The 72,089-nt window shown below is 39.3% G+C and overlaps 1 protein-coding gene across 1 annotated transcript; it reads left to right on the forward strand.

Annotated features, from left to right (window-relative positions):
• The first annotated feature begins 9,941 nt into the window (after positions 1 to 9,941).
• On the forward strand, positions 9,942 to 17,446 carry LOC104232450 (fimbrin-2). The gene is made up of 14 exons (XM_009785692.2): positions 9,942 to 10,147; positions 10,335 to 10,505; positions 11,054 to 11,295; positions 11,397 to 11,568; positions 12,279 to 12,317; positions 12,528 to 12,596; positions 12,684 to 12,800; positions 13,174 to 13,385; positions 13,869 to 14,024; positions 14,300 to 14,499; positions 14,652 to 14,809; positions 15,383 to 15,479; positions 16,581 to 16,672; positions 17,087 to 17,446. Exons 1-14 carry the CDS (start codon positions 10,061 to 10,063, stop codon positions 17,267 to 17,269), a joined length of 1,995 nt encoding a protein of 664 aa, XP_009783994.1. The 5' UTR covers positions 9,942 to 10,060; the 3' UTR covers positions 17,270 to 17,446.
• Positions 17,447 to 72,089: the final 54,643 nt, after the last annotated feature.

The following is a 72,089-nucleotide window of genomic DNA, read 5'->3' on the forward strand; positions in this document are numbered from 1 at the left end:
CCATATCGTCCTAAGGCAAATGGAGCAGTCGAAGCAGCCAATAAGAATATCAAGAAGATACTGCGAAAAATGGTGGAAGGGTCCAGACAATGGCACGAGAAATTACCCTTTGCTTTGTTGGGTTACCGCACTACCGTCCGAACTTCCATAGGCACAACTCCTTATTTGTTGGTATACGGAACTGAGGCCGTAATACCAGCGGAAGTCGAAATTTCGTCCCTCCGAATTGTCGCTGAGGCCGGGATTAATGATGATGAATGGGTCAAAGCTCGATTGGAACAGTTGAGCCTGATAGATGAGAAAAGATTGGCAGCAGTGTGCCATGGTCAGCTGTACCAGAAGAGAATGGCAAGGACATATAATAAGAAGGTGCGCCCCAGGAAGTTTGAAGTAGGGCAGCAGGTATTGAAGAAGATCCTCCCACATCAGGTCGAGGCAAAAGGCAAATTCGCCCCAAATTGGCAAGGGCCTTATATCGTGACCAGAGTATTGTCCAACGGTGCCTTGTGTTTGACAGATATCGAGGGGAGATGTGTCGACATGGCTATCAATTCTGATGCAGTCAAGAGATATTATGCGTAATTTCTTTAATTATGGCAATTATTGGTTCGTTTGTTTGTATTTGGCATTTATTGGATAATGGGATGACGGAGGCAATTCTTTCTTCTATCCAAACACTTTTTAACCCTCGCTTCCCCCTTTGAGCCTTAAGTTATTCTTTCATACCCCTCTTTTGGAATCACTAAAAAAAATGAAAAGAAGGAAATAAAAATCATAAGAAATGCAAAACCGTGGGAACTACGTTCGACCTGATTCCTCAAAGAGGATACGTAGGCGCCTCACGGCTCGGTCATAGTATGCATCATAGTGAATATAGGATGCATAATGTACATAGTGTGCATAATAGGCACAGTGCGCGTAACGCACATAGCGCAACGTAAGTGTAAAAAATAAATTCCCCAAGCAAGAATAACTGGGGCAGAGGTTATGTTTTAAGTTCCAACAAAGGTTTGATTCCAAAAGTTGTAGCAGATCACCCGTCAAAACTATTTTTTCATTTTTGATAGCCTTTCTTTAGCCCCACACCAAAACCAACATCGACGTCCAAAAGACCTCCCGATCAATATCCAAGAGATGCCAAGTCAGGCAAATAAGGCCGAGAATAATACACCGAGCCCCAGCAAAGAAGAGGACCGTAAGACTGGGAATGAATTGATGGTCAAAGGAATCTCCAGAAGAGAGGGTCGTATCGACAACACCCCGATTCCTCAAAAGAAATAAAATGAGAGAGTCTTATCGGTGAAAACCTTCACAGGCATCGAAAGGCGATGTAAGATGAGAGATATAAAATGAGAGAGTCTTATCGGTGAAAACCTTCACAGGCATCGAAAGGCGATGTAAGATGAGAGATATGAAATGAGAGAGTCTTATCGGTGAAAACCTTCACAGGCACCGAAAGGCGACGTAAGATGAAAAATGTAAAATGAGAGTCTTATTGGTGAAAACCTTCATAGGCACCATAAGGCGCCGGGAGCTGAGAGAAAGAGAGAGTCTCATTGGTGAAAACCCCTCGAAGGGCACTATGAGGCGACAAGACAGATCAACAAAAAGCGACCACATTCACAATGAAATGGACAGTCATTTATCATCCCCAGCAAGTCAGACCATCGGGCAAATCGATTGATACAAATAGACTGGGTCGGGAATCTATGGTGCACGTCATGATCACGGGGACCAGTCATGTCCTCCAGATAAGTTCTTCTGAGTTTCTTCTCCCACCAAATATTGGTTCAGAAAGATTTTCTCCTTTTCTATCTTTTATTTCTCTTCCTAAAAATTTGTCTTGAAAAGGATTTTTCAAAGCTTACTACCAGAGACCGAAGGGGAATTCATCCAAATGCAGGATAACACAAACAGTCTTAAAAGCCGGCCCTAGGCAACGCAATAATCGTGCCTCGCAGTTTTGGAGGAAGTAAGCTCCAAAGGGAATGGTTTCGGGAGTAAAAGCAGATTCCCACAGCATGTGCTTAAAGAGAAAGCAGAAAAGGGAACAAATTGAAAACCAGCCCCAGCAGGCTAGAGACCCCCAGCAGGCAATTTTGTCCACTAACCAATTATGGGGACATAGAGCAAGAAAAGGGGGCAGAAAATTTTCTACCGATTGTAAAAAATTTTCTCGGAAGAACGGGGAAACAATTTCAAATACATTTAAGTTCTAGGTCGCCCACCAGTATAATGCGGGAATACATTTAAGTTCTAGGTCGCCCACCAGTATAATGCGGGAATACATTTAAGTTCTAGGTCGCCCACCAGTATAATGCGGGAATACATTTAAGTTCTAGGTCGCCTACCAGTATAATGCGGGAATACATTTTAAGTTCTAGGTCGCCCACCAGTATAATGCGGGAATAGTTCTAGGTCGCCTACCAGTATAATGCGGGAATACATTTTAAGTTCTAGGTCGCCCACCAGTATAATGCGGGAATACATTTAAGTTCTAGGTCGCCCACCAGTATAATGCAGGAATACGTTTAAGTTCTAGGTCGCCCACCAGTATAATGCGGGAATACATTTAAGTTCTAGGTCGCCCACCAGTATAATGCGGGAATACATTTAAGTTTTAGGTCGCCCACCAGTATAATGCGGGAATACATTTAAGTTCTAGGTCGCCCACCAGTATAATGCGGGAATACATTTAAGTTCTAGGTCGCCCACCAGTATAATGCGGGAATACATTTAAGTTCTAGGTCGCCCACCAGTATAATGCGGGAATACATTTAAGTTCTAGGTCGCCCACCAGTATAATGCGGGAATACATTTAAGTTCTAGGTCGCCCACCAGTATAATGCGGGAATACATTTTAAGTTCTAGGTCGCCCACCAGTATAATGCGGGAATACATTTAAGTTCTAGGTCGCCCACCAGTATAATGCGGGAATACATTTAAGTTCTAGGTCGCCCACCAGTATAATGCGGGAATACATTTAAGTTCTAGGTCGCCCACCAGTATAATGCGGGAATACATTTAAGTTCTAGGTCGCTCACCAGTATAATGCGGGAATACATTTTAAGTTCTAGGTCGCCCACCAGTATAATGCGGGAATACATTTAAGTTCTAGGTCGCCCACCATTATAATGCGGGAATACATTTAAGTTCTAGGTCGCCCACCAGTATAATGCGGGAATACATTTAAGTTCTAGGTCGCCCACCAGTATAATGCGGGAATACATTTTAAGTTCTAGGTCGCCCACCAGTATAATGCGGGAATACATTTAAGTTCTAGGTCGCCCACCAGTATAATGCGGGAATACGTTTAAGTTCTAGGTCGCCCACCAGTATAATGCGGGAATACATTTAAGTTCTAGGTCGCCCACCAGTATAATGCGGGAATACATTTTAAGTTCTAGGTCGCCCACCAGTATAATGCGGGAATACATTTAAGTTCTAGGTCGCCCACCAGTATAATGCGGGAATACATTTAAGTTCTAGGTCGCCCACCAGTATAATGCGGGAATACATTTAAGTTCTAGGTCGCCCACCAGTATAATGCGGGAATACATTTAAGTTCTAGGTCGCCCACCAGTATAATGCGGGAATACATTTAAGTTCTAGGTCGCCCACCAGTATAATGCGGGAATACATTTAAGTTCTAGGTCGCCCACCAGTATAATGCGGGAATACATTTAAGTTCTAGGTCGCCCACCAGTATAATGCGGGAATACATTTTAAGTTCTAGGTCGCCCACCAGTATAATGCGGGAATACATTTTAAGTTCTAGGTCGCCCACCAGTATAATGCGGGAATACATTTTAAGTTCTAGGTCGCCCACCAGTATAATGCGGGAATGCTTTTAAGTTCAGCTCTAGATTTTGGAATCAGTAACCCCACCTGAAGGCGTACGGGTACAAAAGAGATCCCCAAGCAGGAAACAACAAAATCCCCAGCGCCAAGAAGCAGAAGGCTGCAAAAGCAAAGTGCGATTCAAAAGGAAGAAGGAACGCGTCTCAAAAGAAGCAGTTTGGGAACGTTTATAGAACGCCCAACATAACAAACTGTGATACCACTGAAGAAACCATTGGAAGGTTTAAAGAAGAGGGCCATGTTCCCAGCAGATCAAGCAAAGTGATGAAAACTGACATTCAGAAAAGGCGAAGGACCAGCATCATCTCCCAAGTTCGCAAAATAAAGGCATCAGAGGAAAGCGTTAGCCGACAAGAAAGCAAGGCAACAAGAACAAGTTGAAGATAGATGAGATCTCATACTCTAACTTAGCTTCTTGTTTTTCCTTTCAAGAACAATGTAACAAGGAGATCATGTGAGCGGTAGCATCCTACAGCAGCATGCAACAGCGCACAACAACAGCAAGCACTACAGTCACACGGTAGTCCCAGCTACCAAAATTTCCCGAACTACATTGACCTGATTCCTGTTCAGCCCAGGATATGTAGGAAACCTCTGAAGCAAAGGTTCGGTCAAATCTTTTTCAAAAAATGCTTCACACGGAGTATTCGGACGGGCAAAAATCGCTCGCTTTATCTTTGCGCGAAAACCCTTCGTGTCTTCGGGCAAAGAGGGGCAGCTGTAAGCACGTGATTTTTGCTTCGCGAAAGTTACTCCAAAAGGAAAAGAAAATCAAAAAAATATGTCTTGTCATTGAGTGATTTGTATTTAATGTTAAAATGTGTGTTAGTTGTTATAGGTGTTAACTAATATGTGTGTAATTGTGTTTTAATTTAATTTTTAATTTTTACAATTTATTTAGGAAGTTTTTTTCAATTTTTTGTTAATCAAAAAAAAGAAGGGAAAAGGTGGGGAAAATCTGATTGGGCCCCAAAATGAGGCCCAAAACCAAAGCACTGATCCAGTCCAAGTCGAGCCTGCCCAAGCACGGACTCAAACGACGCCGTATCAGCGTCCCTATTGAAGCCGTTGATCTGATTCAAACGAACGGTCCTGATCAGGCTGTTTATCTCACCTCAACGACGCCGTTTCAGGCAAGTTGATCTTAGCCGTCCAACCCCATTTATCCAACGGATCCAAGCCCTCCTTTAAACCCGTTAACACGACCCGGTCCAATCCCCTACCCGGTCTTAACCCACTATCAGCCCCCGAACGACGTCGTCTCTCTTCAATGAGTAGATCCTGGCCCTTGATCTCACTTGATCCAACGGCCAGGATCTAAACCCTCAATACATATATAAACCTAACCCCTTACCCCCACGCCCCAAGCCACACCCCCCTTCAGCCACTGTTCACCATCTTCCCCAGGACCCCTTTCCTCTCAAACCCTAGCAGCCTAGGTTTTCCCCCGTGAGCCCGGTAACCACAGTTCCGATGACCACCAAAATAACATCCCCGATGCACCCAACCATCCTGAACATGAATCCGTTAACCTTTCACCTCGAATCAACCCGTAGCTTCTCGAATCTTCCAAACGAAGATTCGAGCAAAAACCAGATCTGCACCGATTGACCCCAAACTCACACCACAGCCCCTCCTGATCTCCCTCACCCCCTGAATGGCTTTGGTTCCGTTCGAATCTGACTGGAATTGAACGGTTCCCAAATCGAACCTCAAGAGCCCTAGGATTCAGATCTATGGGTTTTGTTCGAATCAGTGGCAGGATCAGGGCCTAGCAGACTTTTACCGAAGTGTTCTCAGTTGAGAACGCTTCGGTTAAAGTCCATTAGACCCCAAAATCACCTGGCCCGAGTTCGAGCTTGAGTCAGTCTTAGTTTCAGGTCCCGGAGGTATTTTCCCTTTTTTCTTTTGTCATCCTAAACTCTATCTGTCGTACATGTTCTGGTTTGTTTTGGTTTCTGACTCGTCTATCCATGTGTGTACATTTTGAGTTTAAAATTGATTTGTTTGTTGATTTTGTTGGTTGTTTGTTGTATATTATAGTTCGCGTAGTCGTTTAAATAAGCGTCGTCAACTAAATTCACTTGAAAGATTAGAAAATCAGGAGTTGAATTCAGTATTGATTACTATGCCTGTTTCTTGTTGGTGTTACTTGTATCGGCATGACCAAATTGTACCCTTTAATTGGCACCCCTGTTTGATTAAATTGGAATCATTGGCTTGAATTTAGGCTGAAAAATTGATTGTTAACTGTGGAAAGCTAACAGATTCACCTGAAGGCAGCATTGAGTTTAAGTTAAGTAGTCAGTAGTTAGCTGAAATCAGAGAGGTTTATATACTAATTATTAAGAGTTATGGTAATACAGTAACATGCAAGGTTAAGGGTAGTTTTGGCATAAGACAAAGTCTGATTAGGGGTTTAACTTAAGAATATGTCAAGTGGTAATTAAAATACTATTAACCTAATAACAATGGGGAACAAAACATAAGAGCATGGGTTCAAATGAATACTTTATTGCACCCATAACTTTTGATTAGAGCAATAGGACAGGCATGGGGAGCAGATGCCATTCACTTCAAGAAAGTGCACTTAGGCATGGGGAGTTAAGGGGTATGGGCAGGTTACAACCTGGGGAAGATCCGGGCAGGATGACTGACCTACATTGGCTTATAAATAGAGTTATTTTTAGCTAAGAAAGGGCTGGAAATTTTAGTCTTGAGAGGGGTCTGGTGAGTTTAAAGAAAACTGAAAACATAAGGAAATTTCTAGTAAGTACTGTAACCAAACACTGTCTGAAAGCTACATAAGAGTTCGTATTGGTCAAGCTGTCTTGGCCAAGTTCTGTTGTTTGCCCTGATTGAGCTGCTTGTGATTGTTGAACTGCTGGTGTTGCTGCATTGAATACTCTGTTATTTTTATTCGTTTCACTACTCTTTTCTGGGATCATTTGTTTGGTGCTCGACCATCTGTTGGTTTTCTTTGGTCTGGAAACTGTTGCTAGGTGTCTGTGGACTGTGGAAAACACTTGTGGTTGTTGGTTTGTTGCTGTGTTGTTGCTGTGTATTTGCTGCTGCTGTGTTTGTTGCATACTGCCCAACTGATCATTCCTTTCTTCTTTTGTCCTCTATACCAGGTACACAACCAATACACTATCAAATGTAATTGGAAAGTTGAGCATGAATACAGAAAGAAAAGACTTGAAGTCGATTTTCATACATAGATTGCTACATTAGATATCATGTACTGTATAATAATTTTCATTCCTGTGTTGACAATAGAAGTAGCCTGTATGCCCAGCGTATATCAATGTAGATTAGCTGAATGATAGTTTATATACTTATGTTGATAGGTGAAAATATCCCCAATGTAATAAGTTGTATCTTATACTTAGTTTAACTTTGTAGTATGTCCTTTAATGTAGGCCAAGCATGAAAATCGTACTCTACTAGTTAAGTTCTTTCCTTTCCGATAAACTGTTTCATATAACTGGTAAACCACGTTTTAAGACAAAGAACACATAGCTTGCAATCTCAACCTCACGAAGGTCGAGCCCAGGTCGAAACAGACCAAGCAGGCCCGCATCGAACAAACCATGGCCCAGGTCTGGCCCATCACGCATGGGCTGGATTTGGGCCCGTGATTATTTGCTCGGCTGACTGTGCACGTAGCCGCGCTTCTGATTTTGCGTAAGCATTCGGAATTCTGTTATAAATAACTTGCGAGCATGTAATTGACTAGGACTATTTCTGTTTTCAATTAGTAGAGACAAAAATGCGACAAGAAACGTAGTTGCTATAGGATATCCTTTTAAAATAAAGACGAGATGAGCCTCGACAAATAAAAACGCACAAGCTGCGGGGCCCTCGTTAAATGTATATTATCGAAGCATTCAGTTTCCAGGACGGGTCGTTTAGCAAATCTCACGGCCCTCCCAGAATAATAACGCGATAGTCTCTTTAAGCGCGTACTTAATAATGTTATCTCCTTAAACTCGGGTGCACATTTATGTGACCCAAATCCAAATCTCAACGGAATCGAAATGTGTCTCTAACCACGGGTACATTGATTGTGGCGTGGTCTGAGATGCATTTCCATGATGTTGCAAATTCTTTTCATAAGGAATGAGATGAGCCTCGACTAACAAAAATGTACAAAGTGCGGGGCCCTCTAAATGTATATATATATAAAAATACTTAGAATTCGGGACATGCCGTTTAGCGAATTTCATGGCTTTCCCCAAAATAACAATACGCTAGTTGCTTTAAGCGCGCCTTTAATAATTTATCTTCCTTAACTCGGGTGCACATTTATGTGACCCAAATCCAAATCTCAACCGAGTCGAGATATGTCAACAATCACGTGTACATTGATGTAACGTGATTCGAGGTATGTTTTCACGACATTGCAATTCCTTGTAAAAATAATAATAATGGTTATGAAAGCGGTAAAAAGTTGAAATTTACACATAAGTTCATATTTGTATAAAATCAGATAATCAAGCCGAATATAACAGTTGAGCGACCGTGCTAGAACCACGGAACTCGGGAATGCCTAACACCTTCTCCCGGGTTAACAGGATTCCTTATCCAGATTTCTGGTACGCAGACTGTAATATGGAGTCATTCTTTCCTCGATTCGGGATTAAAATTGGTGACTTGGGACACCCTAAATCTCCCAAGTGGCGACTGTGAAATAAATAAATCAATCCCGTTTCGATTGTCCTTTGATTGGAAAAAACTCACTTGCGCCCTCGCGGGTATGTAAAAAGGAGGTGTGACAACGGTAAAGACAATTTTTATAAAATAGGTGAACGGAGAGTATTTTTAAACTTAAACAAATAGGTTAGGGGCAGTTTTGACCCTTTTCCGAAATCTGAATTTCGTATTGAAATCTCATAAGTAGTTGATTATAAAGAGATGTAACCCCGAAGAAAATATGAAGTAGGTATAAGTAGGACCAGTCCTTGTTTATATTATATTCTTATTCGAATTTCTACCACCCTTGATTTTCACAGCAAGCAAGACATATCTAATTATCAAAGTGAAGCAAGGTGAAACACGTTTCAACATAGATTTGGTTGAAACTTGAAAAATTAATTTTTTAAAAATAATTTTTGAAAGTTGAAATTATGTTTGTATATATATTTTATTTGAAAAAAAGTTAAAGTTTTGTCAGTGGAAGAAAAAATTTCACCCAAAAACTACCTTAAACCAGATTTTGGGAACTTGAAAAAAAAATTATCTTTTTTTTTTCTTTAAAATTTGATCATATTTCATAAACAAACAATGTTTTCAACTTTTTTTTTTCTAAAAAAAAAAACATAGTATAAAGCAACAATTATACTTTTCTTTTAATGTAATGGAGTAGTTAACTAGGCTACATGAATGTTTTGTTGGCCTAATTAAGTAATTTATTTCTGTCTAGCAAGTATATATGAAACGGATTAATATTTCGTGTGAATTTTTAAAAATTATACATGTAATTGTCAAACTCTTATAAACATATATTGGGATGAATCTAAAAATAGACGAGGTAATTAGGGTGATCGCTCAACTTTTACTTTATTACACAAAAGTTACTGAATTATTTTTGCAACGAAAAGTTACTCAACTTTAATTAAGCATCACGAAATTATTTTTTGTAACAAAAAAATCATTCAATTTTGATAGTGTATCACAAAAAGCTAATAGGCAGAAATAAAACGAGATATTTTCAGGTTGAGTGACTTCTTATTAGTACGAAATAATTGTTTAATGACTGGTCTCTATATGATACGTAGACAAATATGAGTATTTTTTCGTTATAAAATATCGTTCACAGATTTTAGTATAAGAAAATCAAAGTTAAGCGATCATCAATTTGTTTGATGCACAGTGTTTACAGCTCTCTAATCTATCATTACTAAATCAAAAATGTTAATTTAATTAAAAAGCTTATGCTAATATAAGGATTAGCGGTTAACAAAAAGGGACAATACCGTCATAATTTGAATTTTACTCAGAACAGCTTTGAACACTGACAGCTCCTCTGTGTCCCCAGTCTACTGTACTATTAGGCAGCCTTCTCCCTCTCAAATCACATGCTTCTCTCACTCAACTTAGTGAGAGAAACATCTGGAGATATTCAAACCAATTCTTCAATTTTCTCTTCTTCGTTTCGGTATAAAATCGGAACTTTTGATCAACAGCGGATCAAGCAATGGCTGGATATGTAGGTGTTTTCGTATCTGATCCTTGGCTTCAGAATCAGTTCACTCAGGTTGAACTTCGGCGTTTAAAATCTCACGTAAGTTTTTCAATGTTCAATCTCTATAATTGATTAATTACTCTGCTTATGCAGTGATTTATGTAGTAATTGGTTAATTCACGTATGTATTGATGAACTAATTTTGGATCGACGCGGAATTGATTTATTTTATCTATTGATCGATTGATCAGGATCAGTTCATTTTAAGGATTTTTGTTCTTTGCAGTTCAATGCAATGAAGAGAGAAAACGGAGGTCTGAAGCTTGCAGACTTACCTTCCAAAATGGCGAGATTAAAACACGTGGATGAGAATCTTGCAGAGCAAGAAAGAGAGACGTTTCTGAGAGATTCCTATAAAAACTTGGATGAAGACGTTGATTTCGAGCTATTTCTTCAGGTAACACGCGATCGCAATCAGTGAAATGTTATTAGACGCATTGGATTCATGTCGATACCCTGCATTTTCAAATTTGAAGAAGATTGCAGAGCCCTTGTCCTTTTTAGAAACTGTTGTTACAGTCAGGAACAAAAGCTGAATTGAGTTTAAACTTGATTTGAAAGATGTTGAACTACCAGTGATTTACTATCGCAGAATCATACACAAATCAAATTGAGAAAAGAAGTAACACAAGGATTTAACGATGTTCAACAAAGCTTACGTGTTGGGGCGAAAGCGGAGAGAATTTTCCCACTATGAAATTTGTATTAACAGCTAGGAAGAGGAAGAAGGAAACATAAGTGAATAACAAGCTTAACCAGATCTATACTTAGCATAATAAATAACAATAGTAGTACATTTTAGGTTTGCTTCTTAGTAACTACTACAAGCCTTTGGTTTCAGTAGTTTCACTATGTCTCTAAACTTTGTAAATTGTGATGACAAACTCATCAAGAATTTGTTGGTGGATTTATGTAAGAATGCAAGAATTGTTGAACTCGTGACAGGTTTATTTGAAAATCCAAGCACATGCTGCTGCAAGGATGGGAAGTACTGCAAAGAGTTCATCAGCTTTTGTCAAGTCAGCAACTTCTACATTGCTCCACACCATCAGTGAATCTGAGAAGGCATCATATGTTGCACATATTAACAGCTATCTCGCTGATGATGAGTTTTTGAAGAAATACCTTCCTGTTGATCCGTCAAGTAATGATCTCTTTGAGATTGCAAAGGATGGAGTTCTTATTTGGTGAGCATCAAATCTTTCTCTTTGTATATTAATAATTTAATACTATGCCTCAAATATGTAAAACTTCTTGGACTAGATTGTTAATAAATATTGTTCTTCAGCAAGCTTATCAATGTCGCAGTACCTGGAACAATTGATGAACGGGCAATAAATATGAAGAGGATGCTGAATCCTTGGGAAAGGAATGAAAATCATACCTTGTGCCTCAATTCTGCTAAGGCAATTGGATGTACTCTAGTCAATATAGGCACTCAAGACTTTATTGAAGGAAGGGTATGTATCACTTTCACATTAGCAATCTGACCTCCAAATGGATTTGTCATATAAATTTAGGACATTATTCCGCAACATCTTTAGTTTTTGGCTCTGTTCTCTGTTGAGTTACCATACGGATCCCTTCATTCGTAGGTTTGTAAACTTTGTTTCTGGCATGTCTTTCTCGTAAAATCATGTAACAGTCTAATGGCTCTGTCAATAGCATTATTTCCCTTGGCTTTGAGCAGCAACCATGTAATATCAGCTAGCTTGCCTTCTTTCATTTGAATATGAATGTAACCCTGAAACTTACGGCTGAGGGATGACGTCAAATCTCTTCTTGCGTGTTCAGTGTTATGATTTAATCATTTGTCTTTATTCCTGCTGCCTCAAGTCACAACATTATCTTGTTCTTTTGTCAAATGGCTGGATTATGTTAATTTTAGTCATCCTTCCTATGCTCCTTTTATGCAATATCATGGTCTAATTGTTAAATCAAAAATGTGTTTCATGTTCTCGGTATTCCTCAAGACATATTCATTAGTTTAATTATATCAGCGTGAAACTTTTTTCTGTTTGATTTTACGGCTGGCATTTTTTGTTGAACTTCAGTTTTTGCAGTGTTACTTACTGGTTTGTGTGGTCTTATGGCTGGCATCTTTTGTAAGTTCAGTTTCTGCAGTGTTACATACTGGTCTAATACTTAAGTCTTTTCTGTCGGTTTCCAGAGGCATCTTGTTCTTGGAGTGATATCTCAGATTATTAAGGTAAGAGTTCTATATGTGTCCTTACTGAAAATTTTAGCAGATTTTAAAACCTTGAATAATGAGGTTATTTTAATACGAATAGATTACCTTACAAGATGAAGGAATCAACATTAAGATCTTAAAAGTCACTGGCATATATTTTAGCTCGTAAGACTTAAAATCATAACCAAAAAGATTTGAGGATATTGATTTTCTTTGATGTTATTTCAGATTCAACTATTGGCAGATCTCAACTTAAAGAAAACACCTCAGTTGATGGAGTTAGTTGATGATAGCAAGGTAAACACACTCATCAATGCCTCATTAATTGGCAGCTTTGGCAAAACTAGTATTATATACTTGATTATCTCAAATCTGTGATGTCAGGACATAGAGGAGCTGATGAGTCTACCTCCAGAAAAAATCTTGCTTAGATGGATGAATTTTCAATTGAAGAAAGCTAAATACGAGAAAATTGTGACAAACTTCTCATCCGACATAAAGGTAATTAAAAATGAGTTGGAATTTGCATCATCATGCAAATTTGAATATTTGCAACATTTTCCTTGGTCTTTAAAAGATAATCTTTTCCCTTCAGAGAGAACGAGTCTGTGGTGCTTGTAATTTTATTTCCAATGCCAGAAATTCTAAATAAGTTTTCCATTGAAACTAAGGATCAGCCAGTTCACATAATTTAAAGATATCTGTACGTTGAGGGTTCTTAAATAAGCTTTTTAGTTTTATAGAATGAGTGATTTGTTGTCCTTCTACCCCAGAAATAAAGCAAAAGAGCTTTCCTCTTCATCCCTTTCATGTAATTTCTTTATCAATTTTGAGTGTATAATGATAATTCTTAGTCATCCATTTGCTTTTGTAGGACGGAGAAGCTTATGGTCACCTCTTAAATGTTCTTGCCCCAGAGCACACTAATCCTGCCACACTCACTACGAAAGACCATTTAGCAAGAGCGAAGTTGGTTTTGGAACATGCGGACAGGATGGGTTGCAAAAGATACTTAACAGCAAAAGATATTGTGGAAGGTTCACCAAATCTTAACCTTGCATTTGTGGCACATATCTTTCAGCATAGGTAAGAATCAAGTGTTTCTTTCATAAGTTCAACTTATTAACTTGCAGCCTATTTCCGTTGAAGTTTTCTTTTGTTTATAACACATCTATGAGAAGAAGACAGCTGTTGCTGGTTAATCCTTTTGTGTTCTTAAAGAATTTTAATTGTTGCAGACCAAGGTTTTGGTATATTTAATTGTCATTAGCAATATAGACAGAATATATGCAACCAATGGACCATGTTAATTTGCATTTTATCCCTTGTTCTTTTAAAAACACTGTCAAATGCTAGCAGAGTGACTTAGAGTAGTAGCTCCTTTTGGCACCTCAATATTTTGATAAACTGACCAAACTACTTGTATGATTAGCCAATTCAGCTAGTCAAGCTTGAGAGATTATTACTTCATAGCATGTATGGAGAAATTTGTGCTATATTTAACTGTAAAATTTAGTTGTTTGATTGTTTGTTTCTATCTTGAATTAACCATAAACCTCTTATCCATAGGAATGGGCTATCAACTCAAACTAAGCAAATATCCTTTCTGGAGATTTCACCGGATGAAGCTCAAATGTCCAGGGAAGAGAGAGCTTTCCGCTTTTGGATCAATAGTCTTGGAAATTCAGCTTACATAGATAATGTTTTTGAAGATCTCAGAAACGGGTGAGTACCCATGGTACTCTAGTATCGCAAACTCTCGTTATCGTGGTGGGGCTTATTTTATGTTCCTACGAAATTTCCTGACTAAGTTTAAAAGATAAAGAATTTGAACTCTGCTGTGATCTAATTTGCTCATGCAACGACATACGGAAAATTATAACTCTATCAGGTTTTTGAAAGTGTAAAGAATATGAAGACGACTTCTATGAGTGTGTGTGTATGTGGTCGCGTACGCAAGTGCATTTATTTCAATCTAATGAATGTTCGTGTCTTTCCAGATGGTTGCTTTTAGAGACACTTGACAAGGTCTCTCCTGGAATTGTTAATTGGAAAATTGCTACTAAGCCTCCAATTAAGATGCCCTTCAGAAAAGTAGAGAATTGCAACCAAGTTGTGAAGATTGGGAAACAACTGAAGTTTTCTCTTGTAAATATTGCTGGAAATGACATTGTACAAGGAAATAAGAAATTAATATTGGGTAAGTGATATCGTTCGTTATTCTTTTTTTTTTCTCCTTAAATTATTCATTTCTGTAATATCAACATGCTTTGTTTGGTTATTTGTGGGGTTTGGGGGGGGGGGGGGTAACTCAAACTGTTATGGACCAACATTCTCCGTTCCCTATTTCAGCTTACTTGTGGCAGTTAATGCGATGTAACATGCTTCAGCTCTTGAAGAATTTGAGATTTCATTCCAATGGGAAGGAAATCACTGATGCAGATATTTTAGAGTGGTCCAACAACAAAGTAAGAAATTCAGGAAGCAAGAGTCGCATGGCTAGTTTTAAGGTATAATTTCTAAAGATTAGCCTTTTCAGATTCAGAACAATAGAGTTGAGTAGGCCTTCATTGATTATTCTGATAAAGCATGGGCTTTGCGAGCGCGTGTGTGTCTGTGTGTGCGTGCATTCGTGTGTGTGCGCGCATATAGAATCTATTTTCAATGTTTTGAACCTTGCTTTGAAATGTTTTGTGCTGGGTAATTAAAAGGGGTGAAAATGGTGTTGTGTCCTCATCAAGCTCAAGTTCAAGTTCTACTTAAGCAGACTATACATGTATACTTATGATATGTAAACCCCTAACCAATTAACTTTCAGTTAGATGACTAAATGTAACAGTCAAGTTTTTTTCCTGGTGGAAACTTACATGATATGGCTCGCGAAGAAAGTTTTTAACTTCTATACAATCCCTGATTTCAATTGGACACCTGTTTTCCCCCGTAGATTTGATGCTTCGTGTGCATCTTGTTCGGATCATGTATCCTATTGTGCTTATTGAGTAATGCCGCACAAGTTGGCTAGCATGCACCTCTTTTACCTCCCATTACTGTGAGACAGAGAACTGACTCTGTTAAATTTACAGGATAAGAGCTTGTCAGATGGCATCTTTTTCCTTGAGTTGCTTAGTGCTGTACACCCTCGAGCTGTTAACTGGAGTCTTGTTACGAAAGGAGAAACTGGTAACTTATTTCAGACTTCAAATAGGCTCCTTCTTTCAGTTGTTCTAATTTAATTTAGTTGCTTGTTAGTATCACTATCAACACGAGGCATTGTTCTTTCTCTCTATTTCTTTTCTGTTCTCTTTATTTTACTAATAGCAAATCCATCAAAATACTATTGGATGGAAATTTTGTGTGATGCCCGGCTGAATCTTTTGAGCTTGCTGCAAAGAGAGTGTATTTTGAACTTCATATCATGGAGTAGCACAAATCAATCTACACTAACGCATTTTCTTATAATTGAATCTCCAGAACCACTTTATGAAGGTTTCTAATATAGTAAATGACTGACTATGGTGACAGTGGCGGATGTAGTATAGTATCACGAGTTCAACTGAACCTATAATTTTTGGTGCGGAGTAAAAATTTATGTGTAAAAATTCATTAAAATTACAAAAATAGTAAATATGAACCCATAACTTTAAAAATATAATGGGTTCAATGCTAAAAACTTTAAAAGTTGAACCCATAAGATTTAAATCCTGAATCCGCCTCTGTTAATGGTGATAGTTGTGAACGTGTACTATATCTTCTATCCTTTATATATTGACAACCCACTTGGGGAGCTATGAAGCATTTCTAGCTTACTTATGGAAAAGGAACTTCAGCATCACTTAGTCAGATGATACTTTAATAGTATTCCCTAGGTAAGGGAGGTGCCAAGGTCTTAATAGAAAGGGCTCACAGTTCCAGTTTGCTATGTCTTAACTAATGTCCTTTTTTGCCAATGAAATCGTTCTATGCTTTTTCCCTATGATATATCCACATTTTAGAGAGCCGAAACATGCACCAGTTAAGATTATGAATCATCCAAACATTCTAAAGAAATGGCTGTCAAATTGAGAAAGAGGAATAGAGGCACCCATAACCTGGATAATCCTGACCAATTGAGATCATTCAATGTAGTTAAAGTAGCTTTATATGCTTGTTCAGCCAAATAGCTTATTGACCTTATGTCATCTATAGTACTTTTTTGAGTGACTTATTTGCATTTCTCCGTTCAGTCGTGATTATTACTCCTATACATGACTTTTTAGCTAAACGAAATCTTCGGTGATGCAGAGGAGCAGAAGAAGATGAACGCGACCTACATTATCAGTATTGCAAGGAAACTTGGATGTTCGATATTTTTGTTACCCGAAGATCTGATTGAGGTAATCCTTCATTTGGCTAATCCCTACTAAACATGCATGGCTAATTGATGCATCCTATCTTTAGTTTCGGGCAATAATGTGAATTTGCTGCCTCTAATAGTAAATAAAACAAGTCAATTCCCTCTACATTTGTTGTGTCCTCTACTCAGTGGCAGAGCTAGTTTACCAAACAGAGCTCAACAAAATTTCTATAAATTGTCGATTCCCCGAAACACAACAGAGCATCTCTCTGAATCTGCCTGATGAAATTTCTGCCTCCGCCAGTGCCTTAACTGTTTTATACAGAAAAGGGCAGCCCGGTGCACTAAGCTCCCGCTAGCGCGGGTCCGGGAAAGGGAAGGACCACAAAAGTTTATCGTACGCAGCCTTAATTGTTTTATACAAAATCATAATATAGTGGTGTGTTTTAATCAGGTAAATCAGAAGATGATCCTCACACTGACAGCAAGTATAATGTATTGGCACTTGAAACAACCAATGGAGGACCAAACTTGTACATCTTCAGATAGTGATAGTAGCTCAGTCGACACAACTTCAACCTCAACGTTGGATGATACTGCTTCTGAGTGTTCAATGGATGAAAACAGCAACAGATAACTGGGAAATTTTTCACGTGTGCTGATTATTTTTTATAAAGCTCTTTGTGGTCATGATTGAAATATTGAAAAAATTAGGGTATATGGCTTTGTAGTAGTCAATAGTGTTCGATTGCAGTTTTCCTAAAAGCAAATATATATATAGTGAATATAGTTAAGAGAGTTTTTATTTTTTTTATTTTATTTTTTTGTATTGTATAATTGATCTTCTGTAGTACCTTGGCTTTTATATATGAAAGAATTACAAGAAAATACACATTACTTCACACCATAACAAAAAATGACTCATATTTTTAAGTTTTACCCCACCTAGCCCATATTGTACACATTTTGAAAACACTAGCTCTTGCAAATTCAAAATTTGTGTTCTTACAACCATTGCTTCTAAAAACTATGGAGTTAAATCTGTGTTCTCACAACCATTGCTTTCACTCGCTCTTCTTCTTACATCTTTTACATATGCTTCAAGGGGCCATCCGCCATTACTGCTGCTCCCCCTATGTCACCTAGTTGCAATGTAAAAAAATTAAAGAGTAGAAGTCCACCATTGAAGGTCATTCAAATCTTTGCTTTAAAAAATAGAATTTTTTGAGTTTGTTAATTGTTTGGATTAGGTGTTGTTCCAATTGATTGAAAATATCAAAGGGGTTCAAAGTTTAAATTTGAAGTGATTTGGAGTAGATTTGAGCAAGATTTGAGTTAAATTTCAGAAAAGACGCAATGAAGAAGACGAAGTCAGTTTTTTGTATAATTATGCATAATCTTGTATAATAGTGTATATGAGTGTATAAACACCTTTTATACACCTTTATACAAATGTCTGTAGACGAACGTCTTCCATGATTTTCAGTTGCAATTCTTGTTCAAAACTAGTCCAAATCTCCATTAAATGACTTCAAATTTTATATACAATCTCCTTATACTATTTCTAACAAGTCTAAATAACCCCCACTTCAAAATTCTCACAAAATCAAATTCGAAATTTAAACCCACATATTTAAGCTTGTTAAAAATCTAATTTTCACCACCCAAATAGATTTGATTTGTTGAACTAATATTTGAGTCACAGTTACTGATTCGAAAATTAACTTAAAAGCTTGTGCAATCTTTTTTAAAAATTAAATAGTAATTTTGAGAACCTATTGTAGTTGGATGTTGAATCTTAGCCTATTATTTTTGGATTAGTTGGTTGTAAATTGAAATATGGGCTATAACACTGAAAAGTGGGGAGCCCAGTTGTTCTTTTATGAAATTTTCCCTTAAAGTGAATTTGTATGTAAAAACCTAAATAATATTAATATCCAATGAAATATTTTACTCTTCAAATTTAATTAAATAGATAAGTTTTCGAATTTTAATCCATTACGGTTAATACGGGCAGAGCTAGGATGGCGAAAAGGGATCATGTAAACCCTTTCGCCGAAAAATTTCATTGTATGTCAAAATTATTTTTTATGCATAAATAATAGATGTTGAATCCTCTTGGCTTGTTCGTTATTTACTTTTTAATATTTCGAATCCCCTTTGTAAAAAAATTGGCTCTACCATTGACTATTAACGGTTAATATTTCTATTCAGAGTTTGAAGAAAGAAACATAATTAGGCAATATTTAAGAAACTTTTACATAAACCTAGCAGAATAGGTAATTAACATAAATGGAAACTAAATAATTGTATTACTTAATAAAAACCTTTAAATCTGGATCGAGAATCACGTTCAAAGAAATCCAAATAGATCCAATTCCTAAAATAATCAAGCTGACGAGATTCACGGAACAAACAATCCTAAACGTTTGCTTCCTATTTCTTTGCTAGGTAATATTTTCAAGAGAATATGTTACAACTTTGACTGATGGTGCTTATACGTTTTCTATTTAAATGATATATGTAATAAATTATATAATAGTGGTATTTATAAAGTATAATACACATCTACAAAGAATATGTATGGTATAATTTGTTTATTTACATATTATGATGAGTATATATATAATTTATATATGTGGTATAAAATACATATAAAAATATATATAAAACATATTGCTGAAATATTTATATTATAAATTATCAAAATATAATATACTTAAAATATATTAAAGGTATATTCTGAATAAAAATAAAATTGTACAGCCAAAAGTGTAAAACTTAAAGGAAAAAATACTAAAATTCTCATTGTGCAACCTCATAAAGAGGGATTATTTTTTAGATATTCTTTTTTTAAAATCTTTGATATATTTGGATAAGTGTTATTTATGGAAGAGAAGAAAAAAATTATGGAAGAGAGAGGGAAAAGAAAATGTAATTGCGAAAGTATATTGATGTAGAGGGATCCCTTAGTTAATGAGTTACTAATGTGAAGGTGCTAAAAAAGTATAAAAAAAAAATATGCCAGTTTTGAAATAACCAAAGATTACTATCGTTTATGAGAATAGTTTTTAAAAATGGCGTAACCATGTAAAAATTATTGGGATTTGGACTTAAATTAATTGGTTATAGCCTTAAAGGATAGTAAAGTGGCCCAAGTGGTGGATAAATAAATGGCCTAATATTAAATATTGTGTGTGTGTGGATAAGTGAAGCCCAATAACTATTGGCTTGTGATGAGTGTCACACCTCCTTTTTACTACCCGGAAGGGTATATAAGGGAGTTTTTCCAATTTAAGTGACAATCGAAATGAGATTATTTATTTAAAATTCAGAGTCGCACTTGGAATGATTTATAGTGTCCCAAGTCACCGGTTTAAAATCCCGAATCGAGGAAAGATTGACTCTAATTATGGTCCGCGAACACAGAAATCCGGGTAAAGAATTTTGTTAATCCGAGAGAATGTGTTAGGCATTCCCAGTTCCGTAGTTCTAGCACAGTCGCTCAACTATTATTATTGACTCAATTATCCGATTTAATTACACATTTAAAACATACGTGCCCCTTTTAACCTTTTAGCTGCTTTTAATATTTCAGGAAATTTCAAAGTTATTTAAAACACATCGTAAGCCACGCTACATAAAATGTACCCGTGATTGACGACACGTTCTATTTAACCTTGTTGGAAATGAGAACCGGATCACATGAAATGTACACCCGGATTTATATTTACATGTCATGACCATGCCACGGAAATCGTACCCATGACCACGATAATTTATTGTTTCCTCTAGGCTCTAACCAAAATTAAGATAATAGGAATAAGGTTGCTAAACATACTGAACTAGCACTTGATTGAATTAAGTCCACAACAGTCAGATATCTTCTACTATGTGTCATCCTTATCACTTTTCGGTTGAACGACACAGAGATAACTAGCATTTAAAGATAGACTTGCCAAATCCCACGATAAATTGACAATGGAGGACATCAAACTTTTCACATGGATTCTTTTGATCAAATAAAAGAATAACAAATTCATTCCGAATGGAGCAGAGTATTAGTATCAAACATCAAAATACTACTTATTAGACAGAAAGCTCACACGCTTAGATTGTATTTGGTACCTGTGAGAACAATTCAGCCAAACAAATTAATGATTCTCCTTCGCTTCTGCATGACTTTTATTGTTGAAGAATCTCACTCGACAACAACGATACAACTCAAAATTTTCAAACGAAACTCGATAAGCTTTCTTTATATACGCGGATCTCCAAACGATTACAACTTAATCAGAATTTCGGCGATTGAACTCGAAAGAAAGATAAGAAAAGAACATCAACAAATTCGAACAAGGAACGCGAGCCAAATCGGAACCTCGAACCAGAAACCTCGACTGGCAACTCCAGATCTCGAAAAATGTTGTCCCGGTAGCTACTCTACTAAAATTCGTCATTACCCTCCGTAGTTATCTCTAAAGGTGTTAAACGGGCTGGGTTGGACCGGTTTCGGACCGGCCCAGACCGGTAGAACCCGGAACCGACCCGACCCGATAATAGGGGGCTTAGGCGAGGTAGGGGGTTGGCTCGGTTTAGTTGGCCCAAATGGGTAACCGGAACCGGTTGAACCCGGCAGAGTGAATAGTACCTCTTATCGGGTTAACCGGCCCGGTTCAAAGGGCTATATTTTTTTTAAAAAAAAATTGGAACTGGTGGGCCCCACAGACCGTTAGCAACGGTCAAACCATGTTTTGGTCCGTTGGCCAATGGAAATATTGCACAAATAGCCTATTTGTTTTAATTTTTAACCCTTTTTCAATTTACAAAACTAACCTTCTCTAAAACTATAAATACCCCCCTCCCCCTCTTCTTCATTTCTTCACTCAATACTCATTTCTCAATCTCAATTTCTCTCATTCTCTCATTATCCTATTTGCAAGACTTCAAGTCTTCAATCTAATTTTATTTGGCTCTCTTTTCTTGAATTTAATTTATCGTGTTTTGTCATTCGGAATTTGAAGTTTGAACTTTGAACAATTGAAGTTCAAAATTGAAATACTTGCTTGACGTTTGTTCGTGGTAATATCGGAATTGCCTAATCAAGTGCTCAATTTATTGTCGAATTCGGTGCACTCCCTCCAACTCTTTCTCTTATTTACTATTTTAATTCCATATTTAATTTTAGCTTATACTTTAATTTTTACAATATGTTTAATGCTGCTAAAAGAGCGTGTAAAAGAGTTACTGGTAGGAGAAATAAAAAAAGAGGTAGTCCTTCAGCATCTAGTAGTAATAGTAATAACCCATTATCATTTACACATGTTTCCGAATCATCGCCTAATGATAATTTAGATATAGATTATGAACAATTACAAGAAGATTTTGGAATAGAAGATAATGAAATAGGAATGGAAGATGAGATACCAGCTACACCTACTAGTGTTGGAGCTGGTAGTGTTGGAGTTGCTACAAGGGGTGGTGGTCGTGGCACTAGTAGTAGACCACTTGTAGCTCCGACTACTAATCGTAGAAAAAGAAGTAAGGTTTGGAATTTTTTTGAAATAATAGAAGGTACTGATAGAGTTAAATGCAAAATTTGTAAATGTGATTTTAAACATTTGACTGGAGGAAATTTAGGGGGGACTGTGACGCTTAGTAGACATATGAGAACTAAGCATCACATAGAATGGGGCGCTAATGATGATGGAAATCAAACAACTATTAACCCTACTACTGGAGGTCTAGTGAAATATGATAAATAAAGGATCGTGAGGAGTTAGAAAAAATGATTGCTTTGGGTTGCCTACCTTTTTCTTTTGCTTCTTCATCATATATTATTATGTATATTCAAAGGATTTACAATCATTTATTTAAAGGAATTCCTAGAAGTACTTGTAGAGCTGATATCTTTAGACTTCATGGACAATATCAAACATACATACATTATTTGTTTAGCCACCTTCCTTGTAGAGTTTCTCTAACTTCTGATATTGACCATGTTGTTAATGGAAATGATTATTTGACAATTACATGTCATTGGATAGATGATACTACTTGTATGCAAAAACGTATTATCGCTTTTAGATATGATGAAGATCAGAGTCATACTGTTGCGTTTATAAGTAGTACCATTTGTGAAGTTGTTGAATTTTATAATCTAAAGCAAAAATTATTGTGTATGTCTTTTGATAATGCTTCTAACAATAATGCCGCAATTTCAATATTAAAACTGCATTTGCAACCACCTCTTGATGAAATTTTTCATGTTAGGTGTGCATGTCATGTTTATAATTTAATTGTTAAAAGTGGCCTTGATTTATTTTCAACTGAGATTACTCATGTTAGAAGAGCAGTTGGTGTTATTCAAGGAAATAATAGACAATCTAGAATAAAGAAATTTAAGAATAAGTGTGTCCAGTATAACCTTAAACCCAGATTCATGCCAGACAAAATTGTTACTAGAATTATACATATATATTTTTAAAATGTTGCTACAAATATAGATTCCCAATAACTGAAGTTGCTAATGCGCATTGTACTGATCCAAACCGTATGTTAACAACTAGTACTTGGGAGGTCATTAGTGATGTTGTTAAATTTTTACATAAATTTTATACAGCTACTATTGAGTTTTCTGGAGCATATTACCCTACTGTTACTATGGCTTTAGTACATATAGCTGAAATTTCTTTTCTACTCTCTGAGTTTAAGAAGAAAGAAAAATATAAGGATGTTGTTGAAAAAATACAAGCAAAATTCAAAAAATATTTCTTTCCAATTCTTCCGATTTACTTAATTGGTGATGTTTTAAATCCTTCTATTAAGATGTCTGATTGTCACCAATTAATGAATGCTTTATATACTTATATGGATATTGGACCAACTGAAACCCCAAATTTATATACTTGTATGAACAAGCTAAATGAATATTTACAACAATTATATAATTATTATGCAAATGTAATTGATGATGATGCTCTTAATGTAGGCAATGTTAATCCAACTATGCACTGTACCACTTCTGCTACTGTGGATGATGAAGAAGGCCTTGATAGTTTTAATATTTTTTCTACATTTTCTAACACTCAAACCAGTAACAGGAACATTGATGAACTTCAATTCTACTTGCAGAAGCAAAAAGAGCCCCACACAAAGGAATTTTCACCGTTGGGATGGTGGCATAAGAATGGAAAGCAATTTCCTGTTCTTTTCGCTATGGCTCGGGACGTGCTGAATGTGCCAATTTCTACTGTTGCATCAGAGAGTGTATTTAGCCAAGCAAGACAACAACTTGGAGACACCTGTCACTCATTGGGAAGTAATGCTTTGGAAGTTTTAGTATGTTTCAGAGATTGGATTAGATCGGAATGAAGAAATCAAGGACGTGAAGATGTTGATAGCCCAGAAGACGAGGAACTTGGAAATATATTAACACATGGTAACCCATCCGAATTTAACACTCTAGAAGAAGGTCAATCAGCTCATATTGATTATGAAGAACTTACTAAGGCAATGCAAAACCTTTGAATTTACTTGTTGTTAAAAATGTAAATCTTTCAATTTGTAAGTTTGAATTATGAAATAAATGTAGCACTTGCAACAAGTGAATTTTTTCCTATCTTCCTTGTATTCTTTATGTTAATACTTTGTACTAATATAACCTACAATAGTTATACAAAATTCTAAAAATAAAAATTAAAAATACACTAAACCCGGCCCGGCCCGGCCCCCTCAACCCGTAACCCTTACGGTTCAATTTTTACCCGGATGAATCCGAACCTATTAAACCCGTTAAGAACCAACCCGGAACCGGCCCAGACCGTAAACCGTACGGGTCCAAAAAATAGTGGCTCGGCTCGTCCCAACCGTTTAACACCGATAGTTATCTCCCTCCGCTATTTTTGTTTATCCAGAATCCCCTCCTTAGCTTCTGCTTGGATTTTGTCATACAAAAGGGGTGATGGAATTGGTTTGTTACGGTGAGGGCCTTGGTGGAATTGGGTGGTCGCTTGTGTAGGGTAGCGGCTAGGGCTGTTGGTGACTGGTGTTGAGAATAAGAAGAAAAAGAAACACTGATGGGTGGCTGGTCCTGGAAATTCAAGGAGATGGGGGTCGTTTTTGGAGTTCAGCGGTTGCCTTCTCTCTTTTTTCAGCTTAGGTCTGTTTTTTCATTTTTGAAGATGAAAGACCAAATCTGATGGGTGTCCCTCTAGGTGCAAACGGCTGGAGGCCCTCCTTAGGGATCTAGGTCTAGGGATTTTTTAGACTAGTTTTTGGTTATATAGAAAGGTTTTTTAGGTTAAAGGGGTATGAGTTTGGTATTATTGAGCCTTAAAATTGGGCCAAAGACTAAAAAAAACTACAAAATTCATAATGACGTAATAAACCAACCCAAAACTAATTCCTCCTTCTAAAATTTTATGCAATTTTAAAAATATAAAACTAATCTTAATTGATTAAACTAAACTATATTAATACATGAAACTATTTTTGTGTTTTCCAGATTATATAAAAAAATAAAAAATAAAAATAAGGTACTATTTTTTTTGTATTTTTTTAGTTTTACGAAAGATACGTAAACTAAAATATTTTTTGGAATTTTCATTTTTTGTGACGAAATAAAGTAAAAGAGTCAAAATTAGTTGAAATAAAAATATTAGGCCTAAACTAAATATTTACATGCTAAAATATGAAAAATCTTGGGGAGAGTAAAAAATCACATGTCTACAATGGGTAGGCACTCTTTATAAATAGAGGTCAACCCCCCTTTCCCTAGCTGTTAGAAAACCCTAGCGTATTCTGCCTCTTGAATAAGTGGTACCAGAAGACGTCCTATCAGTCAAGTTCTCCGAACTGTGAGAGCGCGTAGCTAATGGATTGTGAAAGTTAGTCTCAGGCTTAATCGCCATTTGCTGTCACAGCTTAATCCATGGAGTTTAACGGTACGCTTCCTTAAACTCTAACTCTAGATTGATTGTATAATTGTGTCTTGATCTCTGTTATGGCTACAAATTAATTATCTTATAGTTGGTATCAGAGCCACCATAGTTATAGATTTAGATCAATGAATTAATCTTGGGATGAATTCATCTTTGGCGGCTAAAGTCCGTACTTTTTGTTTCTACAGAATGGGTTTTAACCCATTGTAATGGAACCGAATTTATTATACATGGAAGATTATAGCTTGATGTCGACGGTGATGATTGTGAACATCAATTTTACTTTAAAGATGATGGCGGCACATCAGTTATATGTTTATGTGAAAACATTGTTTAACCTAGTGTATATTGTCTTTAACTAAATTAATATTTTATTCTTTTAAGTCTTTGGCCCACAATTCTAGAAGCAATTATATTGTCTAAAATTTGTGTTGCTGTCAATTAAGGCAAAGATGGAATGTTGGGTGCTTAGTCAGAACTAATCTAAGCACCTTTTTGTGACTTATGAACATCTTTATCTGATTCCTTAATTTTATTAGTTGATCAACTTGATTTGTGTTTGATTATTGTAATTAGGCGTGCCTGACTGTTATACTGTAAACTTGAATAATAAAATTATTTGTTGGAAACTTTTCTTGATTCTTAGTCAGAGGATGGAATTAATAAATAAAATATAGAGAAAATACATAAAGTACCCATTAAACTTGTGAGCAAAAATTATTTGCACACCTAAACTTTACGGGTGTCCTAACATCCCACTATTCTTATCTAAACTAAATTTAATACCTCATTGAGTGATGACATGGCATGAAAAGTGTAGCTCATTTCTTAGATGCACGTGAGGTAAAAAACTAATTTAATTGTCCAGGTGTCACTTTCCAATTGGATACTCTAACTAATTAAACTTAATACTAATTTTTTCTCTTTTCTTATTCATTTTCTTTTCTTTTTTGTTTCCTTTTCTCTTTCTTCATTTTAGCAAACCAGTGTCACCATCTACCTCCCCATTTCTTGAAACTAAGTCATGTTTTATTTTTTGCGTCTCTTTTTTTTTCTTGTTGAGTCTCTATTTCCACTCGTCTGGTTCTTCGCCATATTCCATCAATATAATCCTACTGCAAAGAATTAAAAAGAAAGAAGACAAAATATCTCACAACCAAGGGCTTATTATTTAGACTGATTTTAAGGTGTTTTGGAGCTGTAAATTGGTGGTTTTGAGGGCTGATTTCAGCAGATTTTGGGGAAGTTTCGGGGCTGGAATTTGCTGCAATTTTCAGTGATTTTAAAGGGAAAAAAAAGTTGTTGGAATTTGGGGGTGTCTTGGAGCTGATTTTCGCAACTCTTTTCTGGTTTTCGCAGCTGATTTTGCTACGATTTTGGGGTGGATTTTGAGGTATTTTGGGGTGAGTTTTAGATGCTGATTTTGGGAGTTAGTTGTGGGGGTTTGAGCTCTGTTTTGGGCTGGTTTAGGGCTATTTTTCAGCTGATTTTTAGTGGTTAAAAGGAGCGAAAATAGCGGTTATTTGGTGGCAAATTTGCATGACTTTGAAGGATAAAGACATGGCTATTGTTTTTTGGTTTCTTTATGTTTTTGCAGCTTTTCAAGGTGGTTTAGAGTTGGTTCCATGGTGGTATAGGTGGTGATGAAGATGACACGGAAAAAAAGAGTTAAATAAAAAAGTAATTAAACAAGTGAAAAAAAAATAAAGCAGCTTTTGACTCTTGGCGCGCGTGTACTACACATCCCACCTCAAGAATGACTAAGTATTACAATGGGGTATTAAATTCACCCCAAACAAGAATAGGGGAGACATAGGTCGCCCGTAAAGTTAAGGTGTGTAAATGATTTTTCTGAACAAGTTTGATGGGCAATTTATGTATTTTCTCTAAAATATATTATGAGGTATGAGCATTATTTTTATCACATTTTAAATAAGAATTTATGATTAATAAATAGTTTTCATCAAAGTGGTCTATTTATTTGGAGTCATTGGAAATTCTTAAAATTTTATACATGTAAAATAATATTATACGTGGATTGAGAATTATGATTAATAGATTCCACCAAAATTGTCTGTTTATTTAGTCATTGAAATATTTTCAATGCACCATGTCAAAATTATCCTTTAAAGTATACGCTAGTGTTGGAGGTTTTCCTTTTGATACTAATGACACTAAATTAATTTATGAGATAAGATATTATATTTTATCCCAAAGGATAATGCTTAATATCTTGGATTTATATATATATATATATATATATATATATATATATATATAAGGTAAGGATAATTTGTTGTAACAGGAGGTTTGCGTCTCTTACCTAAAGGAAGGACGCAATATATGACTTGTACTCTTGGATAATAAGGGAGAGGCTTTATATCTCTTGCCTAAAGGTGAGGATGTAATGAATGCCTTGGGACTCCTTATTATTATTATTACTATTATTATTATTATTTTTTTTTTTAAAAAAAAAGGGAGACAGTTGCATCTTCTACCCAATCTGAATAAGCAATGAATAGGTAGTGTCCGTAATCATATTATGAAATTGGTTAACATTGCTACCAAACTGAACAATTTAGGTGTAACCATTACCGATAATTTTCTTGTTCACCAATCTCTAAGGTCCTTTCCTAAGCAGTTTAACCAACTTAAGACAACCTATAATACACAAAAGGATAAGTGGAGTGTTGATGAGCTTATTACTATTTGTATGGTAGAGAAATGAGGATCCAAAAGGAGAAAGTTGAGGGTTTAGTGAATTTTATTAGTTCATCCAGATCAGCTGATTATACCTCTTATAAAATAAAAGGTGGATCCAAATTTCACAAACAGAAACATGGGCAGTCTCATCGTCCAGGTGGTAATAGTGGTCATAATAATAATGTAACGACCCGGCCGGCCATTTCATGAGTTACCGTTCTGTTCCCCCATTTCTGCTTCTTTATATGTTGTTCAGGTGTATTTCATCGCATCGTGTTGGTTAGCTTGGGTTCAGAGTGGTTTTGTAGAGAAATGACACTTAGTCTCTTAAGTTGACCTTTTAGTTGGAAAAGTCAACCTGAAGTTGACTTGTGAGTAAACGATCTCAAAATTTGGTTTTTATAATTCAGATAGCTTTGTGAGATGATTTGGGACTTAAGAGCGTGATCAGAATGTGTTTTGGAGGTCAGGAGTAGATTTAAGCTTGAATTGGCGAAATTGGAATTTTGGCATTCTTCGGTTGGTAGTGGAAATTTTGATATAGGGGTCGAAATGGAATTCCGGAAGTTGGAGTAGATCCGTTGTGTCATTTTTGACGTGTGTGTAAAATTTCAGGTCATTCGGACGAGGTTTGATAGACTTTTCGATCAGAAGCGGAATTTGGAAGTTTTGGAATTTCTTAAGCTTGAATCCGATGATGATTTGTTGCTTTGAGTGTTCCGAAGGTTGAAACAAGTTTGAATGATGTTATGGGATATGTTGACATGTTTGGTTGAGGTCCCGAGGGCCTCAGGTGAGTTTTGGGTGGTTAAACGGATCAAATTCGTGTTTTGAAAGTTACAGATTTTCCTTCAGGTCTGTTGCAAACACTTTGTTCTTCGCGATCGCGTAAAAGGGTCCGTGATTGCGTATGCTTATTTAGGGGCAGAGGTAGAGTGCTCTATGCGATCGCAGAGTTAGGGTCGCGATCGCATATGTGTATGAAGTAGTGCTTCGCGAACGCGTGGTCAGAGTCGCATTCGCGTAAAGGGAAGTGATCTGAAGAAAGACTGAGGTGATTGCTCTACACGATCGTGTGAGGCATGTTGCGATCGTGTGGGTCTGTGTGGTATAGCTTCGTGATCGCGTAGAGTATATTGCGATCGCGTAATGTTAAATGAGGTTAGTCAGTTTTTGTGCTTTGCGATCGCGAGGAATTTTCCGCGATCGCAATTAAGGAAATTTGCCTGGGTAGAATGTTTAAATAGCCATGTTCGCGATTTGGGTCTATCTTCCACCATTTTTGAGCGATTTTGGAGCTTTTTGAGAAGGATTGAAGAGGAAATCAAAGGGAAACACTTGGAGGTAATATTTTTGGACTCAATACTCGATCCTATTGTGATTTTTACCTAATTAGACATGAAATTTGTGGAATCTAAAGCCTAAAATTGGGGAGTTAGGGCTTGAAATTTGGAGACTTTGATTTGAGGATTTGAGAGGTCGTTTGTGGTTGAATTTTGATGTATTTGATATGTATGAACTCGTAAGAGTGTAAGGATTCTAGTTCTGTGATTTTTATCAGAATCCGAGATGTGGGCCCGGGGGTCAGGTTTGGCCAATTTCGGGATTTGTTTTATGTAAATTGGTTATTTTTGAGTGGGCTTTGTTCCCTTAGAATATTTTGATGGTATAAATATATTTTTGGTTAGATTTGGTGCATTTGGAGGCCGAGTCGAGGGGCAAAGGCATCGCAGGCTAGAGTTTTGACCGGATTAAGGTAAGTAATGATTGTAAATGCTATCCTGAGGGTATGAAACCCCAGATTTCACATCGTTGTGCTACTTTGAGGTGACGCACACGCTAGATGACAAGTGTAGGGTCGTGCACCGTTGGGGATAGTGACTTGGTCCATCTCGTACGACTGTTAAGTTGCGTATTAGATTAAAACTTGTTTGATATCATTGTGTTTTTGAGATTATTACCATGATGTGTGCTGAATGCCATATTTGGGCCACATGCCAACTGTTTTGGACCATTATGGGCTTTTTGCTGCTATTCCTCACTATTTTGACTTCATAATTATATTCAGTCATGTTGTATTCTATTGTTTTCATAACTCAGTCATATTTACTCCATTTTTGACATTTTAAATGATATTTTGGGCTGAGCATCATGTTTTACTTTTGCTCGAGGGGCTTGAGAGATTTCTGACTGAGTGAAGCCGAGGGCTTGTGTTGTGAGGATATTATGGGATCGGGCTGCGCGCCGCGACAAGTTGTTCTGATTCATGATTATGATACCGAGGGCCTATTTTGTTATGCCACGAGTTGGCTTGTTATGAGGTTGATGACCAGTTTGATTATGCCACGAGATGACTTGTTATAGCGCTTGGGCTATAGAAGCCCCTCCGGAGTCTGAACACCCCTAGTGAGCGCGGGTACCCAGTGTGAGATGTGATATTGCCCGAGGGGTTGTTGTTGTTTCATGTTATTGCCCAAGGGGCTGATATGAGTGATTGTGAGGTAGCCCGAAGGGCTGGTTCTGTTGATATTTTGCCCGAGGGGCGGTTGTGGTATATGTTTTGCCCGAGGGGCTATTTATGTCTCTATCCTTTTCTCACTATTTTCATCATTCCTTTGAACTACTGAAAGATGTTTTAAAAAGGTTTTACTGAACTGAGATGTTTTTACGAGTTTTACTGCTTTACTTCATTGTTGTGGACTTATATTATTTTGTTGTAGCGTTATGATGTGGTTTACGTGTTTTCTTACTGCTCAACAACTTTTACTTTTATTACTTACTGAGTTGGAATACTCACATTACTTCCTGAACTGTGTGTGTAGATCCAGGAGTCTCGGGTCGCGATAACGAGTGTTGATCAGCTCTCTAGCAGGGCTCCAGAGTTGACTAGGTAGCTGCTTAGCGTACGCAACCTAGTGCTTCTCCTTCCTATCCTATTTAGCTTTATTTTAGCTTTGTTTCAAACTATGTTGCCTTTTCATATTCCTAGACGATTTATAGTTGCTCATGACTGGTGATACCCCGATGTCAAACTGTGTTGTGTTTCCACATTGTCTACTTTAACTTATATTATGGGATTTTAGCTAATTAATTGCTTTAAATGACTTATTATAATTGTTTGGTTGGTTTTGAGATTTGTGTCGGCTGGACTAGTTTCACGATAGGCGCCATCACGACCCGGTCCGTTTTAGGTTCGTGACAAGTTGCTATCAGAGTCTAGGTTACATAGGTCTCACGAGTCATGAGTAGGTTTAGTAGAGTCCCACGGATCGATACAGAGATGTCTGTATTTATCCTCGGGAGGTTGTAGAACCTTTAGGAAAACTTCGTATTGTTGAATTTTTGTCGTGTGAATCTGTTGATCCTAGTACTAAACTTATGTTATTTTATTCTCTCACAGATGGTGAGGACACGTGCTACCAGTCAGGATGGACGACCACCAGTACCACCAGCTGGGGCGACTGGAGGCCGAGGACGCGGTCGAGGCCGTGGTAGGGGAAGGGGTGTAGCCCGCACAGTAGCTAGGGTAGCACCTGGAGATCCACTAACTGCCCTAGTTCATGATTCTATTGTGATTCCAGCAGCACCAGTAGTGCCTATTGTGATTCCAGGCCTTCAAGAGGCCCTGACCCAGATTCTATCAGTGTGCACTGGCCTAGATCAAGCGGTCTCAGTTACTACAGCTGCAGCTACTTCTCAAGTTGGGAGAGGCACTCAGACTCCCACCGCTCGCACACCTGAGTAGGTCGTGAAGGGACTTCAGACACCGAGGGAACCTCCATTCTAGCCGGTTGCAACTACTCAGGACTATGTAGCTCATGTTATGCCAGAGGACGATTAACGCAAATTGGAGAGGTTTGGTAGACTCCAGCTTCCGACTTTCAGTGGTGCAGAGGGTGAGGATGCCCAGGGTTTCTTAGATAAGTGTCAGAGGATGCTTCGGGCCGCAAGTATTCTGGAGACCAGTGGGGTATCATTCACTACTTTTTAGTTCTCCTGGGCTTCACTCAGTTGGTTGGAGGCTTACGAGAGGCGTAGGCCGGTTGACACGGCGCCCCTTTCTTGGCAGTAGTTCTCCGTTCTTTTTCTGGAGAAGTTTGTACCTAAGTCTCGCTGAGAGGAGCTGCGCAAGCAGTTTGAGAAGCTCCATCAGGGTGACAGATCTGTTACACAGTATGAGATGCGGTTCTCTGAGTTATCTTATCATGCGGTCTGGTTGGTTCCCACAGATTAAGAGAGGATCAGGAGGTTTATAGATGGCCACAATTTTCAGCTTCAGTTGCTTATGACTAGAGAGAGAGTATCTGGTGCTACCTTTGATGAGGTGGTTGACATAGCTCGACAGATTGAGATTGTTCGTGGTAAGAAGAGGATAGAGAGGGAGGCTAAGAGGTCTCGTAGTCAGGGTGCGTGGTACTCCTCATGGGAGTCAGTTTCAGCACCGTAGAGGCCATCCATTCAGGCATGCTCAGTCAGCTCGCCCAAGTTATCGTGAGGCATCATCGGGTCATAGTTCTCACAGTTCTCATCAAGGCCATTCATCACTCAGTGCCCTTCCAACCTAGAGTTCGTCCTGTGCTCCATTAGTTTAGGGCTCTTCTATGCCAGGTTCTTCTGCTAGTCATCCTGGTGATAGGGGTTCCCTTCGGTCCCCGTCTCCAGCACCAGGGAGTTGTTATGAGTATGGAGAGTTGGGTCACATATGGAGGCAGTTTCCTCGTCGTCTTGGGAGTACAACTTTGTAGAGGAGTCAGCCATCGACTTCAGCGCCAGTTACTTCACCACCCACCACCCAGCCAGGTAGGGGTGGTGGACAGTCAGCTAGGGGTCGCCCTAGAGGGGGAGGTTGCTCATGTGGTGGTCAGGCCCGTTTTATGCACTCCTACCTAGACCTGATGCTATTGCTTCAGACACTGTGATTAAAGGTATTGTCTCAGTCTGCCACAGAGATGCCTTTGTGTTATTTGATCCTGATTCCACTTTTTCATATGTGTCATCATATTTTGCTAGTTATTTATATACGCCCCGTGAGTCTCTTGTTTCATCTGTTCGTGTATCTACTCCGGTGGGTGATATTATTATTGTGGACCGTGTGTACCAGTCATGTGTGGTGGCTATTGGGAGTTTGGAGACCAGAGTGGACCTTTTGTTGTTTTGTATGGTGGACTTTGATATGATATTGGGCATGGATTGGCTATCTCCGTGTCGTGCTATATTGGACTGTCATGCTAAGACAGTGACATTGGCTATGTCGGGTGTGCCACGGATTGAGTGGCGAGGTTCGACTGATTTTGTTCCCAGTAGGGTGATTTCGTTCTTGAAGGCCCAGCGGATGATTGGGAAAGGTTGTCTTTCATACTTAGCCTTTGTGAAGGATGTAAGTGCAAAGACTCCTGATATTGATTTTGTTCCTGTAGTGAGGGATTTTCCCGATGTATTTCCTGCAGACCTGTCGGGCATGCCATCGGACAGGGATAGTTGACTTTGGGATTGATCTGGTGCTAGGCACTCAACCCATTTCCATTCCACCGTATCGTATGGCACCAACGGAGTTGAAGGAGCAGCTTCAGGAACTCCTTGATAAGGGGTTTATTCGGCCTAGTGTGTCGTCTTGGGGTGCGCCTGTTCTATTTGTGAAGAAGAAGGATGGCATAATGAGGATGTGCATTGATTACAGACACTTGAACAAAGTTACAATCAAGAACAAGTATCATTTGCCTCGTATCGATGATTTATTTGACCAGCTTCAGGGAGCGAGAGTGTTCTCCAAGATTGATCTCCGTTCAGGTTATCACCAGCTGAAGACCAGGGACTCGAATATTCTTAAGACAACTTTCAGGACCCGCTATGGTCATTATGAGTTCCTTGTGATGTCTTTTGGGCTGACCAATGCTCCAGCAGCCTTCATGCATTTGATGAACAACGTGTTTCGGCCTTATCTCGACTCATTCATGATTATTTTCATTGATGATATTCTGGTATACTCGCGTAGTCAGGTGGAGCACATGGAGCATTTGAGAGTTGTGTTGCAGAGGATGAGGGAGGAGAAACTTTATGCAAAGTTCTCCAAATGTGAGTTCTAGCTCAGTTTAGTGGCTTTCTTGGGGCACGTGGTGTCTAGTTAGGGTATTCAGGTTGATTCGAAGAAGATAGAGGCGGTCAGAGTTGGCCCAGACCATCCTCAGCCACAGAGATTCGCAGCTTTCTTGGATTGGCGAATTATTACTGTCGGTTCATTCAGAGATTTTCATCTATAGCACCACATTTTACCAAATTGACTCAAAAGGGTGTCACACCTCACTTTTCACCAGTGCCATCGCAAAGGGGTGTAGAGGGAGTTTTTCCAATTAAAGGACAATCAAAACGGGATTTATTATCTAATGGTTCAGAGTCGCCACGTAGGAAATTTATGGTGTCCCAAGTCACCGGTTGAATCCCGAATCGAGGAATAAATTGACTCTGTATTACAGTCCGCGAACCAGAAATCCGGATAAGAAATTCTGTTAACCCGGGAGAAGGTGTTAGGCATTCCCGAGTTCCGTGGTTCTAGCACGGTCGCTCAACTGTCATATTCGTCTTAATTATCTGATTTTAACACATGTTGAACCTATGCAAATTTCAACTTTTAACCGCTTTTATTATTTATTGTTCTAAAATAGAATTACAATGTCACTAAAGCACGTCTCGAACCACGTCACATAAATGCACCCGTAGTTTTCAACATATTTTAACGTCATTGAGATTTGATTTGGGTCACATAAATGCGCACTCGAATTTAGGAAAGTAATTTTATTCAATACGCGCCTAAAGCAACTACGCGTTTGCACTTTGCGAGGGCCATGAAATTTGCTAAATGGCACGCTTCGGTTTATTTCAAAAGATCGCATTCAACTTAAAACACGAATGTTCATAATTAAAACAAACTTAACGATATTCATATCCATAGGCTAACTATAAGGAAAACAAGAAAACCTAAAAAAAATATAAAATATGAAGACAACATTAACGTAAAGGAATCCACAAGGATATCATGCCTTTATTAACTTTTAAACAGAAGACAACAAGCAAAATAATCACATGGGCCACAGGGATATCATGGCTTTATTCAATGCTCTATAGGCAAACAAACTGACAATTTCAAAATCCTATTTGTTATTTGAATATTACCCTTCCTACATGCAAATTAATACGTTGGGACTCAGTTTAAAGTCACCAATTAAAACCACCTGCTTGCCTATGATTACGATCTACACGACAAATGCTACTGGGAACTCTATCTCATAACATGAGTTTTCTTCAAACAGATTTGAAAATAGTTGACATGAATTTAACTAAAGCTAACATGAACTTTCCAATTAATCACAACTGGTGCTCAACGACTAAAATTCCTGTACGTTTTTGTATACATGAATACACGATTTTATGATTCAACTAGACACATTCATACTTAGCAGTTTATTAGCCCACTTAATACACCCTAAACAGAAATCTAAACCACATCAATAAGCTGAATGTTGAATATACAGTTACAGAAATTGAGATAACTTAGATTTCATGCTTCAATCCTTTCATATTTCAGCTCGCAACTATCAAAGGCAAAGCCGTGTACCTGGAATTGGAATATAAATGAAGTAGAAGAGGTCAGCTACAACAATAACTCGAACAGCAATAGCAGTAATCAATGCCCAGTAATATAGAAGAACGAGCAGACCCAAGTGATAAACCAGAAATCCAAAAGTGTTTAAAACCAAACAGAATTACCATAACTGACTCAAAACCAGCCTAAATAAACCCAAAATCACTAGAAAACCAACCAGGAAACCTCTGAAACTCTCACAATCAGAAATCAAGCTAGAAACATGCAACTCATCAACTGGAATTCTAATTTGACTTCAGGAGCACTAATGCAACAGTAGGTTTTCTCAATCTTTGTCAAGGTCAGGAAGTGTGTCTCTCTCAAGCTCTCTCCCTTATTTGTCTCTCAATGTATGTTTTTCTCTCTATATGTATGTCTATCTTTGGACTTTTTCTATGTGTTTTTTACTCTAAACCCTTACTGCCCGTTCAAAGTCCTCTCTAATGTCTCCACTAATCGCTATATTTAAACCCAAAACCTCACCCCATTTTCTAGCTCTAAGGAGCACTTAGGAAAGTATTTCTGCCCATGATATTCCCTGACAGCCACTACTACATGTTTTTTCTCTTTTTTAATCCAAGGTTATGGGTAACTTAACTTATTTAATCAACTTCTCATGCCATTAAACCTTGTTCCCCACTGATTACTAAACAATTCATTAGTTTATTGGTACTTTAATACCCCATTGTCAGGACATTCAATTTAACCAATTTCAAATCTTTCAATCCCAAAATACCCTCCTAAAGTCCCTAAAATTACTGCCCTACCCAATCCCTTTCACTCTGCATTGAACCTTTCAACTCTAACCTATTGAAACCTACCAACTAATTAAGCTGAATCCAACAAACTACAATAGCTATAACCAATTCAAATCCTAGTAATTCAGGATAACAAATGACCAATAAATCCAGTTCAATGAACTGAATATACCAACAGGCTTAGTTCTAAGTTCAAATATCAATGAGCTCATTTTAACACAAAATTTAGAACACAAACGAAGCAGGGGGGAAACAGACAGGAATGAGCTATGAAATCAAAACCAAAATTAAACTACTATCATGTTAAACTAACACTCAAGCATACCAGACTAAACGATGAAACTTATTCGATTGATTAAACAGTTATATCATATAACAATCGACAACAAACAGAAGCAATGATAAAATTGGACCAAATAAAAGGTCTGATGAATAAGGACAGAATCAATCGACAAAAATTGAAAAATCAATAAAGCTACACTAAACAAAGTAAACAGAATAAATAAACACAAAATGGAACAAACAGGAAAAGGAAAATACCTCAGGAACTCGAAAACTAGACGATCCTGACTTGGACTCTGACTCAGACCTTTTTTGAGGTCGAACGGACCTTAATCGAGTGTTCTCAACTGAGAACACTTCGACTAAGGTCCACTGGACACTTAATTCCTTTTCTTCGGACAAACTTCAACCTTTGGTTTTCTAGGGTTCTTGGGGGTTCGATTTGGGATTCGAACGGTTCTGGTCTAATTCGAACCAAACCAACGGTGGTTTGGTGACGAGGGAGGTCAGGGAGATGTCTGGTATGAGTTTGGGACTGGTTGGGGTAGTTTCATGTTTTGCTTGAATTTTCGATTGAAGATTCGAGAAGCCACAGGCTGATTCGAGCAACACGGGTAAGGGATTCGTGGAGAGGGTGGTTAGGTTCTCTAGGGGTGTTAGTTTCATGGTCATCGGCGTTGTTGTCGCCGGCTTTCAGGCGAAAGGGTTTGAGGGCTATTAGGGTTTCAAGGGTCGTTTGGTTTGTCTCTGAAAGAGACGATGAACAGGGGTATGGCTTAGGGGGTGAGAGGTTGGACTTATATACGGAGGGGGTGGTTTAATCCTGGCCGTTGGATCAAGCACGATCAATGGCCTGAATCCTTTTATTGATAGGAAACGACATCGTTTGGTTTAAGTGGGGGGGTTGGCTGGATCCCGGTAACGGGTCGGGTTCGGGAATGGGTAATGTAAGCACGTGATTTTTGACCCTCCCCGAGAATTTTCACATTTTTAGTGTGAATATGTGAAATTGGGTCCAATATAGTCATTTTAACTATTTTTACTTTATTTCGTTGCAAAAAGAAAAATTACAAAAAAAAGTATATATATAAATTTTAGTTTATGTATCCCTCATAAACTTGAAAAAATCAAAAATTGCACTTTATTTTGGTACTTTATATAAATTCAAAAATTAACAAAAAATATATATATAATTCTATTAATGTTTTGAAGTCATTTTAATACAAAAATATTATTTCATATTTTTTGTCTTTATTAAAAACGAAAATTACAAAAAATAGTTTTATTAATATTTTATATTTATTTTAACTTTGAAAAATACAAAAAATATTACTTCATATTTTATCTTAATATTTACGAAAATTACAAAAAAAATAGTTTTATTAATATTTTTGTAGCTATTTTAAATCTTGAAAAATATTTAAAAAAATATATAGTTTTGTTTAAATACTAGTCTTATTTTTGGTAGTTATTTTGCTTACATAGGACTAGTTAAGCAACGTGTTCCTATTTCTCGGGTCCGGGCAAAAGAATAATATTCGGGTTTAAACTACCCGGTTTTAGGCCTAATTTTCGGACCTAGCCCATAATAAACAGTGTCCAGGACACGTGGGTAACCCCACCACGCGTGGGGGACATATGCCTCGAACCCCACCACGCGTGGGGCTCATTTTCATGGGCATTTTGTTACAAAACACGGGAAAGCCAACAGGAAAGGGGGACTTTTGGAATTTTGGAAAGAACGGGCACTGTGGCTCATCTTCTCCAAAAGGAGAAGACCAAAAACCCTACTGAAAGCAGACCAAAACCAGGGAAAAACCCACGACCAAACCATCACCCTCCACCTCGTCCAAACCAACCAGTCCTACATCCGTTCGTCACAGCCCCGTCGACCATGACCACTCCTCCATTACTGCCCACGCACCATCCCCGTCGACCTGCTGCCTCGTCACCACCGGCAGTCCCCGTCGTTGCTTCACTCGTCGTCCTCCTCGCACCACCATCTCGTCCGAACACCCACTTCCTCTCCGTCACAACACAACCAGCCAAAGCTTCCCTATCACCCACTGTCGTAACCAACCAAGTCAGTCCCACCCCCCGTCGCAGCCTCAGTCTCGTCGACCACCTGCCCCGACGCCATAACCACCATCAACGACCACGACCCCTCCTCCTCCTAAGCTTTCCACCGGAAAAACCAGACCCGTCGAACCCTCTCGTAACTGACCCTCCAGTCGTGACACTCCCCTCACGTCCAAAAACCAGCTCAACACCACGCACCAGTCCCGTCATCCAGCCTTGTCGACCAAGCAGTCCGCCAACAGCCGACCCCTCGCCGTCAACCACCAGCCTTGTCGTCAACCACCAGCCCCGTCGAGCAGCAGCTGTCGCTGCTGCTGTTGCGTCACCTTCCCGACTGCCCAAAACCCCAGCCCCATCGCCTTCTTCCTCACCACAAAACCCTAGCAAAAACCTAGGAGCCCTCCCCGTCAAACACTGCCCGTCGACCCCACAGTCGTCGACCAAACAGTCTGTCAGTGAGGTCGATTTGAAGTGAAGTTCCAGTCCAAAGTCCAAAAGTTGAGTCGAGGTCCGGTGCGTCGAGTTTGTTCCGGGGTTTTCGTTGTTGTTCCTTGTTCAGTGAAGTCCGGTTCGAGTTCCGTAGAAAGCACTGTTTGTCGTTCTAGGATTGTCGAGGTTCGAAGGTTGGTGTTCTTCGTCCTTTGTTTCATTTCATTCATTTTGCATCTTATGGTTCAAGGCAATAAATGAAAATATTCTATATTTATGAATGTCAACGATGCAATTTTTGTTGTTGTGTTAAGAATGGTATTTTTATGTTTAGTTACTGCATGCTTAAAGTAAATATGAGCATATGAACGAGGTTATTCTATTTTTCATTTTTACCATGGATATTATTACCTGTTAGAATCGTCTTTTTTGTTTAATCTCGGATGGCTTCACTAGCAGGAAATCGTAGTTGTTTTAAGTTTGCCCTTAAATAGTAAAAATGAGACGAGCCTCGCAAAAAATAAAAAAAAAAAAAAAATGCACAAGCCGCGGGGCCCTCTAAATGTATATTAAATACTTAGATTCCGGGACGGGCCATTTAGCAAGTTTCACGGCCCTCCCCAAAAATAATAATGCGCTAGTTGCTTTAGGCGCGCCTTTAATAATGTTATCTCCCTAAACTCGGGTGCACATTTATGTGACCCAAATCCAAATCTCAACGGAGTCGAAATGTGTCTCTAGTCACGGGCGCATTGATTGTGGCGTGGCCGAGATGTATTTCCATGACGTTGCAAATTCTTTTAAAAATAAGAATGAGATGAGCCTCGCCGAATAAAAATACAAATTGCGGGGCCCTCAGTAAATACTTGTCTTAAATTACTTAGAATTCAGGAGGGCCGCTTAGTGAATTTCGTGGCCTTCCCAAAATAATGACGCGATAGTCTCTTTAGGAGCGTGTTTAATAATTTAATTTTCTTAAACTCGGGTGTGCATTTCATGCGACCCAAAATCCAAATCTCAAAACATCAAATAAAATGCGTTCCGGATTGTGGGTGCATTTCATGTGACGCAGTCCAAAGCCGTGTTTTAAACGATGTTCACATTCTCCTAAAAACAATAATAGTAAAGCGGTTAAAAGATAAATTTGCACATAAGTTCATAGTGTATTAAAAATCAGATAAATAAGCCAAATATAACAGTTGAGCGACCGTGCTAGAACCACGGAACTCGGGAATGCCTAACACCTTCTCCCGGGTTAACAGAATTCCTTATCTAGATTTCTGGTACGCAGACTGTAATATAGAGTCATTATTTTCCTCGATTCGGGATTAAAATTGGTGACTTGGGACACCCTAAATCTCCCAAGTGGCGACTCTGAAATAATTAAACGAATCCCGTTTCGATTGTCCTTTAATTGGAAAAAACTCCCCTGCGCCCCTCGGGTGCGGAAAAAGGAGGTGTGACAGCTCTGGCGACTCTGCTGGGGACTTTACACCCAGAACCACTGGTTCAGGGTTAAGAATTCGAGCTTAGAATAATTGTTATTATTTGGCTTTATTTATTATCTGATTATTACATGTTTTGAGCCTAATGTGCTAAATGCTGCTTTTACCGCTTTGATATTATTTGAACTGTATATAAACTGTGCCGAAACCCTTCTCTTCTTACCTCCGGGGATGTGCTTACTGGTTGAGACTCCCTATTCTGTTAGTGTCATACCCTGAATAAAAGAGGCTCGGAAAGTTTCTAAGCCGGCTGGCCTTTTGGTTCCCGGAAAGGAGCTCCTTCCTCAGCTCGAGTTGTCCGCTCGGGTACACTGTCTAGAACACCGACCCAGGTTTTTGAACCTAGTATAACAAAGCCACATGCCGGATCCCTAGTAGGAACGTTTATTTGCATCATGTGCATTTGACTTAGGGGACTCAACATAGGGGTTGGGTCCGTCTAGGACAAGCAACCTGAAAATAATAGACAATCTTTCGGCATCCTATGTGCTACATGTTGTATTTAGTCAAGGGCGTATGGGTCATTTGGTCATTTCCAGCATGATGTTATTTTAATCAAAGCATGGGGAACATTTGTGGAATCCAAGAAGCCTTGGAATTCCCTATGTCCCCCACGCTTGCTTTTTGGGAAAGCACATGGGGAACATTTGTGGAATCCAAGAAGTCTTGGAATTCCCATATGTCCCCCACGCTTCATATGTTGGGAAAAGCGCATGGGGAGCATTTGCGGAATCCAAGAAGTCTTGGAAATCATTATGTCTCCCATGCCACATTTTTGAAAGAAATATTAGATATAAAAAAATAAAAATTACAAATAAAACAAAGCATGAAAATTCAAAAAGATTTTGTATGTTTTCATTATTTTCCACAGATTAAAAATAAATCGTGAAAAAGAGGAGAAAATAACAGCATAGAAGTCCGAGTAGAGTCGAAACTCTGCCGAAATTTTAAAAATGAAAAAATGTCTTGTTAGTTTGTTATATTAAAAGCAAAGGAAAAATAAAAAAAATCACCATTGTTCTGTCGGTTTTTTTTTTTTAAAAAAAATATTAAAGAAAATAGTTTGTTTTGCCATTAAATGAAAATGAAAAAGAGTTTGTTTTTTTTTTAAAAAAAATGTTTTATTTTATTTTGTTTGTCTATGAAAATGCCAGAAATAAAAATAAAAAGAGTCCGGCGTTGAATATGATTTTATTATTTGTTCCAAAAATAAGTACATATATAATCCAAAAAAATTCAAAAGAAAGTTCAAAATTCAAAAGATAAAATTGATAAATAAAAACCCGAAAATATTTTGATTCTTCTTTAGAAAATTCAGAAAAAAAAACATTTTAGAAGCATTTCTTTTATTAAAGGTAAAATTCCCAAAAAAATATTTTCTTCTTCTGCTTTAGAATAAAAAAAAAGAAAAAAAAAAGAAAGCAAATGAAATTCAAAAATATATCTTAGAAGTGTTTCTTTTAAAAAGAAAATCAATCAAAAATCAAAAAATATACTTCCTTTCTTCTTTTAAAGTAGTTCTTTCAGATTCAAAAAAAAGAGGTTAGTTCATCTACTTATCCTTGATTGACCGAACTACGCGGGTTTGATTCTCACCGGATGTGAGATACGTAGGCAACCCTCATCGGGTCCAACCCCACCTTCTCAAAAAGAAGGAATGTTTTATGTTTTTCGTTAATTTGTTTGTTTGTTATGAATGAAAAATAATAGTCTATTTGATTGTTGTGAAAAAAGAATAATAATAAAAAAAATACAAATGGAAAAGGGTCTTCTCAAAAATAGCTTATTTACCCGAACTACGCGGGTTTGATTCTCACCGGAGGTGAGATACGTAGGCATCCCTCATCGGGTCCAACCCCACCTTTTGCTAAAAAGCCAAAAAAACAAATAATAATAATAAAAAAAAATACCTGTCAAATTTTAGTTTTGTCATAAAGAAGTCGGGTGACGCTGTTTTATCAAGACATAGCCGAATGTTCCCGAAAGGGACGCCGGAAGGCTGACTTTGCATAAACAGCCACTTTTTGGGTCATGTTTTGGATTTGGTCCAATTGGCCCACACAGCCTTAAAAATCTTCGTCCCCGAGACGTTGAAAGGCCGTGCTTGCAATATTGAGTTTTCTAATTTGAAAAAATGATAAAAAGAGTCATAAATAAGTCAGGTGACGTTGTTTTGCCATAAATAGCCGAATGTTCCCGAAAGGGACGCCGGAAGGCTAACTTTGCATAGCCACCTTCGGGTCATGTTTAGGATTTTTGGTCTAGTTGACCCACACAGCCTTATAAATCTTCGTCCCCGAGGCGCTGAAGGGCCGTGTTTGCAATACCAGGTTTTTATTATAAGTTGAAAAAAACAACAACTAGTCAACGGTCAGGTGAATACCGTTCAAATTTTGTCATAATAAGCCGAGCCAGATTCGGCCGCATCTTAAACCGTTCTTGCCGAAATAGCCTTAGAGTATCTTTCAGTTGTCGAAAGGTTATTTTCGTAAAAGAATGGACAAGTTTGTAAAATGTCAAAATAATCCTCCCCGGCCTCAAAATTCATGTGAAATTTGGAAGGGGCCGCATTTGCAAAAATAACCGTTTTGGTTGCATTTGTCGAACAGAGAAAGGGAGCTAGCCTTTTGTTCTTGAGTTTGTAAAGCTTTTGATTAAAATATGTGGTTTGGTTGATTTTTGAGTTTGCAGGTCATCTTCAAACCTTTGAAACCCAGTTTGTTTTAATATGAAGAATGAAAAGAAAAAAAATGTTCATTATTGTTTATCCTTTATTGGTCCGAACTACGCAAGGTCTGATTCATGCGGGGTCATGATACGTAGGCAATCTCCATAAGATTCGACCACAACAAAAAGAAAATGGAAAAAAAGGGAGAATGAAAAAAAGAGAATGAAAAAAAAAGAATGAAAAAAACGAAATGAAAAAAAATGAAAAAATGGAATGGAAAAACGAAAAAAAAAAGAAAGAAGAAAAAAAAGAAAGAAAAGATGTTGTCAATAATGAGGACCGACTGAGTCCATTCTAACCTGTTTGTTTTGCAAATAAGTTAAGGTGGTTGGTTTGTGGTAAGCCGGACAATGACACCCAGAATCCTTTACTTGCACCTCCTGATGCACACTCTGCGGGGATCAGGCCTGATGACGGAAGCATTCGAGTCCTATTGGGAACTTGTTGACTAAGGGTAATGATATGGAAGTTGGCAATGGTCATTGCAATACTAATGCAAAGCTCAGTGGCTACGATGCCAAGTTTGATAAAATGGGAGGACGCTCCGTTCCTTGGTTAACAAGAAAGAAGCAGTTGGTGGCTTATTTTGTTGTCATTCCTGTTTGTTCGGATTATTAGGATTGTAATTCGGATTTTGTTTTGTGTCAATATCTTTCCGCTTATCTTTCCGTTTTGTCATAGCGGTTTGTTTAAGTTTTGTCCAGGTTGTTTAGGATTTTATTTCGTTTGTTTGTTATTCAAACCATTTCACCGGTAGTCTAGCACAAAATCCAATCTTTTATTATTTCCATTCACCTTTCTGTTAGTCCTTTTATCATTTTGTTCAAAGCCGATTCTAGGGACATGACATGCGTACACACTTTGGGCCTAGTCTTTAAAGTTAATCATAAAACCCCGAGAAGGTGATCAGAACATTTAAAGAAAATAAGGACGGTTTGAGATTATTCAGAGCTCGAGTCATGTGGAACTGGGGCAAGTTAAGCACAAAGAAAACCGTTAAAAGCAAGATTCGCCAAATTGGCATGAGGGTCGGTCATGATAATGAGAGTGTCGCCCAACGGTGCTTAGAAATGACAAAGGAAAAATAAAATGTTTAACATAATTGTCAAGTCCAGCACCATCAGAAGAGACTACAAATTTAAAGTGTGTTGTTTGCACTTGGCATGTTTTGAAGACTGAAATGACGAAGGCATTTTGTTCTGCTACCTAAACACTTTATCCTTCGTTACCCCTTTTGAGCCTTATTTATTTTTCTTTCATACCCCTCGTTCGGAATCAGTAACAACGAAAAAAATACGCAAGCATGGCGGGTAAGAGAAAAGAAAGAAAAGAAAACAACAAAATAGGAAAAGAAGAATGAAAGAAAAAGAAAAAGAAAAAAAAACGACAAAAGAAAATGAGAAAAGAAAAAGAGAAAAGAAAAATGATAACAAAAAGCAAAAAAGGGAAAGTCAAATGAAAAAGAGGAATTGGGAACTACGTTTGACCTGATTCCTCAAAGAGGATACGTAGGCGCTTCACGGCTCGGTCATAGTTTTGAAAAATGAAAAAAAAAACAATTAAAATATCCCCCAAGCAAGAAACTGGGGCAAAAGTTGCGTTTGTTGTAAATAAATCTAATTCCGAAGGTTGTAATTAATAACCCAAAATTAATGCATTTTTTGAGCCTTTTATACCCTTTCTTTCTAGCCCTATCCAAAACCCACATTACGGTCCAAAGAAAGACCTTCTGACCAGTCTTCAAAAGATGCCAAGTCAGACAAATAAGATTCTTACCGGCGAACATAACATTCTGTTTCCACAACAGAAAGGACTCTAATCTCCAACAAAAAGAGTCATGCCGGCAACACTCCAAATTCCCAGCTGGAAAGTGATACAAATGAGAGAGTCTTATTGGTGAAAACCTTCACAGGCACCATAAGGCGATAAAAGCTGAGAGAAAACCAAAATGAGAGAGGCTTGATAGTGAAAACCCTTCGGGCACTACAAGTCGAATAAGAGTGAGAATCAGATGGGGAATCGCCAATTGAAGATCTTGAAAGAGGATTGACGGTAAAGGATAGGCCCCATATGCATGTCATGGCCATTAGAGTCGGCATCTGCATTTGATAGGGTTTTTATTTATAGTTTCTTTTGTTAAAAGAGTCATGTTTTTTCCTTTGTCTTTTTATTCTGTTCCCTTTTATCTTTTTCCTTTCATAGAAAAATCCCCAATAGAGTCTGTCTGGTCAGAACAAGTATGAAGTGACTTCGAATAGGCCATCAGCTTTCCAAAAATGAGATCTGACTAGTACATCCAAGGGGTATAGTCAGCAGGGAACAAACGCGAGGCCAGTGTCAATACAGATATCCCCAGCAAAAGGGAATTGACAGAAGGATTGACAAGCGTTATAAACCTCAAGGCCAAGGCCCATGGACAAAGCAAGGAAAGCAGTGAGCATGATTTGGCGAAATCCATACTAGACTAAAAGGTCGGGGAAATGCCAGTTTCCGAGCTATGCCACAAAAGAAGAGGGATATCCCCATCAGAAAGGGATTGTACCCAGCAAATAAAATCGTCCCCAACAAGTTGTGCAACGCAAAGCAAGGAAGGAAAAGAGGAAAAGCCATCCCGTTGGGAGTATCACAACCAACCACCATGTTTTAAACTAACAATTTTGTTTGATTTGAAACAGGTAAAGGAAATGGCATTGATGCCAGAACTGCAGGCCACAAGGGATATTATCAAACTGGGGCAGAAAATTTTCCTTCCATTTAGAAAATTTTCTGGAAGTCAGGTACCCCCAGCTGATAACATTTTACCCAACAGTGTTATCCCTAGCAGGTAAGTAAATAATTCCTCAACAGTGTTATCCCTAGCGGTTGCGAGGGGTCCAACACAAGGTTGGAAAGTCGGTATCCTCAGCGGTTAGACTTCAAAGGAGGAAGCTAATAATAATAATAATAATAATAAATAAAAAAAAGAATAAATAATAAAAAATGGGGAAGGTAGAAAATGAAAATTCATCCCAATCCCCAGCAAGTATTCGAGGTAAGACATCTTCAAGTCTTAAGGATATTTTGGGTTCATCCGCCCTCAAATAGGATATGTCGGGTTCATCCGCCCTCAAATAGGATATGTCGGGTTAATCCGCCCTCAAATAGGATCTGTCGGGTTCATCCGCCCTCAAATAGGATATGTCGGGTTCATCCGCCCTCAAATAGGATCTGTCGGGTTCATCCGCCCTCAAATAGGATATGTCGGGTTCATCCGCCCTCAAATAGGATATGTCGGGTTCATCCGCCCTCAAATAGGATCCTGTTGGGTTCATCCGCCCTCAAATAGGATATGTTGGGTTCATCCGCCCTCAAATAGGATCTGTTGGGTTCATCCGCCCTCAAATAGGATATGTTGGGTTCATCCGCCCTCAAATAGGATCTGTCGGGTTCATCCGCCCTCAAATAGGATCTGTTGGGTTCATCCACCCTCAAATAGGATCTGTTGGGTTCATCCGCCCTCGAATAGGATCTGTTGGGTTAATCCGCCCTCGAATAGGATCTGTTGGGTTCATCCGCCCTCAAATAGGATATGTCGGGTTCATCCGCCCTCAAATAGGATCTGTTGGGTTCATCCGCCCTCAAATAGGATCTGTTGGGTTCATCCGCCCTCAAATAGGATCTGTTGGGTTCATCCGCCCTCAAATAGGATCTGTTGGGTTCATCCGCCCTCAAATAGGATCTGTTGGGTTCATCCGCCCTCAAATAGGATCTGTTGGGTTCATCCGCCCTCAAATAGGATCTGTTGGGTTCATCCGCCCTCAAATAGGATCTATTGGGTTCATCCGCCCTCAAATAGGATCTGTTGGGTTCATCCGCCCTCAAATAGGATCTGTTGGGTTCATCCGCCCTCAAATAGGATATGTTGGGTTCATCCGCCCTCAAATAGGATATGTTGGTTTCAGTCTTTTTATTTCAAGTTTTAAAGACAGGCGTCCACCTGAATAACGAGAGGAATACATTTTCTGTCTTTTCATTTCTGTTCTGGGTCACCCACCAGTATAATGCGGGAATACATTTCTGTCTTTTCATTTCTGTTCTAGGTCACCCACCAGTATAATACGGGCATATCATTTTTCATATCTTTACCACCAGGCGCCCACCTGTATAACGAGAGGAATACTTTCAGTCTTTAAAATTCTCAACAGGCGCCCACCTGAATAACGAGAGGAATACTTTTATCTGTGCATTTCATATTTTAGGCGCCCACCTATATAACAAGGGAATACATTTTGTGTCTTTACCCATAGGAGATGCATTTCCTCCTAAGTTTTAGTTTACCCATAGGAAGATGCATTTCCTCCTAGGTTTGTTTAGTTTCACCCATAGGAGATGCATTTCCTCCTAAGTTTGAGTTTTACCCATAGGAGACGCATTTCCTCCTAAGTTTAAGTGTTACCCATAGGAGACGCATTTCCTCCTAAGTTTAAGTTTTACCCATAGGAGACGCATTTCCTCCTAAGTTTAAGTTTTACCCCTAGGAGACGCATTTCCTCCTAAGTTCATTTTAGTTTCACCCGTAGGAGATGCATTTCCTCCTAATTGGTTGTTAAAGATAAAAAATAAAAAAAATAAAAAAAAATCTCAGTCTGATGAATCTTTCTCCTGAGATACCAAAAACAAAAAAATGACCTAGTCTGACGAACCTTCTCCTAGGATCAAAATCTTAGTCTGATGAATCTTTCTCCTAAGATAACCAAAAACAAAAAAAACAAAAAAAATGACCTAGTCTGATGAACCTTCTCCTAGGATCAAAATCTTTGTCCGATGAATTTTTCTCCTAAGATAGAGACCTAGTCTGACAAACCTTCTCCTAGGATCAAATCTCAGTCTGATGAATCTTTCTCCTGAGATACCAAAAACAAAAAATGACCTAGTCTGACGAACCTTCTCCTAGGATCAAAATCTTAGTCCGATGAATTTTTCTCCTAAGATAGAGACCTAGTCTGACGAACCTTCTCCTAGGATCAAATCTCAGTCTGATGAATCTTTCTCCTGAGATACCAAAAACAAAAAATGACCTAGTCTGACGAACCTTCTCCTAGGATCAAAATCTTAGTCCGATGAATTTTTCTCCTAAGATAGAGACCTAGTCTGACGAACCTTCTCCTAGGATCAAATCTCAGTCTGATGAATCTTTCTCCTGAGATACCAAAAACAAAAAATGACCTAGTCTGACGAACCTTCTCCTAGGATCAAAATCTTAGTCCGATGAATTTTTCTCCTAAGATAGAGACCTAGTCTGACGAACCTTCTCCTAGGATCAAATCTCAGTCTGATGAAGCCCGCCCATAAAACAGAGGAATACATTTCAGTCCTTACATTTCAAGCATTGAAGTTAGGCGCCCACCTGTATAACAAGGGAATACATCCTAATCTAGTGTTTAGTTCACTCCCAGCACTGCATCAGTAGTATCAGTGGGCTACGATTTTGCTAACGACTCACAAACCTCCCCAGTGCAAACTGGGTTAGGAAATTTTGTTTGTTTTGTTTGTTTTGATTGTCAGGGACCCGCCTGTAGAACGGAGTTTGTGGTATGTCAAAGATCGAAGAAGTCAGGAGTCCGCCTGTCAAAGATCAAGCAGTGACCCACTGGAAAGCAGAAGGTTACAACAAAATCCCCAGCACTCAATCCAAGATAGAAGCAACAAGAAGCTCGCCCCAAGAATGCAAGTCAACAGTCTGGGATGATCAACAGAAGCTGGTCACCAAAAAACAAAAAAAAAACAAGAAGAAAAAAAAGAGAAAAAAGAAAAAAAAACAAATTACGGAAGTGGAGAACAAATGTGGTCTGCTCAAGAACTAGCACCTACAACTAGCAAGTATCAAGGTTCAGATCCAAAGTCTGTATGAAGCACCATTCAAGACTCAAGACCAAGTTTCAGAAGACTTAAGAGATAGGAATCCTTGTAACTAGTAGCTGATAGGCTTAGTTAGTCTTTTTCAGTTTTCATTTTTGTTGTAATGACAGGACCGCGGACCGGAACCTCAACGGAACGGCACCTCGATCGGCTCACCACCTCGGTACCCTCTACCATCTCTCTCATACCCGAACTACATGTGGCCTGATTCCTGTATAACCAAGGATATGTAGGCAGCTCAGATACCAGGGCTCGGTCACATTCCCTCCCTTTCCTGAAGTGTAGTCCGTCCAAGTAATGGTCGGGTCAAAAACACGGCTAGTCGTTCTTTGTCGGAAAACTCTTCGTGTTTCCAGTCAAAGAGGGGCAGCTGTAAGCACGTGATTTTTGACCCTCCCCGAGAATTTTCACATTTTTAGTGTGAATATGTGAAATTGGGTCTAGTATAGCTATTTTAACTATTTTTACTTTATTTCGTTGCAAAAAGAAAAATTACAAAAAAAGTATATATATAAATTTTAGTTTATGTATCCCTCATAAACTTGAAAAAATCAAAAATTGCACTTTATTTTGGTACTTTATATAAATTCGAAAATTAACAAAAAATATATATATAATTCTATTAATGTTTTGAAGTCATTTTAATACAAAAAATATTATTTCATATTTTTGTCTTTATTAAAAAAAACGAAAATTACAAAAAATAGTTTTATTAATATTTTATAGTCGTTTTAACTTTGAAAAAATACAAAAATAGTACTTCATATTTTATCTTAATATTTACGAAAATTACAAAAAAATAGTTTTATTAATATTTTTGTAGCTATTTTAAAATCTTGAAAAATATTTAAAAATATATAGTTTTGTTTAAATACTAGTCTTATTTTTGGTAGTTATTTTGCTTACATAGGACTAGTTAAGCAACGTGTTCCTATTTCTCGGGTCCGGGCAAAAGAATAATATTCGGGTTTAAACTACCCGGTTTTAGGCCTAATTTTCGGACCTAGCCCATAATAAACAGTGTCCAGGACACGTGGGGAACCCCACCACGCGTGGGGGACATATGCCTCGAACCCCACCACGCGTGGGGCTCATTTTCATGGGCATTTTGTTACAAAACACGGGAAAGCCAACAGGAAAGGGGGACTTTTGGAATTTTGGAAAGAACGGGCACTGTGGCTCATCTTCTCCAAAAGGAGAAGACCAAAAACCCTACTGAAAGCAGACCAAAACCAGGGAAAAACCCACGACCAAACCATCACCCTCCACCTCGTCCAAACCAACCAGTCCTACATCCGTTCGTCACAGCCCCGTCGACCACGACCACTCCTCCATTACTGCCCACGCACCATCCCCGTCGACCTGCTGCCTCGTCACCACCGGCAGTCCCCGTCGTTGCTTCACTCGTCGTCCTCCTCGCACCACCATCTCGTCCGAACACCCACTTCCTCTCCGTCACAACACAACCAGCCAAAGCTTCCCTATCACCCACTGTCGTAACCAACCAAGTCAGTCCCACCCCCCGTCGCAGCCCCAGTCTCGTCGACCACCTGCCCCGACGCCATAACCACCATCAATGACCGCGACCCCTCCTCCTCCTAAGCATCCCACCGGAAAAACCAGACCCGTCGAACCCTCTCGTAACTGACCCTCCAGTCGTGACACTCCCCTCACGTCCAAAAACCAGCTCAACACCACGCACCAGTCCCGTCATCCAGCCTTGTCGACCAAGCAGTCCGCCAACAGCCGACCCCTCGCCGTCAACCACCAGCCTTGTCGTCAACCACCAGCCCCGTCGAGCAGCAGCTGTCGCTGCTGCTGTTGCGTCACCTTCCCGACTGCCCAAAACCCCAGCCCCATCGCCTTCTTCCTCACCACAAAACCCTAGCAAAAACCTAGGAGCCCTCCCCGTCAAACACTGCCCGTCGACCCCACAGTCGTCGACCAAACAGTCTGTCAGTGAGGTCGATTTGAAGTGAAGTTCCAGTCCAAAGTCCAAAAGTTGAGTCGAGGTCCGGTGCATCGAGTTTGTTCCGGGGTTTTCGTTGTTGTTCCTTGTTCAGTGAAGTCCGGTTCGAGTTCCGTAGAAAGCACTGTTTGTCGTTCTAGGATTGTCGAGGTTCGAAGGTTGGTGTTCTTCGTCCTTTGTTTCATTTCATTCATTTTGCATCTTATGGTTCAAGGCAATAAATGAAAATATTCTATATTTATGAATGTCAACGATGCAATTTTTGTTGTTGTGTTAAGAATGGTATTTTTATGTTTAGTTACTGCATGCTTAAAGTAAATATGAGCATATGAACGAGGTTATTCTATTTTTCATTTTTACCATGGATATTATTACCTGTTAGAATCGTCTTTTTTGTTTAATCTCGGATGGCTTCACTAGCAGGAAATCGTAGTTGTTTTAAGTTTGCCCTTAAATAGTAAAAATGAGACGAGCCTCGCAAAAAATAAAAAATAAAAAAAAAATAAAAATAAAAAAAAAAAAAGAAAAAGAAAAATGCACAAGCCGTGGGGCCCTCTAAATGTATATTAAATACTTAGATTCCGGGACGGGCCATTTAGCAAGTTTCACGGCCCTCCCCAAAAATAATAATGCGCTAGTTGCTTTAGGCGCGCCTTTAATAATGTTATCTCCCTAAACTCGGGTGCACATTTATGTGACCCAAATCCAAATCTCAACGGAGTCGAAATGTGTCTCTAGTCACGGGCGCATTGATTGTGGCGTGGCCGAGATGTATTTCCATGACGTTGCAAATTCTTTTAAAAATAAGAATGAGATGAGCCTCGCCGAATAAAAATACAAATTGCGGGGCCCTCAGTAAATACTTGTCTTAAATTACTTAGAATTCAGGAGGGCCGCTTAGTGAATTTCGTGGCCTTCCCAAAATAATGACGCGATAGTCTCTTTAGGAGCGTGTTTAATAATTTAATTTTCTTAAACTCGGGTGTGCATTTCATGCGACCCAAAATCCAAATCTCAAAACATCAAATAAAATGCGTTCCGGATTGTGGGTGCATTTCATGTGACGCAGTCCAAAGCCGTGTTTTAAACGATGTTCACATTCTCCTAAAAACAATAATAGTAAAGCGGTTAAAAGATAAATTTGCACATAAGTTCATAGTGTATTAAAAATCAGATAAATAAGCCAAATATAACAGTTGAGCGACCGTGCTAGAACCACGGAACTCGGGAATGCCTAACACCTTCTCCCGGGTTAACAGAATTCCTTATCTAGATTTCTGGTACGCAGACTGTAATATAGAGTCATTATTTTCCTCGATTCGGGATTAAAATTGGTGACTTGGGACACCCTAAATCTCCCAAGTGGCGACTCTGAAATAATTAAACGAATCCCGTTTCGATTGTCCTTTAATTGGAAAAAACTCCCCTGCGCCCCTCGGGTGCGGAAAAAGGAGGTGTGACAGGTAATGGAGATTGAATCTCAGCCGTTGGATCGATTTAATCCAACGACCTTGATTAAGAGTGACCAAACGACGTCGTTTCAAGACATCTCTGGCCAGGCCAAACTGGACCTGGTTCATGGGTGATTTGGGCCTGATTTTTGCACTAAAATTGGCCCAATTTTCAGTCTTTTTTCTTTCATTTTTCTTTTAATTCATTTTCAACTAAAAATCCTAATTAAATTATAAAATTGATAATTAACTAAAACATTAACTCTTAATAATAGCTATCACACGAAATTAAACATCAAATAAAGATAAAATCACACAATTCGGACATTAACGCAAAAATTCAAAGTACATATTTTTTGTGATTTTTCCATTTTGCAAAACAAACTTGATTGTTTAATTAGTTCCTTAATTGTAAAATTAAATCCTAAATGCACATACAACACATATTTTTGTATTTTTCTTAATTAAAGTAGAAATAAACATGCGCAGACAAAATACAAATAAATTACAAACAACACAAAACCATTTTATTTTGAATTTTTGGGAGTAGTTCTCATAGGGCAAAAATCACATGCTCATAGCTGCCCCTCTTTGTCCTAAAACACAAAGAGTTTTCGTGCAAAGATAAAGTGAGCGGATACGAGCGATTTTTGCCCGTTGGAATACTCTGTGTGAAGCATTTTTGAAAAGATTTAACCGAACCTTTGCTTCAAAGGTTTCCTACATATCCCTGGCTAGAAGGGAATTAGGTTAATGTAGTTCGGGAAGTTTTGGTAGCTGGGACTACCATGGGACTACATTTTTGTTGTTACTGCTGCTGCACGCTATTGCTACTGCTTTTCGACCTCCTTATTACACCGTGCCAAAAGAAAACAAGAAGCTAGACTTAAACTAGGAATTACAAAATCTTATCTATCTCCGACTTGCTCTTGTAGTCTTCTTTTTGATTTCTGAAACGGGATTCATGCTGGGGGTATTTTTTGTTGTAACCCTCCGCATTATTGACTTCTGGCTTGATCTTGAAATGTATTCCTCTGTTCTGCAGGTGAGCTCCTGACTTCAACTTGAATGTGTACTCCTTTGTACTACAGACGGGCTCCTGACTCCAACTTGACTTTAAGAGATAATATGGCCTCCATTCTCCAGGCGGGCTCCTGACTTCTTCAACTTCAAATATGACAACCTTCGTTCTAACAGGCGGGCTCCTGACTTCTTCAACTTAAAATATAACAACCTCCGTTCTACAGGCGGGCTCCTGACTTCGACTTGAAATTGTAACAACCTCCGTTCTAACAGGCGGGCTCCTGACTTCAACCACAACTTGAAAGTATAACAACCTCCGTTCTACAGGCAGGCTCCTAACTTCATCAACTTCAAATATAACAACCTCCATTCTACAGGCGGGCTCCTGACTTCAACAACTTCTTAAAATGTAACATCTCCGTTCTTCAGGCGGGCTCCTGACTTCATCAACTTCAAATATAACAACCTCCGTTCTACAGGCGGGCTCTTGATTTCAACAACTTCTTAAAATATAACACCTCTGTTCTTCAGGCGGGCTCCTGACTTTAACGACTTTAAAAGATAATACGACCTCCATTCTCCAAGCGAGCTCCTGAATTCAACATCAACTTTTAAAATAAACACCTCCCTTCTATAGGCGGGCTCCTGACTCCTTCAACTTAAAATATTACAACCTCCGTTCTACAGGCGGGCTCCTGACTTCTTCGACTTAAAATTAACAACCTCCATTCTACAGGCGGGCTCCTGACCTCAACTACGACTCAAAACGTAATACCTCCATTCTCCAGGCGAGCTCCTGACCTCAACTACTTCTTAAAAATATAGCACCTCCATTCTCCAGGCGGGTTCCTGACTTCGATAAACAATTTAAAGATAATACCTTCATTCTCTAGGCGGGCTCCTGACTTCAACTACTTCTTAAAAATATAGCACCTCCATTCTCCAAGTGGGTTCCTGACTTCGATAAACAATTTAAAGATAATACCTCCATTCTCTAGGCGGGCTCCTGACTTCAACTACGACTTAAAAGATAATACCTTCATTCTCCAGGTGGGCTCCTGACTTCAACTACTTCTTAAAAATATAGCACCTCCATTCTCCAGGCGGATTCCTGACTTCGATAAACAAATTAAAGATAATACCTTTGTTCTTCAGGCGGGCTCCTGACTTTAACGACTTCTTAAAATTATAACACCTCCATTTTTCAGGCGGACTCCTAACTTCAACAACTTCTTAAAATGTAACACCTTCGTTCCTCAGGCGGGCTCCTGACTTTAACAACTTCTTAAAATGTAACACCTCCATTCTTCAGGCGGGCTTCTGACTTCAATAAACTTTAAAATATAACACCTCTATTCTCCAAGCGGGCTCCTGACTTCAACTACAACTTGAGAATATAACAACCTCTATTTTCCAGGCGGGTTCCTGACTTCAATAAACAATTTAAAGATAATACCTCCATTCTCCAGGCGGGCTCCTGACTTCAATAAACTTTAAAATGTAACACCTCCGTTCTTCAGGTGGGCTCCTGACTTCAATAAACTTTAAAATGTAACACCTCCGTTCTTCTGGCGGGCTCCTGACTTCAATAAACTTTAAAATATAACATCTTCATTCTCCAGGCGGGCTCCTGACTTCAACTACAACTTGAGAATATAACAACCTCTATTTTCCAGGCGGGTTTCTGACTTCAATAAACAATTTAAAGATAATATTTCCATTCTCCAGGCGGGCTCCTGACTTCAATAAACTTTAAAATGTAACACCTCTGTTCTTCAGGCGGGCTCCTGACTTCAATAAACTTTAAAATGTAACACCTTTGTTCTTCAGGCGGGCTCCTGACTTCAATAAACTTTAAAATATAATACCTCCATTCTCCAGGCGGGCTTCTGACTTCAACTATTTCATAAAATGTAATACCTCCATTCTCCAGGCGGGTTCCTGACTTCAACTTCTTCTTAAACAATGTGTTTTATTGTTGTTGTTCCTTCCTGCCTCCCGAACCATTTTCCTTCTAACTTGAATCATCCTCTTTTAGAACTGTTTCCCTCAAAACTGGTGTTTTATTCCTCTAAAAACTGTTGGGGATAACACCGATATTTTATTCACAAATATGTTATTTTCCTTCTTCAAAGACTACTTCCTTTAAAGCTGGTGCTTTCACTTCTCTGAAACCTGTCGGGGATAACACTTCTGGGAAATTATCTTCCTTCTTTAAGACAAGTTACTCTCCTCCTTTTAACAATGGTGGGGATGATGCTGATTCAAAGACCACTACCCTTAAAACTTTGGGTTATCTTGCTTCTTCCAAGATTGCTTTCTTTAAAACTTGTATTGCCTTCTCCCGTAAACTGCTGGGGATTCCACTTCCTTCAAAACTTGTGTTATCTTCCATCTTCCCCAAGTGGCTATCTGATTTCAAGAAAATTTTCGCAATGAGAGAAATTTTTTTGCCCCAGTTTGATAATCTTCTTTGTGGCCATGTCTTCCCGCTGTCAATAACATTTCCTTTCCCTGCTTCAAATCAAAGAAAAATTTGTTAGTTTAAAACGTGGTGAGTGGTCGTGCCACTCCTGCTGGGGATGGGTTTTCCCTTCTTCCTTTCTCTGCTTTGCGCTTTATTACAAAACTTGTTGGGGATGATATTATTTGCTGGGGATGATATTCTTACCGGGGATGGTTTCTCTTTTCTCTTCCTTCCCCACTCTGTGTTGTCCGACCATCGCAGAACTTGGTCGATAATCTATCGGAGTTGCTCCTGCATCTCGTAAATCTGCTGGGGATCCTCTTGGAATTTGATCCATAACTTTTCAACTGTTGTTTTTTCTTTTTTTTTCTCCAACTTCCCCTGGAAATTCGGTCCTCTTGGAATCTCGACCCATTCATCATTTGGTCTTGCGATAAACTTCTTTTCGTTTTGTCGCCTTATCTTTGGCTTGTCCTATTCACATTGTGTTTTTGCACAATCTGGGCAACTGGTAATAAGCTCTGAAAAATCCTTTTCAAAAACAAATTGCTGGGGAGATAAAGTCTTTAGACCAAGAAATGAAAAAGTGATGATTTCAAAATAGAGAAAAAGAAGAAATCTTTCTGAACGGATGCTGGGAAAAAGGAAGGAAAAGAACTTATCTGAACGATATAACCAATCCCAACGATCATGTCGTGCATTCTGGATTAATCAACCCAGTCCACTTGTATCAATCAACCTTTCGGACGGCCTCATCTTGCTGGGGATAAACAGGCACTCAACTCTTTGCCAAATGCGGATCCTTTCCGCCAATCTTGTCTTGTCACCTCATAGTGCCCTTCGAGGGGTTTTCACTACTAAGACTCTCTCATTTCTCTCAACTCCCGTTGCCTTATGGTGCCTGTGAAGGTTTTCACCGATAAGACTCTCTCGTTTTATTTCTCTCAACTTACGTCGCCTTATGGTGCCTGTGGAGGTTTTCACCGATAAGACTCTCTCATTTTATTTTATTTTTTCCAGCTGGGGATTAGAGTGTTACCGATATGACTCTCTCTACTGGGGATTCTTTTGGCTACCAATTCATTTCCAGCTTATGATCCTCTTCTCTATTGGGGATTAGAGTGTTATTCCCGATTTCCGTTTGCATGACTTGGCACTTCTCGGATGTTGATCGGGAGGTCTTTTTTGGAAATCAATATGGGTTTTTGTATATGGCTAAAGAAAAGGGGTATCAAAAGGTTCAAAATAATTTTGATGAGTAAAACATTACAACTCTTGGAATCGAACTTTCTTCCCAAAATTACAAACACAAACTTCTGCCCCAGTTTTTCTTGTTTGGGGATTTTTATTTTTTTGTTACACTATGACCGAGTCGTGAGGCACCTACGTATCCTTCTTGAGGAATCAAGTCAAACGTAGTTCCCTATTCCTTTGTTTTTCTTGTGACTTTTGTCTTTATTATCATTATTTTTCTCTTCTCTTTTTCTTTCATTTTCATTACTGATTCCAAAATAGGGTATGAAAGAATAAATAAGGCTCAAAAGGGGTAGCAAAGGTTAAAGTGTTTGGATAGAAGAAAGAATTACCTCCGTCATTTCATTCTCCGATAAATGCCAAGTATAAACAAACAACAATTACAATCAAAAGAAATCATACATAATATCTCTTAACTACATCAGAGTTGATAGCCATGTCGACGCATTTCCCTTCGATATCTGTTAAACACAGAGCGCCATTGGACAACACTCTGGTTACAATGAATGGCCCTTGCCAATTCGGGGCGAACTTGCCTTCTGCTTCGGCCTAATGTGGCAGGATTCATTTCAACACATGCTGTCCCACTTCAAATTTTCTAGGGCGCACCTTCTTGTTGTAGGCTCTTGCCATTCTCCTTTGATACAATTGGCCATGGCATACTGCTGCCAATCTCTTTTCATCAATCAAGTTCAACTGCTCCAAACAGGTTTTGACCCACTCATCATCATCAATCTCAGCTTCAGCGACAATCCGAAGGGATGGGATTTCAACTTCTACCGGTATTACTGCTTCAGTTCCATATACCAACAAATAAGGAGTTGCCCCTACTGAAGTACGGACAGTAGTGCGATAACCCAACAATGCAAATGGTAACTTTTCGTGCCATTGCCTGGACCCTTCTACCATCTTCCTCAAGTATCTTCTTTATGTTTTTGTTGGCTGCCTCAACTGCTCCATTCGCCTTGGGACGATATGGGGTGGAATTGTGGTGTGTAATCTTAAACTGTTGACATACCTCTTTCAACAAATTGTTGTTAAGATTAGCACCATTATCCGTGATTATCACCTTTGGGATTCCAAATCTACAGATGATATGGGAGTGAACAAAATCTATCACTGCCTTCTTGGTTACTGACTTGAAAGTTTTAGCTTCAACCCACTTAGTGAAATAATCGATGGTCACCAGAATGAACCTATGACCGTTGGTAGCTGCCAGCTCAATAGGTCCAATGACATCCATGCCCCAGGCAACAAATGGCCATGGTGCTGACATTGTATGCAATTCTGTCGGCGGAGAATGAATTAGATCTCCGTGTATCTGACACTGATGGCATTTCCGCACGAAAGTGATACAATCACGCTCCATAGTGAGCCAATAGTACCCTGCTCGAAGAATCTTCTTTGCCAATACATATCCGCTCATATGTGGCCCACAAACTCCAGCATGTACCTCTGTCATAACTGTCGTGGCTTGACTAGCATCTATACATCTCAGCAATCCCAAATCTGGGGTTCTTTTGTACAACACTCCTCCACTGAGGAAAAATCCATTTTCCAGTCGCCGAATGGATCTCTTTTGATCTCTGGTGGCCTGCTCCGAGTATATCCCCATCCTGAGGTATTCCTTGATATCGTGGAACCATGGTTCTCCATCCAATTCTTCTTCAATCATGTTATAATAAGCATGCTGATCTCGGATTTGAATATGCAAAGGATCGACATAAGCTTTGTCCGGATGGTGCAACATTGATGCTAGAGTATCCAAAGCATCGGCGACCTCATTATGGACCCTTGGAATATGCCTGAACTCCACTGATATAAACCGTTGACAAAGATCATGCAAGCATTGTCGGTATGGTATGAGCTTCAGATCTCGCGTTTACCATTCTCCTTGAATTTGATGTACCAGAAGGTCCGAGTCTCCCAAGACCAAGACTTCTTGGACATCCATGTCTGCAGCTAACCTTAACCCCAAAATTCATGTTTCGTACTCATCCATATTGTTGGTACAATAAAAACGAAGTTGAGCCATAACAGGATAGTGATGCCCTGTTTCGGAAATAAGCACAGCTCCTATTCCGACTCCTTTCATGTTAGCAAACCCATCAAAGAAAAGTTTCCAGCTTGGTTTTTCGGCCTGTTCTAGTTCTTCAATAAGCATCACCTCTTCATCAGTAAAATAAGTCCTCAGTGGCTCATACTCTTCATCGACCGGGTTCTCGGCCAATGCATGGGCTTTCGTCGCAGTCCGAGTCACATAGATTATGTCAAACTCTGTGAGCAAAATCTGCCATTTTGCAAGTCTTCCTGTCAGCATAGGCCTTTGAAAGATATACTTCAATGGATCCAAGCGTGAAATGAGATAAGTAGTGTAGGATGACAAATAATGTTTCAATTTCTGTGCCACCCAAGTTAGGGCACAACATGTCCTTTCCAAGTGAGTGTACTTAACCTCATAAGCCGTGAACTTATTGCTGAGATAATAGATGTCTTGTTCTTTCCTGCCGATGACGTCATGTTGCCCCAGTACACAGCCAAATGAATTTTTCAAGACTGTCAAGTAAAGAATCAAGGGTCTCCCTGGTTCTGGCGGAACCAGCACATGTGGGTTTGTCAAGTAACCTTTTATCTTGTCAAACGCTTCTTGACACTCATCAGTCCACTTGATTGCAGCGTCCTTCCTCAACAACTTGAAAATATGCTCACAAGTTGTCGTGAGCTGAGCAATAAATCTGCTGATATAGTTCAGCCTTCCTAACAGACTCATCATTTCAGTCTTGTTCCTCGGAGGGGGAAATCTTGTATGGCTTTGATCTTTGATGGGTCCAACTTGATGCCTCGCCGACTGATTATGAATCCCAACAGCTTTCCGGATGGAACGCCAAATGCACACTTGCTGGGGTTAAGCTTGAGGTTGTACCTGCGAAGCCTCTGGAAGAATTTCCTCAAATCCTCGATGTGGTCGGCCTGATGCTTTGATTTTATGATCACATCATCCACATATACTTCAATCTCCTTGTGTATCATATCATGAAACACGGTAGTCATTGCTCTCATATAAGTTGCCCCAGCATTCTTAAACCCAAATGGCATTACTCGGTAGCAATAAGTCCCTCATGGCATGATGAAGGCTGTCTTTTCCGCATCTTCTTTGTCCATTAGAATCTGATGATACCCGGCATAACAATCCACAAAAGATCCGATCTCACGCTTGGCACAATTATCGATCAAAATGTGGATATTGGGTAGTGAGAAGTTATCCTTCGGACTTGCTTTGTTGAGATTGCGGTAATCGACGCATACTCTGATCTTGTCGTCCTTCTTCGGTACAAGCATGACATTAGCCAACCAGACAGGATATCGAGCTACCCGAATAACCTTTGCATCCAACTGCTTGGTAACTTCTTCTTTAATCTTCACACTCACATCAGTTTTGAATTTCCTCAACTTTTGCTTGACGGGTGGGAACGCTGGATCAGTGGGCAATTTGTGGACCACTAAATCAGTGCTTAAACCTGGCATGTCGTCATATGACCACGCAAAAATATCTTTGTACTCTATGAGTGCTTTGATTAACTCCTCTCGGATTTTTGGCTCGAGATGGACACTTATTTTAGTCTCTCGTACGTTGTCTGTGTCCCCTAAATTGACGGCTTCTGTGTCATTCAAATTGGGTTTGGGTTTTTCTTCGAAGTGAATTAACTCCTTACTAATTTCTTCGAAGGCTTCATCCTCATCATCATATTCTGATTTGTAATCACAATCTACTTCTTGAACTATTATTTCGGAATCAGATTGATTTTCAAGACTGGGCTGAGGATTCCTTATGCACGCCATGTCATTAAGACCCGTATAAAGAGAACTGTACAGAAAAAGAAAAGAAGAAAACAAAAATTAAAATAAAATAAGGAATGAAGAAGAAACTTTTTTATTTTATTGAATTACGGGATAACAAGGTTTCACACTTTGATGAACACAACAAAATAAAAGAAATTTGGACTACAACCCTGGAATAATCCAGAAAACAGGAAGGAAAATCAGAGCCAACTACCAAGACTCCCTCCGAATGGGAAAAAGGAGTAGTCATCCAATTGTTGATTTTTGCCTTAGGCCCCACAAACTGCACATCCGCCTTGCTGGACCCCTCCCCAACTTCTACCATGTTAATTTTGGTGAATAATCTTTCAAAGCCTTCATTTAAGTCTCCATCTGCACCAATCAATGGCCCTGTAACCTCGGACATCAATTGTTTTTTGATGCTCGGCCTGACAAAAGATTTGGACAGGCACGAGATTGGCTTGGGGAAGACCCAACCTCTTTTCTTCAACTTGCGGGTCCGTATCATATCCGCCACTGTAGGCTTGAACCCCAGCCCAAAGGTATCCAGATTTTTGGGCAAAGAAACCGGTTGAACAATACCCTAAAGATCAGCCCCTAAACCTTTGCCTGGCACAAACCCGTTTTTCAACATCTCTGAGGCTACCATGACAGCTGCAGTTGCTATTTTGGGAAGTGGGATGCTTTCACCCTCGGGAACTTTGTCCACTAAAGCCGTATTGAAAACCTGGTAAACCCACGGCCCCTTGTCATCGTCAGTCTCTATGAAGGGTACGATGGCATCACTTACGACTCTTATATTGTCTTCCCCATGTACTACAATCTCTTGCCTATCCCACTCGAATTTGACCATCTGATGTAATGTAGAAGGCACTGCTTTGACGGCGTGGATCCAGGGTTGCCCCAACAGAAGATTATATGACACTGCCACGTCTAACACTTAAAACTCCATGGTGAACTCGATCGGACCAATTGTTAATTCAAGTATGATGTCACCCACTGTGTCTGTACCACCACCATCAAACCCTCGAACATAGATGTTGTTCTTGTGAATTCTGTCACCATCGACCTTCAGTTTGTTCAAGGTGGTCAAAGGAAAGATATTGGCACTGGAACCATTATCAATCAATACTCGGGTGACTACCGAGTCTTCACAGTCAAATAGAGGGCTCTATTATGTCCTGTACCCTCCACGGGAAACTCATCGTCTGAAAAAGTGACCCTGTTGACCTCGAAAATCTTGTTTGCTATTTTCTCCAGATGGTTCACAGAGATCTTATCCGGAACATGGGCTTCGTTCAAAATTTTCATCAATACCCGGCGGTGCTCATCTGAATGGATCAACAAGGATAACAATGAGATCTGTGTCGGGGTCTTTCTTAACTGCTCCACAATGGAGTAATCTTGCGCCTTCATTTTCTTTAAAAATTCTTCCGCCTCTTCCTCGGTAACTGGATTCTTTGTTGCTACTGGATTGGCCCTTCTTAACTCTGCGGGAGCAAAACACCTTCCCGAACGAGTTATACCTTGGGCTTCACACACTTCTCCTTTAACTTCTTTCCCTTTGTAAATCACCGTCACCCGTTCATAATTCCAAGGAACAGTCTTGTTGTTGATCACTGGAAGCTGAGTTATCAGTTTTATAATAACAGGCTCTGTGCGAGTACCCTTCACGATCACAACAGGTTTACTTGCAACCCCTGGTACTACCACTTTAGCTTTCTCGGGTTTCACTGCAACAAGGCTCGACGACCCTCTCTCGGCTACCACAGCTGGCTTCATCCACCCCTCTCAACTGGACCACTGATTTCCCATTGGTTACTTTTTCCTTTGAGCTGGTTTCGCTGGAACGGATCATCATTACCGTCTGTGAGGGCTTCCTGGGCTCCCCCTCTTTGTGTATCAACTCAATCATATGTGTCTCATGATGAGCTGGCAGTGGATTCTGATTAATATTTGGTGCTTATGGTGCTTGAACCTCGATCCGATGAGTATCAATAAGCTCTTGCACAGCTGTTTTTAGCTTCCAACATTTCTCTGTATCGTGCCCTGGGGCCCCTGAATAGTACTCACAACTTACCAAATGGTAAACATTTCTAGGGGAGGATTTGGCATTTTAGGCTCAATTGGATTCAACATGCCCAACTGCCTCAATCTGTGGAAAAGACTGGTATATGATTCCCCCAGTGGAGTGAAAGTCTTTTGCTTCTGTGACCTCTCATTCTTGAGGGCTGGGTTTGGTCGGAAACCTGTCCCGGGGGGGTTTCTATAGGCCCTTGGGGGTGGATATGTGTTTTGTGGAGCTGAGTATGGATTTTGTGGAGCCGGCGTACGCCATGGCGCGGGTTCCGGAGTTTGGGTATAGGTTTGTGCATGATGGACGGAAAAATGGGGATCTGGTGGTGGATAGTAATATTGTGGAGGGCTATATGGAATATGGGGTAATTTTGGTGGTAGGGTCGTGGTTGGCTATAGTAGGGTGGCGGGCCTCTAGATCCGAACCAGGCTTCGGACTCAACAGTCGTGACATCTTCTTTCTTCTTCTTCCCAAGTACACCCCCAGTGACGCTTTGGATGGACTGAGTGGTTGCCTTGATTGCTGAATAGCTCATGATTTTGTTGGACTTAAGCCCCTCCTCAACCATGACTCCCATTTTTACAACCTCATTAACAGACTTGCCAATTGCGGACACCAAATGACCAAAGTAAGTTGGCTCAAGAGCCTGCAAAAAGTAATCAACCACCTCGCTCTCTTTCAATGGGGGATCTACCCTTGCTGCTTGCTCCCTCCACCGGAAACCATACTCTCTAAAGCTTTCACTGTGCTTCTTTTCCAATTTGGTCAGGGACAGTCGGTCCGGAATGATCTCAAGATTATATTGAAAGTGACAAGCGAATGCTTGGGCCAAATCGTCCCATGTGTACCACCTGTTATGATCTTGCATGGTGTACCATTCTAGCACTGATCCACTCAAACTTTGGATGAAATACGCCATCAGTAATTCATCTCTTCCCCCCGCTCCCCTCATCTTGCTACAAAAACCTCTCAGATGAGCCACTGGATCACCGTGTCCATTGTACAAGTCGAACTTGGGCATTTTGAACCCTGCCAGTAGTTGTACATTCGGGAATAAACACAGATCTTTGTAAGCCACGCTTACCTTACCTCCTAGCCCTCTCATATCCCTGAAGGATTGCTCTATGCTTTTCATTTTTCTGAACATCTCTTCTTGTTCAGGATTTCTGGCCGGTTTTTCTACTTTCTCCGGTAGGTCAGAATGTGGATCATGTGGATAGGCTCCAGGCGCTTTGAAGGTAAGCTCTGAGGGATAATACTGGTTGTCCTGTGCTTGGAACACAGGTTCACTCGAGGATTTATGGAGTGCAGTTGGTGGAGATGCCACAAAGACAGGGGTGATTGGCGGAGGAGGGTATGGAACTGATTTTGGTGGTGGAGCTTGTGGCGTATGAGAAGTAGTTCCATGGTAGTGCTGATAAATGGGAAAATCTGGGTCGGTGGTGGGAGGATCCTGAGACTAAGCTAATGGTGGGGTAAAAGCAGGGTTAGCAGGGTAAGCTGGCGGTGATTGCCCTTTGGACCAGGCCTGGTACATTTCGGCCATCTATTGCTTAATCTTGAGCATCTCCTCTTTCATTTTATAGACGTCCAACTCCTCTACCTCAACACTAGTGTCGACATCTGGAATAGACATGATTTCTGGTATTGGTCCCTTTGATCTGGTTTGGTAATGGTAATGTGTCAGTATCCTCTAAATAAACTAACTGCTTGAATTCTCTGGAAATCAACAAACTTGTTAGTTTTTAGAGTTTAACACATATGCAATTACACGTTGGGATGCAATGCACCTAGGCAATTAACCATTTTCTATCATGCATTTGCTTCGGTTGCGTGCGTCATTCCGGCCTCTCATAATTGTGCCCCTTCTTTTAAGCTTCCTTCTTTATTTATTTTTCATTTTCCCCTTTTTTTTCTTTTTTAGTGGTGGTCAAATCTTATGTGGATTGCCTATGTATCATGTCCCCTCATAAATCAGACCGTGTGTAGTTCTGCCCTATAAGTGCGAAAAGTAAAAAGATAATTTTTTGGAAATTTTCGATTTTTCATTAATAAACATTCTATTACAAACCAGACGCTTCTTGGAAAGGAAAATAACAGACTAGTAACCCAACCAAGTACGAACTCGATAACTACTGACAGACTCTGACGCGAAAGAAAGACAGACTTTAACAGACTCTAGGAAAAGGAAAAAAAACGCAGATCCAAACTATGAACACATTAAAGTTTTAAATTTGGGTGCTCGCGGGGCGTCATTCGGCCTCGCCGCGGGTTTAGGTGTAAGGTTCCTTTCCAGCTGTTCCAATTCATACATGATGTGCTTCACAAATATTATCACCGCCGAGAAGAAGGTAGTACGGGTCATGTTTTCACACTCCCGACATTTCCTGGTAATAGCACGAGCAATAGTCAGAATCTTGTTCCTGGTTCGGTCTTTCTCTATGAGTAGGCGTTCTATCTGATCCGCTCTAGCCTTCAAAACCCGAGAATCATGTAGATGTTATTTCTGTAACTGTTGTATTTCATCTTCCATCAAGGCCATCAGATTACAGCAGTGTTTACTCTCGGTTTCAAAAGCCTTGGCTTGTTGAGTCGCCTTGCTCTCTAGGGTGGTCACCTTCCTTTTTAGACTGACAATGGTCTTTTCATAATCTTTCCTTGCCTGCTGTAAGTACTGTGTGCTCTCTTTCGTTCTCTTTGCCCCTTGTGCCTAGAGTTGTGCTATGGTATCCTCAGATTTCTTCAAATCATCCCGGCACTCACCGATTTCCTTTTTCAACCCTTTTATTAACCGCTTATCCGACCGACTCCTTTGTTGTTTGTCAGCATCTCTCCTCATCTGTCAGATTTGGGCTTTCAGCGCCTCGTTTTCTTGGGCCAATTTGCTCTTTTCTCCCTGGTCGGCATCAACTTGCAGACTATTTTCAAATTCCAGGTCTCTAATCTGTTGCCTCAGCTTGCCTATTTCTGCCCAGCAACTCTCTTCTTTAGCCAACCAATCCCACTGTTCTTGTGACGCCTGGACGAACTCCTGGAGATGAGGCCTTTTGGCCGGTCTCCCAAACTCGATTTCTTTCCTAAACCAAGCAAGGTATCCCGGCGAAACTTCACCCTTGGACCGATCGCGTACACATGTATTGGCTGTTAAGTATTGACACTCTCTCCAAATTTGTCGGACTGCTGCTTCAGGAAACTGTCCGTTGGGCCCGATCTCGACTACTTGGCCACTAAGATCTTCGTCTTTCGGAACTATTTGGTATCTCCCCAACTGTCTCAATACTCGATATGGGGCATAAAGCTGAATACTCCGGAGTCCCATCAAAAGGAAATGGGGTCCAGTGGCTGGCATATATATGATTTCATCCACAGGCAACCATCCTAGTGTCCACTGGATTTGGCTGGCGGTGAGGGTTCGAAAGAATGATGTCCACGCCGTAACTCCCTTGGGTATACCTACCCCCTTGATTCTGGTGTAGAACTCTTCTATGCAAGTTTTCTTCGAGGAACCATAACTCAAGAACTGGGAACGGTGGCAGAGATGCTCAGTCATCCATATTTGTAGCAACAAGTTACACCCCTCGAAAAAGTTCCCTCTGGCTCTGCAGGCTATGAGAGCTTGGAAGATATCAAATACTATCATAGGCACAAGAGTGCTTTCATCTTGAATGAGCAAGGTACTGACGACCCCGGCTATTTTCAGATCAATGTTTCCGTCTTTCCTTGGAAAATACCAAAAGGCCCAAAAAGGTTATCATAAAAGCCACTCGTCTATGCTCGTCCCATTTTTTACGGTTATTTTTGCTGCATAACTTGTTACCCGGGTTGTTGAATCCTCCAACATGACCGTATTTGTCGTATATGAAGCGCGGATTACAAAAACCTGCGGCCAAATCTGGGTTATGGACCGTCCTGGGTATCTTTAACGAATCTAAAAAACGATGCACGATGACAGCTCTTGGAGCAACCAGGTATTTTTGCCTCAACGGAACTCCAGCATTTTTGATGTACCCGGCTATTTCCTCCAAAGTCGGAGTGAGTTCGAAATCGGAGAAGTGGAAGACATTGTGTGTCGGGTCCCAGCAGGTGACCAAAGCTCTTATGATATCCTCCCGAGGCTGGATTTCCAATAAACCCGTAAGACCTTTTAGATATTTCTTGACCTCATCTTGCCCTTCACCACCCAAATCATCCCACCATAGCCGCAACTTGAAAGGAATTTTAGTCATTATTGAAAAAGGTTCATTTTGCATCGTGCTCATCCTGCACATTTATTAAGGTGATTAAGAAATAAAATTCATTTGACTCAACAAATTGACTATTTTTAATTTCTCACAGATTAAAAGGAAGATCCGGCTCCGCACACGGCTTTTCAGCACTTCGGGAACGAAGATTTTAAAGCTGGGTGAGTCAACCGGTCAAAATCCAAAAATGACTAAAAGTGGCCGTTTATGCAAAGTAAGCCCTCTGGCGTCCCTTTCGGGAACATTCGGCTATTCGTGCCAAAAACAGCATCACCCGACTTATTTACATTGACAATTAAAATTTGATATTTTTTGGCTATTTTTGCAAAAAAGGGAAATTGGACCCGATGAGGGTTGCCTACGTATCCCGCACCCTATGAGAATCAAACCGGCATAGTTCGGGTAGATAAAACGAACTTTTTTTTAAATCAAGACTCTTTTCAATGGCAAATAAAACCATTTTTCATAAACAAAACCCTTTTTTTCATTTTCTCAAAAATTTGACAGAGTTTCGACGCTATTTGGACATTGATGATTTTTTCAAAATAGGCGATTAGCTACCTCTATATCTCTTTCCTTAAAGTATTCAAGAGCCGCTCAGCATGCAAGTCCGAAACAACAAATGCACAGGTAGCAAGTTGGATGCATCAGGATGGTCTTTTATCGCTTTGGTATACCTGCCCTAGATAGACCCAACCCCTGTGTTGAGCCTCCAAAGTTAAATGCACATGATGCAAACAAACGTTCCTACTAGGGATCCGGCATGAAGCTGAGTTATTCTAGGTTCATAACCTGGGTATTTGTTCTAGACTATGTACCCGAGCGGACAACTCGAGTCGAGGAGGGGGCTACGTACTGGGAACCAAAAGGCCATCCGGCTTAGTAACTTGTCCGGCCTCTTTCTTATTTCAGGTATGACACTAACAGAATAGGGAGTCTCGACCAGCAAACTCATCCCAGGATGTAAGAAGAGAAGGGTTTCGGCACAGTTTATATACAGTTCAGATAATATCAAAGCGGTAAAAGCAATATTTAGCACATTAGGCCCAAACATGTAACAAAATCAGATAAAGCCAAATATAACAATTTATCTAAGCTCGAATTCTGAACCCTGAACCCGAGATTCTGGGTTTATCCCCAGCAGAGTCGCCAGAGCTGTCACACCTCACTTTTCACCCGCGCCACCGCAAAGGGGCGCAGAGAAAGTTTTTCCAATTAAAGGACAATCGAAACGGGATTTATTATCTAATGGTACAAAGTCGCCACGTAGGAGATTTATGGTGTCCCAAGTCACCGGTTGAATCCCGAATCGAGGAATAAATTGACTCTGTATTACAGTCCACGAACCAGAAATCCGGATAAGGAATTCTGTTAACCCGGGAGAAGGTGTTAGGCATTCCCGAGTTCCGTGGTTCTAGCACGGTCGCTCAACTGTCATATTCGGCTTAATTATCTGATTTTAACACATGTTGAACCTATGCAAATTTCAACTTTTAACCGCTTTTATTATTTATTGTTCTAAAATAGAATTACAACGTCGCTAAAGCACGTCTCGAACCACGTCACATAAATGCACCCGTTGATTTCAACATATTTTAACATTATTGAGATTTGATTTGGGTTACATAAATGCGCACCCGAATTTAGGAAAATAATTTTATTCAATACGCGCCTAAAGCAACTACGCGTTTGCACTTTGCGAGGGCCATGAAATTTGCTAAATGGCATGCCTCGGTTTATTTCAAAAGATCGCATTCAACTTAAAGCACGAATGTTCATAATTAAAACAAACTTAACGATATTCATATCCATAGGCTAACTATAAGGAAAACAAGAAAAACTAAAAAAATATAAAATATGAAGACAACATTAACGTAAAGGAATCCACAAGGATATCATGCCTTTATTCACTTTTAAACAGAAGACAACAAGCAAAATAATCATATGGGCCACAGGGATATCATGGCTTTATTCAATGCTCTATAGGCAAACAAACTGACAATTTCAAAATCCTATTTGTTATTTGGATATTACCCTTCCTACATGCAAATTAATACGTTGGGACTCAGCTTAAAGTCACCAATTAAAACCACCTGCTCGCCTATGATTACGATCTACACGACAAATGCTACTGGGAACTCTATCTCATAACATGAGTTTTCTTCAAACAGATTTGAAAATAGTTGACATGAATTTAACTAAAGCTAACATGAACTTCTTCCAATTAATCACAACTGGTTCTCAACGACTAAAATTCCCGTACGTTTTTGTATACATTAATACACGATTTTATGATTCAACTAGACACATTCATATTTAGCAGTTTATTAACCCACTTAATACACCCTAAACAGAAATCTAAACCACATCAATAAGCTGAATGTTGAATATACAGTTACAGAAATTGAAATAACTTAGATTTCATGCTTCAATCCTTTCATATTTCAGCTCGCAACTATCAAAGGAAAAGTCGTGTACCTGGAATTGGAATATAAATGAAGTAGAAGAGGTCAGCTAAAACAATAACTCGAACGGCAACAGCAGTAATCAATGCCCAGTAATATAGAACAACGAGCAGACCCAAGTGATAAACCAGAAATCCAGAAGTGTTTAAAACCAAACAGAATTACCAGAACTGACTCAAAACCAGCCTGAATAAATCCAAAATCACTAGAAAACCAACCAAGAAACCTCTGAAACTCTCACAATCAGAAATCAAGCTAGAAACATGCAACTCATCAACTGGAATTCTAATTTGACTTCAGGAGCACTAATGCAACAGTAGGTTTTCTCAAACTTTGTCAAGGTCAGGAAGTGTGTGTCTCTCAAGCTCTCTCCCTTATATGTCTCTCAATGTCTGTTTTTCTCTCTGTATGTGTGTCTATCTTTGGACTTTTTCTATGTGTTTTTGACTCTAAACCCTTACTGCCCGTTCAAAGTCCTCTTTAATGTCTCTACTAATCTCTATATTTAAACCCAAAACCTCAGCCCATTTTCCAGCTCTAAGGAGCACTTAGGAAAGTATTTCTGCCCATGATATTCCCTGACAGCCACTACTACATATTTTTCTCCTTTTTAATCCAAGGTTATGAGTAACTTAACTTATTTAATCAACTTCTCATGCCATTAAACCTTGTTCCCCACTTATTACTAAACAATTCATTAGTTTATTGGTACTTTAATACCTCATTGTCAGGACATTCAACTTAACTAATTTCAAATCTTTCAATCCCAAAATACCCTCCTAAAGTCCCTGAAATTACTGCCTTACCCAATCCTTTTCACTCTGCATTGAACCTTTCAACTCTAACCTATTCAAACCTACCAACTAACTAAGCTGAATCCAACAAACTACAATAGCTATAACCAATTCAAATCCCAGTAATTCAGGATAACAAATGACCAATAAATCCAGTTCAATGAACTGAATATACCAACAAGCTCAGTTCTAAGTTCAAATATCAACGAGCTCATTTTAACACAAAATTTAGAACACAAACGAAGCAGGGGGAAACAGACATGAATGAGCTATGAAATCAAAACCAAAATTAAACTACTATCGTGTTAAACTAACACTCAAGCATACCAGACTAAACGATGAAACTTATTCAATTGATTAAACAGTTATAACATATAACAATCGACAACAAACAGAAGCAATGATAAAATTGGACCAAATAAAAGGTCTGATGAAGAAGGACAGAATCAATCGACAAAAATTGAAAAATCAATAAAGCTACACTAAACAAAGTAAAAAGAATAAACAAACACAAAATGGAACAGACAGGAAAAGAAAAATACCTCAGGAACTCGGAAACTAGACGATCCTGACTTGGACTCTGACTCGGACCTTTTTTGAGGTCGAACGGACCTTAATCGAGTGTTCTCAACTGAGAACACTTTGACTAAGGTCCACTGGACACCCAAATTCCTTTTCTTCGGACAAACTTCAACCTTTGGTTTTCTAGGGTTCTTGGGGGTTTAATTTGGGGTTCGAACGGTTCTGGTCTGATTCGAACCAAACCAACGGTGGTTTGGTTACGAGGGAGGTCAGGGAGATGTCTGGTATGAGTTTGGGACTGGTTGGGGTAGTTTCAAGTTTTGCTCGAATCTTCGATTGAAGATTCGAGAAGCCACAGGCAGATTCGAGCAACACGGGTAAGGGATTCGTGGAGAGG

The sequence above is a fragment of the Nicotiana sylvestris genome, chromosome 6 (genome assembly GCF_000393655.2).
Source record: "Nicotiana sylvestris chromosome 6, ASM39365v2, whole genome shotgun sequence".
Taxonomy (NCBI): domain Eukaryota; kingdom Viridiplantae; phylum Streptophyta; class Magnoliopsida; order Solanales; family Solanaceae; genus Nicotiana; species Nicotiana sylvestris.

Excerpts from the sequence above, each read along its gene's own strand:
- LOC104232450 (XM_009785692.2), top strand. The coding sequence starts at position 10,061 with ATGGCTGGATATGTAGGTGTTTTCGTATCTGATCCTTGGCTTCAGAAT. Across the intron at positions 12,318-12,527 it reads TGATATCTCAGATTATTAAG|ATTCAACTATTGGCAGATCT; the intron begins GTAAGAGTTCTA and ends ATGTTATTTCAG. Across the intron at positions 15,480-16,580 it reads TGTTACGAAAGGAGAAACTG|AGGAGCAGAAGAAGATGAAC; the intron begins GTAACTTATTTC and ends TCGGTGATGCAG.